General features: G+C 40.5%; 2 protein-coding genes across 2 annotated transcripts; both read left to right on the top strand.

Annotated features, from left to right (window-relative positions):
- The first annotated feature begins 44,720 nt into the window (after nt 1-44,720).
- On the top strand, nt 44,721-49,529 carry zranb2 (zinc finger, RAN-binding domain containing 2). The gene is made up of 10 exons (XM_026143013.1): nt 44,721-44,873; nt 45,487-45,539; nt 45,659-45,767; nt 46,525-46,607; nt 46,700-46,776; nt 46,904-47,056; nt 47,157-47,320; nt 47,692-47,751; nt 48,314-48,463; nt 48,685-49,529. Exons 1-10 carry the CDS (start codon nt 44,818-44,820, stop codon nt 48,740-48,742), a joined length of 963 nt encoding a protein of 320 aa, XP_025998798.1. The 5' UTR covers nt 44,721-44,817; the 3' UTR covers nt 48,743-49,529.
- A 2,459-nt stretch (nt 49,530-51,988) lies between these two features.
- Nucleotides 51,989-56,889, top strand: ptger3 (prostaglandin E receptor 3 (subtype EP3)). Its single transcript, XM_026142385.1, has 2 exons — nt 51,989-52,916; nt 53,535-56,889. The coding sequence occupies exons 1-2, from the start codon at nt 52,119-52,121 to the stop codon at nt 53,829-53,831; spliced, it is 1,095 nt and encodes a 364-aa protein (XP_025998170.1). The 5' UTR covers nt 51,989-52,118; the 3' UTR covers nt 53,832-56,889.
- The last annotated feature ends 15,200 nt before the right edge of the window (nt 56,890-72,089 follow it).

The raw sequence follows: 72,089 nt of genomic DNA, 5'->3' as shown, positions 1-72,089 counted from the left end.
GTACACAACCTAGATGTATGTGCTGTCTTTCAGCCACAGGTGTAATTGTCGGAAGAAGAAAAAAACAAGTGCGTTTAATTGTTTTCTCTCCTGAAAGCAATAAAAATAAATAAGCGAAAGATGTCCACTACTGAATGGATATTTGCTCTTGGCTTTTTACTTGAAATATAATGGTGCTCAAAGATATGAGAGATTGCATTGCAAAAAACAACACCGACACAGTGTGACTGGGTAGTGGCGCTTTATCCGGGCATTGCTTGGGATCTCTTCCGTGACTGGGACATAAATCACTCGTATGAATATTTAATGAATCCCAAGGGGACAAAAAGTAGAGATGTAAACTATAAGACGTCTCCTATCTCATATTTGTTTCTCTGTGAGCCGGCAGCACATCAGCATATGTTATATCTGCAAATATTTTGTCACTCAACTCTTGCGGTTTTCTGATGTTCCTTTTCCTGCTTGCCTCCTCGTGCTTCCAACAACTTGGAGACACCAAAAGAGCAACAACAGCAGACCTGATATAATCATTTTCTTTTACCAAAGAGAGCTGCAGCAAAGCTGTGAAAACACAACATAATTACTTATTATGGGAATATAAATACAATATAATGACAATATAATGACTTTTCATGTGTCTGATTTTGTCTGCTTTGCTGAAGCGTGTGATTGTTAGAGAAGGAAATAGGCAGGAAAATGACAAAATATGGTGGTGATTGTGGTGGTAAACGCACAATAAGAAACTGACATTTTAAGCTGAAGACACACAAACACAGGAAATTATTGCACACTAAATCTCTTTTAGCATTTGACCATAATGGTCATTATATTTGAGCCACGCCGAGTCTAAAATATATTTTAAAGATAAAGGATAAAGGCATCGCCGGATCAAAGGGTAACCTTCATACCTTCACGTGCTGTCAGGTGAAATGTCCTGACGAGTATCGAATCCTTACAATAAGAAACGTATGAATCCTGAATGAAAGCAATGTGGTTAAAAGAAGAAAAAAACTGCATTGTGTGGCGTGACAGGATAAAACATCATCCTCTCCCACTGGCCTGGTAATCCTCAGGCGGATAATTAAAAAGTGTGTGCCACAGTCGGGAAGGAAAAAGAAAGATTAAAATAAATAAATAAGTGAGGAGAAGGGAAGAGGCTCTGCGCAGATCCCGGGGGTATCCATTAAAGAATGTTTTCTTGAATTGAGGTTAGGTGCATTGATCTCTGTCGAAGCTGGCGCAGCTGAGAGTTAACACTCCCTGCCTGCGACTCTGACTCATTTCATACATTATTCCAATTAAATCACTGCAGCCTGTCTGGCTGCCTGCCTTTCGGTTTTCTAGGAAAGCAAGAATTGGAACCTGCCACACTCGATCCACTGTCATCTAATATGTCATGTTACATGACATTAACACAAAGGAGAGGGACGATAACGTCAACGCTGGAAGACTTAGAAGAAGAAAAGAGAAGATGATGTTTTTGTCGGCAGCAGCAGAAGAAACGACTGAATGTCCAAGGTGATATATTATACGCATTAGGTGCACGCTAATAGGTGCAACGGTCCTATACAGTAGGCCTTTGTGTCACTTCATGATATATTGAGTGGTGAAGGTGTGAGAACAGCCATTGTTTTTATTGCTTTTGCACAGCAATGGGAAGCCCATTACCTTGAGTTTCTTTGGGGACATTGGTCAGTATTTACTAGTTTTTCATTGGGACGTTCACTTACACCTTGAAACAACAACAAAGCATAAAGTTGACAAAAAAAACTTTGAGTGTTTCCAAAACCTTGCACCAATGTCACTGCTGGACAGCGCACACCAAAACAACTCGCTGGCTTGTGATAAAACAGTTTAAATCAGTACCTGTTGTGACTGGACTGAACCACACAATCACAACAGTTGTAGCCTTGGTGATGCTATTTTTCTCTCCAAGGTCACGAATGCCAATATTTAATCCAACAAACAGAAACTGCTTCAAATTGCAACTTTTTCATTAGGTTTATGAAAAACGTCTGGATCAGGCGACCCTGAATCATCTCTTAATCATGCTGCAATGGGCCCAGGTTGCTGGGTGACATTCAATGATCCAGTGAGTCATTAAATTTTTGCATTTTGTCCTTTATATGTCGCTCTTCTCAGTCTAAACTTTCCTTTTGTCCCTATGAATGTTCCCCTCTGATCCTGGCTCTGTTAGAGGTCTCTTCCTGTCATAAAAGAGTTCTTCCTCCCCACAGTCGCAAAGTATTGCTCTGAAAGGACCATGGAACCATTTCTTTTCTTTTTGTAATATTGCATGGTATTGCATGGCCTGACAATAGAATAGAATAGAATAGAATAGAATAGAATAGAATAGAATAGCCTTTTGTTCTCATTTGACTTGTGCAACGAAAAAGTGAAATTATACAGTGCTTTGAGATTTGCACATTAGTTTGTGTTTCTCTCACCATTTCTTGTATTGATGTACAGCATATTTTTGATGTGCAACGCAATCCTTGCAACAGTAGTGCTTTTGATGCAGTGGCAAAGTCCACATAGTTCAATATGTTTGTCTTGTAGTTTTTGGTAATGTCACAGGTTGTCATTTGTTTTTAATTTACTGAATTTATTTCTTAACCTAAATAATGAACCTCATGTCCCCGGCCATAACCAGCTATGAGGTGACAGAAGTCTGGACCACAGTGTCACCTCTGTCACTGTCAGCGACCTCTGTTATTTATTGATTTATTTCAAAAACTGATTGGGTTGTATTAAGGAAGTTAGATTGTTGGCGAATGGTTTAGGCACGAGGAGTGCCCTTTACAGTGTTTAGTTCTCAGAAGTGCATCACTGGGCTACACCTTAGATATGGCACTAATTTCTAAACCCTGGTTTGTATCAGCTCAGGGCAACATGTGCTGCTAACGTGTCAGCGCTGCTTGTGCCAGCACTAAACATAAAGTGTAGTTAAGTCTGATGTCCTTCTTTAAGTATTATTCATAAACTGAAGAATTGGAGAAGCTAAAATTTTGTGGCTCACTAAAGTTTATACCATTTATCTTCTATCCCATGAAGATCTGTACATTTTGTGGGAATCCATCAAATACATGCTTCAAAGTGATGGGACAACAAACTAACTGCCAACCCCGTAACAACACTTCTGTCTAAAAATATATCAATCAAACCGCAATATATCCGTCTTAGAAATCTCCCCTGAACCAAAGCTGCCTGTCAAGGGGCGTCTGTGGGCTGTTATGACCCACCAGCTGAGAAACTCTCTATTAGCACTATAATTGTACAGAACAATGCTGATTATATATGTCAGATGACAGGCACAGTGCTTTATGCATGTAAGCAGCTCGGATCAGCAATCCAATGCTGAGCTGCCTCGCACAAATTTTAGTGTCAAACTAGCAGAGAAATGGAGGCATTACAGCTGCCGCTCAATAACACAAAAACAAATTGTTTCAGTTGTTTCCCACAGGAGCAATATGCATGGAGTTAACTGAAAGTGGGATTAAATTGCTTTTTTCAGCTTGTTTCTCTCACCTTACCACACCTAGCTGCACTGTGCAAACAACGACCAAAACACACCGTAACAGTACACCGCAATCAGACACAGCTATGTGATTACAGGCAGAAAATATGTTTTTCATGTTTGCTGTCAGACTGTGGGATGATACGAGGAGCAGTGTGTGCAGAGAGTCTGATGCATGCTGGGGTCACTAAACCAGGCTCTTTTAAGCCCTGCAGACAGACTTTACATAAACGTTATTCATCAAGCAGCTTTTACAGATATGACTTCAGTGGTCCGGCGAGGATTGGCTGGACATAACGCCCACATCAAACGTCTCTGCTCGGTGAGAGGGATTAAAGGAAGTGCTTTTCTATGAAGCGCCGTGTGTTTCAAAGCAACTAGCCCTGGTAAGTGATGGTTTGATTTCAAAAACAAATATTTCGAAAAGGAATATCAGACCCACCTTCAATGAGAGAGGGCACTAAAATCAAGATTTATCCCACCATGGGTCTAAGATATCCTGGCATGTCTGCCTCTTACCCCCCTGAGCCGAAATTAACGCAACATCACACGAGAAAGTCAGAGAGGCAGACACAAAGACAAGACTGAATCAGCTGGAAAGAGCAACAGAGTGGAACATTTGACTAACAAGCAGTTTCTGAATGCACTTTGTTGTTGTCTCAGTCGAAATGCAGTGCATTCTGGTCCCATACGTGTATTGATCTGACTGATGGAGACGTCAAGAAAAGAGGGGACAGACCAAGGGGACAACTCAATAAGATGGCTACAGTTAAAATAAGAGGACAGAGGAGCGCGTACATGGACGAGAGCTGCTCCTGCATTTTTGTTAGTGCAGGAGTAAAAAATAGACAGAGGGCATATGCTAAAGCCTGACTGTAATGAGCACACACACGCACGCACACAAGGTTAACTGCAGCCTCCACTGAAGGAGAACGCAGCTCAGCTCATCATTGTCTCCTAACAGGAGCAGGTTGCATTGTCTACCAGGACTCGCTATTCTCTGAAAGACAGAGAGGAAATAAATAAACAATGGACTTGGCAGCAGGAGGGGAGTAAACATTCATTAATGTAAGGGTGGAACATGTTTAGTTGCTGCATGTAATTTGCGTCTTTCTATTTATGGCCAACTAAGCTCAGCCCCAATTAATGTGTGAACAATATTCTTTGGGTTCTTTGAATCATAAATATGCAAAATGATGCCGTCTTTTGATTCTGCTTGTTTTTACAATGCATCTCCTAAATTGGCTTTCACAGCATACATAGAGAGCGCCACCTCGCAGGTCTGTGACATGTATTTGATAACATAATTTTTCTTTCATGGATGCTTATCCTCCATTGACTCAGCTGTAATCACATTACGAGCAATGTAGTGAGTCATTTGACCTTCTCTGAATCCACGATAGGCACCAAGCTGTAATCTAATGTTATGTAATCTAATGTTTGATATAATTACATCTATTGCTCGCGCGAGGCAACACAAAGCCTAAAATGATCATATCTCTTAATAGAGGCTTATTGCAATAATGAATACATGTGAAAAACAACATAGACAAGCAAAACATTGCACTACGATATATATGTATTGTAAACAGCTTATGAAGAAGTTCTTTGTATCCCCTGACGAGGATTTTGAATTTTTATAAAGATAAAAAAAGAGGCAAAACTAATCCAAGATTTTCCTTGCGTCCCTACTTTCAGTCTGCATCTGCAAACTTCCTGCTTGTGAAAACTAATGGAAAATGCATACGGGATTTCAGCGGACGCTCCAATCCATTTTAATCCTGAAGGCAATTACAGCGTGGGGTTTTAGGGTCAGTAGTGCTGTTGATTGATGGGAAGAAAAAGTCACTTTAACAAAGTGCTGTGAACTTCAACCACCTGGCTGCAGCACAAAGGGTGTTGCTTGATGCACCGAGACAAAGCTTTAATGCTTTATTAATGCATTCATTGAAAGAATACAAAATGGAGAATTAATGATTGTGCCTCCGATAGGCCCTGTGTGTCAATATCACTGATGCCTTTTGAATTATAAGCTAATTCTTTAATTTCTATGGATCATTTGCTCTTCGTGGCCAAGATGACTCTCGCCACCGCCAGCACCGATGACACGCACTTTAAAGTGGATGGTGTCATTGATCGGTGACATATTTGCAATGCCTGAAAAGCCAGGTTTGTTTGTGGGGAGAATCAGCCGCTTCGCTGTTTTCTCCTAGCTCCCTTTAAAGAGCCGTGATCTGTATCCTAGCAACAGGACTCGCTCACCCCCATCAAGCTGTAGAGTCGGTGGCAGAGAGCTAGGGCGAGAGTATAGGACCCCTTACTGTCTCCTATCACTGTCAACAAATAGTGGACAGATGCAACTTTGGACCATGTAGACAACTTCATGTAATGTCAAGGGCCTAATTTAGGTATCCTACTGACACTCTGTTACTTTTAACTCCTACACATACAAAGATACAAAGTATATTTACCCAACTATTGTATTCAGCACTGCTTTGTATTTCCTGCTTTTTCTACTTTACTGAATTTTAGAGTTCATACCTTCTGCTGCGCTGCCTTTAATCTGACAGCTAAAGCTAACGGCTACATTGCCAGTTGCCACATTATTTTGTGTGTGTGAAACAAATTATTAAGTTCAATATTCCTAGTCACTGTTGCAGATTAAATGAGCTAAAACACACATACTCTGAACAGCTGCAACATGTAAAGATTGCTCACATATGTACAGCGTGACTGTTTTACTCAATAACATATTTGTGAAGCTGCGAGGGAAAAGCCAGCCACAGATATGGACTGAAAATCCTGCCTGTGCACAAAGACCGCCACACAATAAGGCAGTCAACAACACCGAACTCTTCAATATTTCCATTGTTTGTTATCTTAACTTCACAGTCTGCAAACATCTCTCAACAATACATCTGAAAAATGTAGTTTCTGATGCGTAAACTTCAAATAAACAGTGCACAGATTTTTCCCCAAATCCTCTTGGCTATGAGGGGAAAACCCCCACTCAGCACAGCCACACATGCCCGGGGGTGGAAAGTATCCAATCAACCAAGAAAATTTGCCCAATTTTAATGATGCTATTGACTTTTCCATCTTTAGCTTCTGGCAATGTGGATTGTGACTGATTGATGGTTTCCTGTAAACCTTGTGTAGTTTATTTAAATAGGAAGTTTAATCATTTATGAACCTGCTTCAATTGACTATTAATCTATTTGCATTGTTTCTAAACCACAACAAGAAGCACTTCAAGAGCACCAACGTCCTCCATGGTAGGTAGAAAACAGTGTTATATTTTTCTATGTTGTAATTTTGTTTTCATTGTTTTTTTTTAAATGTATTTTAAGAAACTTGTAATGCTGTAGGTAAGAAAAACAAGAGAAACACATGTGTAATATATATATATATCTATCTATCTATATATATATATATATATATATATATATATATATATATATATATATATATAAAAACACCCAGCACGCCCCTGCGGGCGGTTTATCCTTCAAGCTCGGGTCCTCTACCAGAGGCCTGGGAGCTTGAGGGTCCTGCGCAGTATCTTAGCTGTTCCCAGGACTGCGCTCTTCTGGACAGAGATCTCCGATGTTGTTCCCGGGATCTGCTGGAGCCACTCGCCTAGCTTGGGAGTCACCGCACCTAGTGCTCCGATTACCACGGGGACCACCGTTACCTTCACCCTCCACATCCTCTCGAGCTCTTCTCTGAGCCCTTGGTATTTCTCCAGCTTCTCGTGTTCCTTCTTCCTGATATTGCTATCATTCGGAACCGCTACATCGATCACTACGGCCGTCTTCTTCTGTTTGTCTACCACCACTATGTCCGGTTGGTTAGCCGCCACCGTCTGTATCTGGAAGTCCCACAGGATCTTAGCTCGGTCATTCTCCACCACCCTTGGGGGCATCTCCCATTTTGACCTCAGGACTTCCAGGTTATACTCGGCACAGATGTTCCTGTACACTATGCCGGCCACTTGGTTATGGCGTTCCATGTATGCCTTGCCCGCTAGCATCTTGCACCCTGCTGTTATGTGCTGGATTGTCTCTGGGGCATCTTTACACAGCCTGCACCTGGGGTCTTGCCTGGTGTGATAGACCCCAGCCTCTATGGATCTTGTACTCAGAGCTTGTTCTTGTGCTGCCATGATTAGTGCCTCTGTGCTGTCTTTCAGTCCAGCTTTGTCCAGCCACTGGTAGGATTTCTGGATATCAGCCACCTCCTCTATCTGCCGGTGGTACATACCGTGCAGGGGCCTGTCCTTCCATGATGGTTCCTCGTCTCCCTCCTCTTTCTTGGGTTTCTGCTGCCTGAGGTATTCACTCGGTCAGTTGGGGCCATCTTCCCAATGTATTCTTGGATGTTCATTGTCTCATCCTGGACTGTGGTGCTGACACTCACCAGTCCCCGGCCCCCTTCCTTCCGCTTAGCTTACAGCCTCAGGGTGCTGGACTTGGGGTGAAACCCTCCATGCATGGTAAGGAGCTTTCTTGTCTTTATGTCAGTGGCTTCTATCTCCTCCTTTGGCCAGCCTATTACCCCAGCAGGGTACCTGATCACGGGCAGGGCGTACGTGTTGATGGCCCGGATCTTGTTCTTACCATTTAGCTGACTCCTCAGGACTTGCCTGACCCTCTGCAGGTACTTGGTGGTTGCAGCCTTTCACTGATCACTGCTGCCGTATCGAAGAATCCATAGGTCCCGCATCCTATTCATGTAGCCCCTTCCGCCGGGGTTACTTGTGTAGTAGCATTCCAACAACGCCCTGTTTTCGGCTCTTGCCCACCGATGCAAGAACTCCAATTGGACTTCATATGATAAATAAAGCTTGCTGTGTTTTTACTGTACTCTCTAGCTAGCTACCCTCAGGAAAATCCCAAGTCACATTGATTTAGTGCTCAACTTTGCTTCCTATAGCTTCTGTCTCTATCTCCAAATAAATGGCAAGTTTCTGAGTGAAGTTTTTCAGCCATGAGTAACACCGGGTTTTCGAAACCTTTAACCTTTAAATTGTTGCACATTTCTATTTCCCAGTAGCAAGCACAAAAGTGCATTAATTTTAAAGCATAAAAATGTGGCATGAAAGTTTTAAAAAGTTGTTGTTTTTGTTGTCCTGTGGTCATCTGTGCCTTTCTCCTGACACTCTGAACCCTCATGAACTTTCCAGCTTTTCATAGTCAAGTGAAGGAAACCTGGAAAGATTTAGTGAGGGTTGATCAATGCCTGAGGAACAATGCAAAGCACTCTTTGACCCTTTCCATGCTGTTTGTAATGGCCTCAACACATAAGCGCTTTCAACAATCCATTCCTGTGCGCGTCACCTCTATATTATGAGATAAAGAAGAGCAGCAGGACTTGCTGTAGCACAAAGCCACTGTGATCTCCTGGGATAAATTACAGCACATGGCTTCTATTCAAAAAATAAAGAAATAAAATAACCACTGTGGCTTTAAAGGTTGCCTCATCTCTTTTAAATCTGCAAATTGTCAAATTTGTGGCAGAATGGGCACAAAAGAAGCAACAAAAAATAGAAAGCAGGCAGGTTCTGATTTTTTTTTTAGATAATGTTGTGGAAGTATTGAAGGGTGCAATCTTTCATGATGACCCAGTAATGAATGGTTCTTCCAGGAAGTAGCTTTCATCAGGCCATGATGTCCTCTCCCGGTGAGAGTCATCAGCCGAGGTACTGATTTGCTCTTGTTTCTTGACTCCTTCAGAGTGCAGTGACTGGGCTGCAGCAAACAGTGAGAAAGCAACTACCCTGGGAAAGAAACAGCTGATAGTAATTGCAGTTTTTGTCAAGACAATCAAATGTATTGTATTGAAAATAATTTTGATTTATGTTTATTTCCCTTCGTCAGATAATTACAAGACACATAGTGCTTGAAACAGGCGTGTGCCTGAGCAAAATCAAGATATGAGCATTCAACATCACAGCACTCCAGGATACCATACGCCACTCAGTACCATTAACTATGACCAGTTACGACCAAAAACATAGTTGTGGTGCTCTTGAATCAAAAGGGCTGAAATCTTTAAATGTGCAACAAATCAAACTTGAGACACTTAAACACATGCATTAAAAAATACTCCCATTGGTTGATTTGTTTATAAGTTTCTTTTTATTTTGAAAAACTTTTGATCTAAAAAATGTTTAAATAAAATGTTCTTGAAATCACGGGTAAATGTCCATCTGCACAGCTTGCTATATTTGCTCTGCTTCCTCCCAATTAAAAGGCTTTTCTGTCATCTGAATTTCAGATGCTTACAAACCACAAGTGCTATCACAACTTATTATTGCGTCTCATCTATCAAAGCCTATGGATTAATCGTCACTTCATCACAGTTCCACCTGCCAGCCTTTCTAATACTTCACTAAAAGCCTGGCATTATCAAGCTTTTGCACAATCATAGAAGCTTGTTTGCAAAAGCTGCACTCTCAATTAAAGGCACAATTTTATTGAACTCCACAGTGTGGACAGTGCCATTTTAAAGGAGATTTACAATAGTTAAGCCCCCGTTTAACAGCAATCATGGCATCAGCTAATTACAGATGTATACACACATATATTACTATTGCTGCAAATCTACTATAAAACAGCATTGTCCAGACTCTGGAGTTCAAGAAAACTGTTAGTAACACACTAGCAAATATATTTATGATGGCATTTGGCAAAGAATTAGATTTAATGCAGGTTTTCTATTCAAGTTAAATATATTGAATATTAAATATATTTCTGTGAGTTTTATTTTTATGTTGTCAGAAATAAAGTAATATGCAAAACTCTAGAGAATTTCTTTGAAAGATGAGATCTAGGTGCAGCGATTCACTGAAGCATGGAAATACACTTGGAAACATGGTATACAAGACGAAACAGAGTTCGCACAAAGCTGCACGTCAATACTTTGTATGCCCACCTTTATTTTTTAACACAGCCTGAAGTCTCTTAGGCACATTTCTTCAGTTATCCAGGCTTCTTGACGGACATTCAGAGCTTCTTTGGATATTGGCTGTGTTTTGCTTAGTTCTGTCAAGATGATCTCAAAGTGCTTCAATAACATTGAGGTCCGGGCTCTGGGGAGGCCAATCCACTGTTCTACTCTGTCATGGTTTGGGGCTCCATTTCAGCCAGCGGTGCTGATGTATATGTAGCAAGAAAAATTAAAGCACCATGCAACGGCATTTGGAAAGCATCTGATTGGCAACAGCATGACAAAAATCTAAAGCATGCTGCCAATGCAGTAAAAACATTCCTAGATAGAAAAACACAGAGCCTCCACCGTGGTTTACAGGTGTAGGCACTCACTATTTCATCGCTCTCCTGACCTCCTCTGTACATGCTGATGATGATGTGAAGCAAAAATTCCAGATGTGGATTCATCACATGCTGCTCATTTTCAGTCCACCTCCTTGTGTAATTCGGCATAGCTCAGCCTTTTCACTCTGGCATTGCTTCCTTAAAGATGGCTTCTTGGCAACTACTCTTGCACTAAGACCATTTCTGACAAGGCTTCAACAGACAGCACATGGATCAGCTAGATGTATCTCTCAGGTTCTACATCAGAACTTCTCTGGATGCTTTCTTGATTCCTAAGGATGTGACTTTCAGATACTGCTCATGTGCTAGGCTAGCTTGCTTTTGTCCCTTCTTCCTTTGTCCCCAGCTTGTCCAGGTTTCAAAGACTTTTAGGAGAGTTTCCAGCCGATATCTCTTTGGAAATCATCACATCGGTGCAAGAATATATTTTACGCCCATTAAAAAAAATAAAACAATTAAAACAAATTATGTATTTTGTTTTATTGGGGGGCAGGGGCATGTTTGCTGGTAATAAAGTGCCTTAAAATACAATTTACATTTTTTTTTGCTAGTTATCTGTTATCTGCAGATAAAGAAACACTTTGACTTTGAAAGCCCTTTAGAAAGCCTGGAGAACTATTGCTCAAGAGCACTTTAAAAGATTACAGTCTGGTTCCCTTTCAAGCAAAATATAAAGAAATGGGGGACAACTTAAGACCTGCACAGTACTGTAACTTGAAAAAAGTGAGTAAATCCAGAGACTACAAAGAAGTAGGCTATTCTCCATAAATCATGTGAGGAGCTTATATGGTTAAATTTATGGCCTTCTGCCTTCATTAGATGGGTCATAGAACAGATGCAGTACAACACGCAGCAAGGGTCCCCAGCGGGAACTGAATTGGGGACATTTATCATGAATGCATCATAACCAAGTCCACCAAGTCCACAGTTACTCTTTAGCCAAAAAAAGTCTCTCTATTGAAGGACATTTTCATTTCATGACTAAAATCTTCAATGAAGTTAACAGCCACCTATCAAGTCTTCAGAGATTTGTACTTAAAATGTATATTTATGATGGTGTTTAATTTTAAGTACAGCGGAAAAAAGAAAAGAAAAATAATCTCAGAATTTCACTTGCTCTATGGAAAATAAATTATGGCATGTCTTATGTTAATGTTGCAATCTTCATATGATGTTATATAAAGCTTTTAAATTTGAAAGGGTGTCATTTTGGGCTTTTTCATATAAATGTCAGCTATTAGGCTGTTGTGTTCACTCTGCTGCGGCCTCAAACCTTTTTCAAATTATGCTGTTTTCATATTACCATCCATGCACGACATAAGCTGCCGATAAACTCTCCCCAGACTTATAGCTGCGTGTTGTTTATAGCTGCCACTTGCTTTGCATTCACAAGACAGTTGGCATTCAGTCTTTCTCCTTTGCTCCCCCAAAGCGCACCACAACTCACAACCGTTATTATTTTTCTAATAGGCGATAACTGTTATCAGTTCAGTGAAAGAGGACATAATCAACATAAACAGAGTAAGCAATTAGGAATAAAAACTTTCACTTCATTTGCATGCAGCGAGATTGCAGTGTAACTTCTGCAGGGAAACTGGGTGTACTGTGACCACACAGTCACAAACAAAGGTGGTGTGATTTAGTGCGCAAATCAGTCCAAATACAACAACAAAAATACTATAAAACATATGGATATTTTATTCTAGCCAATATTCATGTGCTTGTTGATACTCATGACATAATCTGTCATGTGAAAAAGAGCGTGTGGCAGGCAGGGAGGCAACCCGAAACGCAGGACATACAGAAATAAACAACAAATCATCTATTTGCAATGCAGAACAGGGAGACAAGACAGTGGGGGTGTCCAAATTCATGGGCTGCATCCTCCTGAGGACGCATTTGTAGACCGATTACATCACAGCGACGCGACGAAAGCTGTCAAAATTCGTAGACAAATGCGTCCTGCTTTTCCCTGAATTTGAAGGATGGGTCGAGTGTGTCCTTCGTGGCCCATCATATCCCAGAATTCATAGCGCGGCCCAGCCAATTCCAGTTTCCAACAATAGCGGACGCTACTAAGTTTTAATATTACTCTTATTAATCTTTCTGGGTCACAAAATAAACTTTTAACGTAGCTGTGTAAACATCCAATATCTGCTCAGTTTATCAAGACACCACATATTTGCAAAAGTGCTCCGACGTTTTCGGAGACATCTGTTAACCACCACCTCGATAGCTAGCCGGGAGGTCAAGGGTCACTAGAGCCGCCGAGAACGGCACAACTCCCGGCACATCATTTTCAGATCACCGCGGACTTTCGCTACTCAGGTTAAACGTAATATATAAGTCACTTAGACAACCTAAAATGTTATTGTTGGGCTTTTTTCAGTGTTTTATTTGTTCATGAGTAAATCGGTTTGGCTGAGATTAAAGTTATTAGATTAGATAAAATAAAACTTTACTAATCCCCCGGGTGGGTTTCTCTTTGGTTTTCACACAGCTGAATAAACATCAAACAGGAAACTGATTAAACAGAAGTGTGAGACGGTCGAGAATTTACTCCAGTGTCCTGTTATATTTTAGATAGCAAGGAACAGACGGCCGAGTTTATTAAACTCCACCGAGACAGAGATGACACAGATCAGAAGGCTAGACCGTCCAATTTCACAGCCGTTTACTTCCGGCCTACCCGACCTTCTGAGGACCCGGCCCACGTAGACCGCGAAGAACGGGCCCTCAGGAGGATGCAGCCTATGAATTTGGACACCCCCAGTAGATTTACATGTGGACACAACTGGGAAACACAGGTGGGCAACATATAACTGATGAGACAGTGGAAGCAAAACTAAACATCACACCACCGGACAGGAGACTATCCAAATAAAACAAGAAGTAAAACACACACTATTGAAACAGACATGGAGACATGACAGACAGAAAGATGAATATGGGAACAGGAATGGAAGCAAAACACAGACATCACCGGGGGACATCGGAGGTAACCAAACACAGGGACACTTTTGACAGAGCAAATTCACAGGCACTATAAAAAACACATATTCAGGAGCTGGAACATAAATAATTTTCAAAGAAAGGACCAAATTCAAAAATTATACTGAAGTCTAATACCGAAGTACACAAGGACACGAAAGAAATCCCTTAAATGAAGAAACTAAAGGAAATTACATTTATCATATAAATCAAAAGCTGTAATTTTGACTAATGCAGAAGTAAGCCCACTGTTTTATAAGGAAATGTGGGTGAGATTAGAATAAATTAAAGCAAAATTTTAAAGTGCAATCATAAAAATATTTTACACACCAAAAGATGTGGTCATCCAAGAACCCTTTTGGACGTAACACTTTTAATCACCAGCCAAAATACTTACATGCTACAAACCAACAATAATGTAATTATCAGCTTTACTGCTAACTGAAGGCTTTAAACTGCACGCCATAGACAGGATCTGTGGCCGATGCTCCTGAATTCATTTAAGCATGCATAAAACAGGTAAACAACAAACACATTGTATTCATAGTAAGTTTCATTTAGACATGTTTTTAACTCACATTTATTTAATGCATGAAAATAATCATTTTTTTCTGTCGGTACAACCTGATTAATTACTTGTAATTATGTATTGGATGAATACTTTTTGAAGACTTGAGTTCAGCCTGGTTCACCTCACACCACAGTGTTTTCTTTCAAAGTATTCACTTGTTGATTTTCTAAGTTCAACATTCATTTTACTTGGTATCTTTGTCACAGAGCGCATTGAAGATCTCTTTTTTTCTCAGATGGTCGGTCGGCCTTCTTAACTGTCTGTAAGTGACACACTTTTCCTGTCCTATTCTCTGTATTTGTCCCTTTCTCCACATCTCCATCTATTTCCAAACACTCTGCTTTTATCCAAAGAGCTTCCATCAACTCCTCAAGCTTATCAGGACCAGTTCTTCTAACCCAGTGAGTAATTTTATAAATTTTCATAACTTGTCAAGTTTGCAGACAAATTTCTTCCATTTCATCATAGTAATGAATTTCTCTTTTCTTGGGCCACATTGGACCAGTCTAACGCCATCTGTTAGGTGTTACCAATCAAAACAATTTATCGCCCTATATTTATAATGGCGACCCACATTTGATTATAATAATGTCACCAATAATTAAAAAAAAACTAGGCTGACATAGTGCACAGTATTTGTATGAGGTTCCAAAATAGTCATACGGGTTCACATCACACTGCCAACACTGTTCTGAACTATGGAGGCATGGCTGCAGAACCTCTGGGGTGTCGTGTGGTGTCTGGCACTCGGATGTTGGCTCCTTGTTCTCGTTTATCTCTCTGATGCTACGATCAGGAGTTAGAGGAGTTTGGCGGCCAGGTGATTGGCTCGAGTTCTTTGCCGTGTTTCTTGAGCAGTTCCTAATCCATTTTTGCAGTGTGGGCACACCGAGACCTTTGCCAGCGAGGAGTAGAACGTTGCATTATAGCGAAGATCTGCTTTATACGCATTCTTGTCAATACTGATTTTAATATTATGGCTGATGTGTACAACAGAATATATGGTGTGGCTCAATGATGCACTCTTATGCTCCATTTTCCTCCTTTGGTCAATTAAATACCTCTCTGTACAGCCCTTGATCCAGGCTAAGTGTCCCTTGAGTGCCCCTTTGGATGGTTCAGATGTCCTTGTAATCTCTCCAGTTTTGTCTCTATCTACTGTCATGTGACCCTATGGCAAAAATGAGCCCCAAACCCCAACCCTATGGATAAAATGTCCTTTCTCACTATGTCTCAGTTTGTCTATGCACAGCACTGCTCCCATTAGATCAAATTAAATCAGGTCAGTCTGGCTCCTCCTAATGAGGCATCTGGGCTGCCAAAAAATCCACAACCAGCCACTACTGACAGTCAGCAGTATCAGATACCACTGCTGAGCTAAGAGTTATGTCTTCCAGAATCAAGTGGCTGTAAATACTCTCTTGTTGTTTAACAGGCACTGAACAGACAACTTTATTTAACTTGCATGTGCTACCTGACGAGGGTAGCGGGCACTGTGACCTTTGATGCCCAGATTTCCATGAGTCCTCCAAGCTAAATTGTAAAGCGCACAGTTTTCCCTCTAGAACAAGGCGCCTCAAACCTCTGGCCCTGGAGCCACATCTGCCTTTTATCCTAATGTGGCTCCCTGTGGCTTTGTTAAAAAATGACTGTCAACATGATTGTTCATTTTTTATTAAGCATTGCATTAAGTGAGTCCTCCTTAGACTACGATGACCTGGATGGCTGAGAACCTTCACAGTTCCTATTCACGTCTCATTGTTGTGTTTTGGGGGTTTGGTAGTAATTAAATAAAAATAGGTCAATATTTCAGGGAAATGTATTTTATAGCCGCTTTGAATGATCATCTCTATGGAGTTCTATTGTTTCATAACTACGAAAAAATGCAATTTTTGCACTACTTAGGGTGGGCTACATGTGGTAAAAGATTTTCACTGCTTAAATGTATTAGTAGTACTATTGTTAGGCTAACCTTTACTCGATGGGCTTAATTATGAGTAATAATATGTTTTGTGGCTCCATACAGATTTATTTTAACCAGACATTATCTCTTTTGATTGTGACATGATGAGCAGGAAATAATTTTTCAGTGCCTTCCATAACTACATAAATATTTGATCAAACAAAACCGTTAGTGAAACATCTGAACTTTCTTGGAAGGACTGTCTCCAGTGAAGAACAAGGCTGGCTCTCTGAGTGGGTTTCTTTGTCTGAAGACTAGATGGTTTCTAGCCTTATATACATTTAATAAAGAGACAGCTTTTAGGTTTATAGATGAAACAAGTGTCAAATAGTCTGAACAACTGAAGCTTCCATGGCCACAAATTCAAAAGTGTGGAAGGAAATCAAACAGAGAGCTTTTCGGCTGACCGTGAAACCGTTTTGGCAAACACTTAGATGACTCAGGCATCGTAGAGCTGATAGGGAGCCCAGGACCTTGACTACATTTACCTTTTAAACATAATATCAGACCAAATTCTTCTGTTCAGGAGCTTTGCTTCAAAAAACTGTAACCTTTCATGTGTCTCAGCATGAAGCTCCACGTTAGGTGAACTGGTAGCAGCACTCTTTCTTCACTATTACATTTTCTATGCATATCTAGCAGACACACCAGAGGGTTGCAAGGTAGAGTGAAAGGATCCCTGTAATCATATATAAAAAGGGGACAGATAAAGTCTAACTTGCAGAAATATATGACTACATATTTGAAAAAGGAGCTGTAACTTTAGTTATTAGCATTTGTTAACATGAACTTATGAAGGTTGGTTTGAATGCTATTCTGCTGTATGTGTCATTGTGTTTAAACTTCTAGCAAATGCAGCTGGACCTTCCTTGATGAGAAGGCTTTGATGGCGCAACTCAAAAGCCTCCACACAACAAAGGGCTTGTAATTGTTTGCATTTTCTGTCCAAATCCACCCATACACTAAGCTTTCTTACAGCCGCTTTGAATGATCATTTCTATGGAATTCAGGCCTATCTCGTTTGTAGTTCCAACAGCACCGTGCCATGTTGACTACAGACTAAGACTGCAAAAGGGTCCTTTGTAAAAATGTGTTTCACTCACATCTTTCAGCTTACAGTCCATGGACACGCAATGCAAAAAAAAATAAGCACAACAGACATACTGAAAATGTAACAAATGGTTTTCTTTAAAAAATGAATGACATTTTTGCCTTACCTGGCTGTACTGCATCTTTCCATTTGTATGTGTGAGGTGTAAACGCAGAAGATATAAATGACTGAAAGAAATGTTTTTGAGTTACTGAAGTTTTAGGTTTTTGGCCTGAGGGGGAGCATCTTGTAGAAATAGTAGAGAAATTGTGATATACTCAAAGGAAGGTTTCTGCCAGCCTACTAACTGCCTCCAGGAGACGGCTGCCAGGGAGGAATTGGCAGCGGTCTGTGATTTTGGTTTTTAGACAGAGAGGTGAGTGAATCAAAAGACCAACTTGCTTCAAAAAGGACTAGATGACATTTGATCAGTGCTTACTTACAGTTTTAAATTTGCATTTGTATATTACAAAAGGCAAGAAATAATTTTTCAGCGTTTGCTTAAGGTGCATAATGCAGAAAATCTATTAAAACTATCTGAGTTGGTAATGAAACAACCGATGCAGTGATGCAACCATATGTTTTGAATTCCAGCCAGCCTGTTAAAATGTCAGTATAGTCTATGCAGTGCTTGTTGGGTGGTAAGACATCGTCTGAAACACCCACTCACAGCTCCTTCTTACAGCATTAGAACTGAGGGAGCTGTGTCTGACCATTTCTGTAACTTTCTGTAATTGTCAATCTGACATTTAGACCAACGGTTTCCCAGCTGTGGAGGTGAGACAATAAGAAAGGTTTAAACTTCTCTCTCTGACTCTCTTTTTAATTCTTTACATACCTACTTTTGTCATGTTTCATATCTAGTGTACAAACAACTACCAGGCTAAAACCTGAAAATTATACCAACTAAACAATAAATACTATTGTTGTCGCCACTTAGTCAGCTATACATTATATTATATCACCATAATGAAGTGCCATGCAAAAGGCAAGCAAAGACAAAGACCACCTCCGTAATCTCCATTCGCTGTGTAAGAAGACAAACTGAAGAAGGTTAAAATATACCTTATTTTTTTGCTACCTGTCTTCTTTTGTGCATGCTGACAGCCTGCTGCATCTCCCTGTACATCTTCACCTATCTGCAGTTCTTTCTGGCTGAAGAGTTGTGAACTATTATTATTTTATCATTAACCTCTAAATAATTAACATTAGCTAACAATGACAAGTGCTGGAGGAATTTATTTTAGAACCATTCCTTTAGTTAAAGTAACAACACCAGACTATCTAAGTTCCAGCTCCAACCTATGTCAAGAGCATGTGGACGGGCTTATTAAATTGAAAGGCAGCTCACGGTCAAGCAGAGAAAAACCTGTTTCCAGAGACGATAGCCAACTTTGGCCACAAAATGGCAGTAATTTAAAGGATGGACGCAAACAGGTGAGAAGCTTCATATCGTTGTTTGCACGATCTGATATCGTCATGTTGGTGTTGTTCCCAGATCAACATAGTAAATGTTGTTCCAGGATCAACATTGCAAGTGACCAATCAGAATGTTGTGACGTCATACTTTTACGACTTCGGGAAAAACCGCTGTAAAACAAAAAACTGTACTTAAGCTGCGAGAAACCGCCTCTGTCTGCCGACCCTGACCCTAACCCTAACCCTTTAATAAACGCTAAGCAGAATTGATATTGTCCTTGCAACATTGGAACTTCATAAATGCACGAATGGCTTGGCGTGCCAAAGAATAACGTCAGAACAATGTGATTGGTCACTTGCAATGTTGTTCCTGGAACAACATTTACTATGTTGTTCCAGGAACACTGCTGTCGGATTGTACCTCATTAGTAATTGCAGTGCATTAAGTTTCCATTACTGTCCTCAGTGGTGTAAAGTGTAGCCTAAATATGTGGCGTTAGTACAAACGCAGATCAAGGAAGTCATGTAAGACTTCAGGATATAACGTTGTTTCTTCTGCCGTAAATAAATCTGGAATGCCAAACGAAAGCACTCTTTACAGCACCAAATGTATCACAAAGTATGTGAAATGTATGAATGCATTAGCCTTGGGCAGGCGCAACATGAGAAGCACTTACTGCCAGCAGTTGTTGGGAAGAACCTGTTTGAAGCACGACACTCTTTTGCTGTTTAAAATGTTTTTAAGTCAGCACAGTGAACATGCCCAGTGCTCAGAGCTGTCAGAAGTGCATTCCATTTCTCTCCCTAGTAAACACTGAGAGAAAGAATCCAGCTCTGTAACAAGAGGTCCCAACAGGCTTGCAGCCTTACAGCTGAGTGAGTTAGCCAGCAGTTGAGCTGACTCAATCTGTTTGACTTTCACTGTATGGCACATGGAGCCCTGGGCAGGCAACAAGGTCTTTGGGTTGGCCCACGTTCATCTGAAAAATTCAGTGCTGGACTGCTGGCCAGCTCTTAAATATTTGGTTTTAATTACTGCCACAACCTTTACTCTGGCAGGTTACTGTTGAAACATAATCCCCAAGGGGCTGCACTGCAAGGGCATCACACCATTATTCAGCCATAGAAGGGATGGCAGCCATTCTCTTAGCCAGGCGGGTTTTTTATCTGAGATATGGGACATAGCCACAACAGACTATATAGGCTGCCTCTGACAAAGAGCAATAGAAAATTGTGAGATGAGAGACACTCCATAACCCTTAATTATACAGCAGCTGAGACTGAGGAGCACAGCTTATCTCTCTGGTGGGGTTGGTGGATTTTTGAACTTCTCTCATTTGATTACTTGCCCTGTTCACCTGTCTGCCTCGACAGCCCACAGCAGCACTAATGAAGGTGCACACTGTTCCTCTCACAAAGATGATTTTATAATTTTTCTTCCTATTGTCCATAAGATAGGTAAGGCAAGAAAAATCTCTCTGTAGATGAGTCGCCTAAGGGTAACATCTGCCTGTGCATGAGTATTCTCCTCTGCGGGGCTCTGACAGTGACTTTATAGGACATTTTCGCCTGCTCATTCTTGCATTAATTAACCATTAGCATTGCAAAGGTAAAAATAAAGAAAAAAACAGGATGCCTTTTCCATTTGGGATTTATTTAGAGTACCCAGCTCAAGAGATTCTTTGTTATTTTTCCCGAGGCTGCCACTTCCCATGATACAAAAGAAATGTTTTATAGTGAGGCCAAGGAAAGTTGCTGTCAGCACACATTTTCAAAAACTGCCAATGGGTTGTAACAAACTTTTTGGCACAGGTAGATACAGTATGTTAGGTAGGAAAATATTTCTCATCATCCCTCCTACACTCATTTGTACTTGCATGAACAATGTTGGCGCTTGATCAAGTATAAAATCTACGAACTCCATTAAATGTACCAATATGTTTGTGTATTACTTTCACAGCATCAGCCATTAACAACCTCTCTCTTTTGCTGTGAAGAAATCATTATCCCCCTTGGTGTGAGACTAAGAAAGCATGAAAGGGGGGAGAGTGCGAAGTGTGTTTTACATACTAGCTTTTAATCCTGACACTCCAATAATTGGACTTTGTCACATGTAGCCTTTGATGTATTTCTGTCTGAGTAACCACAAAGCTGTGTCTACCCCATGGACCGTGCAGAGACAAAAAGCTTTCAGATGGAAACACAGCTTCTGTTTTTGTTACCTCTCTCCAAAACCGGTGTGTACCACTCCCATAACAATGATCCTCACAAATCATTCTCCTAGGTAAGCCTTGAGTAAGGGAGTGTGTTTGCTAAAGGGGTAAATATCGTCTATACCTGTGATCCTATCGCTCTATGATTAAAAATGTCAGTGAGGCCCTAGAGGTGACAGATTGCAGGGTTGCTGACATCCCTCGGTATTTTTGGTACAGGGACAGGTGCAGTGTGCCTGGGAGTCCTGGAGGGAGGAGCGTACAGGAGAGAGGGAGGGAAGGAGGGAAAAAAGGAGACCAGAGAAGGAAGGAAGCAGGAGCAAAGGCTCCTGTTCATTGATGGCCTGTGGCTTCCCGACATCATCCACTACCTAGGCCAGTCTCCAGAGCTCATCTACGTCAGGCAGAGAGTCTGGTACCCAAAGGCACCACAAACAGTTCGTGAGAGGCAGAAGACAAAACCAATAATTCAGATGGAGCCAGTACAGGCCAGACATTTAATACTGTAGGGAATCTGGTGGACTCGACATCTGCACCCTTTTGAGCCACATGGAACCGATGACGCACACTGAACAAACTCCGCATGACTGCCAGGACAACATAACACTGTGAGGGACAGCAACACTGTCGGAGTTCATCAGGGCCCCCTCTAAACCCGATCCATCTGTTCCCACCGGTCACTTGACTCTGACTTGTCATTCAAGGGGCAGCAGCACCAGTCAGCCCGTCTGTTTATACTTATCATGCCACTTGGAAAGGTTGGGACTTCCAAAGAGAACACTTTGAAGAGACAATTTTCATTTTAGATAGATACAGATCTGTTTTGGCATTCACAGGTGTATATTAGGATATGAAAGTCCATCTGCCTGTTTCACCCATCAGTCTAATTGAAGAACACTGGTCTTTTTAAGGGTGACCAATTGAAAACATTGTGAACACTTGCAGGATTATTAAAAGCCCTCAAATCTGTGTGAACTGCAACATATTAAAAGTGATTTTCGCACTGCTCAGAGTGGTACTGCAGCATTTTTCATGTAAATCATAGCCTGTGTGAGGTGCAGGATCCCTTAAGCAATGGCAGCCTCACACTTAACATCCCATTATTCCACTCTGCTTAATCAAAATTGTGCATTGTGTGTATTCCTCACTTACTTCTCCATTTTAATACCCTATTATTGCCCCACTATAATTCTCTACTCTCTGCTATTCTCTCTGTATTGTTATGCACACATGTCGTATTGTACAGTTATTAAGTCTGATTTCTAGTTTGGGATTTTGGAGACAGCAATTGCTATCATGAATCCTGCATGACTTTTGATAAGTATGATACCTTTGTCTTTGACTAAAAAAAATGCAAAGAGATTTTTTTGAGTGTTTTCAGACATACAGTGCATGCAATTAAAGTGTTAAACACTCCCTGAGCCCTGCCTAGCAACAGAGGTACTGACTCTGCCGTGGTCCAGTGTCTGAAGGAGGCTGCCAGAAGATGAATTTGTGTTTAGGCATTGTGATTAAGATACCCACTACCCACTGTGTGTGCCTTTTTGGCAGACAACTCTCTGAGGTCTCAAACATGGGCATAATGACATGCCATTGTGACTGGCACAGTGCCACTGCCCCATGCCTTTGGTCATGAAAGACAGAAAAATCATCAGGGACCACACTGGCAAAAACCAGTCCTCCGAGAGCTCCCTCTCACATATGGACAAAAATGGCATCACAGATGACAGGAGCTGCAGTCTGTGCAGTCTGAGGCCATGTGCTTGTTAATGTCTTGGGGGAAATCCATTTCAGAGATGTGTGGGGGGGATAAGCATAGACAGGCTAATCCTAGATTATTTCCATGGGGATTGCTTGCTATACACTGTAAATACAATAAGTTGACTCTGACTGCCTCTGAAAAATTATCTAAAATGTAAGCTGGTGAGTTAGAACAAGCCCTTCATTGTGAGTGCAGAAATATTTAGACAATTAATATAGCGCAAGGTCACATGAAAATAATAAACTGTGTCATGGTGAGGAAGCACTACTTAATTTTAAATTAATTTTATTTAATATATCTTGTTTTATATGACTTCAAAATAAATAAAGTCAGAATATGTGAATATAAAAAAGCCTTTTTAATCTTGACAGGAGTCTCAGTCGTGGTGACCTGTTTGCCGGTTAAACTAAAACATTATTCTTAGCTACAAAAGGCCTGGATACCACATTACATTGCCACAACAACTGAAATCTATGCATAGCATGAGCTGGCATTTCAATCTACTGGGCACTGGGCAAGATGGTCTAGATGACATGTGCCCACCTTTCATCCCTGCGTTGCTGCCAATGGTTTGTCTGTTTGTGTGTGAACATGAGATGATAAACACATTGTTGTGTGTTTTGTAGTTAAGGTTAAATCCATCCATCCCTCCGTCTTCTGCTTATTCAAGGTCAGGTGATGGTGGCAGCAGGTTAAACAAAATATTCCAGATGTTCTTCTCCTCTGCAACACTTTCCAGTTTCTCCTGGGGGTTCAGAGGCGTTCCCAATCCAGATGAGATATATAATCTCTCTTTGGCATGCATGAAAAATCTCCAAGGGGACATGCCCAAAAGGCATCCTAACCAGATGCCCAAACCACCTCAAAAGGCTCCTTTCAACACAAAAACGCAGCAGCTCTACTCCAAGATCTCTCTGGGTGTCTAAGCTTCTCATCCTATCTCTAAGGCTGAGCCCAGACACCCTATGTGGGAAACTCATTTCACACGCTTGTATTCGTGGACTTACTTTTCAGTCATTACCCAGTTCTCATAGCCATAGCTGAGGGCTGGAATGTAAATGGTCTGGTAAACTATTCCTTTCAGCTCAGCTCTCCCTTCACCACAACAGTTCAATACAATGCCCACATTACTGCTGATGCCAACACACCAATCTGCTAGTCCAACTTATGCTCCGCCTTCACATCACTCATTAGAGCCCCTCATACTTTGAGTCATTTGCAGAAGCCTCTTTCGCTCAGCCCAGAGGGACTTTTCCACCATTTTACCATCAGAGAGGTTAAAATGTTCTTTATAAGTTTAGACCATTTAAATTTGATGTTAAACATTAACGACCCCAGAAGTCGTTAAGCTCCGCAGCAGAACTGTACATACAAAAAGTTCATTACAAGAAACAGTACAGAAAACTTACTGTAAGCAAGTAAAGTTAAAAGGCCAGTAATTCAGTACAATGCACAGCTTAATATACAGGACATTGTTTACATAATATACTGCAATAAAGTGGCCAACTTGAAATGTTTTAAAATGCCCACACCACCTTCATAACCAGATACTCTCAACATATTTCAGACAAGCAAAGAAAATAAAACAATCTATAGTCATTGAGTATTCAGCCCATACAAACAGGGGGAGCAGAGCTTGTCCCTGAAATCTAAAAACTGAAATTAATTTAAACATATCAGAGTGAAAGCAATCCCTTCTTTCATCTCAGACTAGCGTATGTGCCTGTTTGCATCCTTCCTGTAAACTGCTGCCATCGTGTGGCCACAGAGTACTTTTGTCTCGGAAAGCTAGCTTCTGTTGTCACTGTGGACATGGCTGACGTTGTCTTGCTGGGCAAGGTTGGTGATGGATAAACCTTTGTTTATTGGTGAGAGAGTAGTGGAGACCAGTGTGCCAGCTAACTGCGTATTTGCTATCCCCGTGCTGTTACACACATGCACAAATGTCTGTTAGCAGGATCACTAAAGCCTGAATTACACTAATCTGCAGTGACTCTACATACAGCCTCTGATCTAACCGGTGTACGAGGCTAACACTGTTGCAAGCAATTATACCTGTGCTTGAACAGCTATGCGTAGATACATTTGCAGGTGCAGGTCACGACATATGAAACTGCCTAGGGATTCAAAAGAGTTTGCAGTTACAACATACCTTTTTCCAGTTTGGAACACTGTACTGAATTATTTGCAGGGGGGGACACTTTGTAACCTACCCAGATCACCTAAATTATGTCTGCTAGGAGACAAAGGAGAAGTGCCGCAATTAAATAAACACCAGTTTAGAGTGTTAAGTACTGCATTGGTAACATGTGCCCGTGTCATTTTGGAACACTGGAAGGACTCCCATACTCCAACGCTTAAAATGTGGAAAGAAAGAATGATTGGGAATGTTGCGTGCGAAAACATGTTGGGAAAGTTACATCATGTGACGGAAGCTGCGGTGGAACAGTGGGACAATTTTTGCACCTACATGTCTACCTGACTTGGACATTTGCGCTTAATACAACAGATGTTAAAACCTCACTGTTTTTGTTTTGTTTTGTTGTTTTTTTTGTTTGTTTGCTTCTTGCTTTTGGTTGCTGCATCTTTGTATTTGCTGTTATAAAATGCAAAATCTAATAAATACTTGAATTATAAAAAAACAAACATACCTTTTATCCTGCCATCCTGGGAGACGATAACACATAAAGGTACACGTGTGCACCATTTTTGCACATATAAGAAATCATACTGACTGACAGGATATGCTTAGTTTTATCCAGATGTAATATCCTTATTATAAATAATGTTTCTAATAAGGATTTATTTTTCTGTATAATATATTTAAAAAATAACGGCAACAAGAAGGAGTGTTGAGTGCAGAAAGGTGAAGACATCCAGGCAGAGTGTACAAAGATGCAGGAGAGACTGTCAGGCAGAGAAAAGCAGGCAGCAGAAAATGATGAAATGGTATGGCAACGTATCCCGTTGCTGTGTTAAACAGCTGAATTACTCATTACGAAGATTTAGGGTCATTGACGTTGCCTGCTTTTCTGTAAAAAGCCACCGAATGCCACTCCTACAGTGAGTCAGGAAAGGGGTTGATAAATTACAATATATGGATACAAGTGTGGAGGACAGTATTTCAAGACCAATATCAAGCATGTTTCTTAATGCACTGAAGTGTGGACAACTCCAAAGAGAAACAGACTGACTTAAACAGCTTACCGGTAATCAAATATCTGCAACTGCAGGCCGCTTTATGGAGCACAACCACTCAGTCCTGTGTTTTTCTAAGTGCACTGTGTCATAGGGCTGTTCGATATAACGATATATATCGGATGACGATATAAAAACGTCTATCGTTTCATTTTATGCTATCGTTTGTTTCGTGGTGTCGCAAAATAAACTGTTTGCAGCAATATTTTTTCATTATTTTGATGATCACTGTAGTGGCTATATTCATTTCCTCTTTCTCTTATATTTTATATAACCACACTGCTGACGGACAAGCGCCTGTTTTATGCGTTGTGGTTAGCAGCACCGACGGTAACACCTTCGCGTGTCCGCTTGTTTATGTTTCACATAAACCTTTCACAATAAAGCTCAAGATCCTGTTGAGACTTTTCAAAATAAACTGAATCACTTGAAAGAGCAGATTATTTACAGATGAGAAGTAAAAAAGAGCCGCCAGGTGCTAAAAAATAAACCTTAGACTCAAACGTTAGAACAGGCTTTTCCCCGCAGCACGCCGTGTAATAAATACTCACAAAGAAAATGGCGGCCGTTAAAACTTATGTCTAAAAATGTATCGTTTCATGCATCGGTTAAAACACTCGACTCCAGCTACACGACGCGCAGCTGGAAACACTTCCCGCAAGTCGAGCTGCCCGAGATTCACAGAATTTACAGAAAATGTTACATTTTTGTGATTTATATCGTTATCGGGACGATAGAATTCTTATATCGGGATATGAGATTTTGTTCATATCGCACAGCCCTACTGTGTCATCTGATTATACCGATAAGTTTGGTTTGTTTGTAGCTGTCGATGAAAAGCAACCACTGACCAAATGGGACTGTAAAAGCTTTTATTACACTTGCAGTTGTTTCTTTTCTGTTTCGCTCTGTATGGAGGTAGATGCATGCAGTGAAAAAGACTGACATTGTTTATTATAATGGATGCAATTTTAGCAACTGGACATTCACCATTTTCTTGCATTTTGTTTTTCAGTTTTGCTGAGCTTTATGTAGACAAAGGATTTCAGACTTTCTTCCTCACTGTGTGATGAATAGAGGTTGTTTATGTAACACTAGTTGGATCAGTACTCATATGAGCCATTACCCAAAGCCCTAAAGCCAAGATATCTGTATCTGGACTGAAGAAGTTGGATTCATGCAGACCCTAATAGCAAGAGCAGGTGGCACAGATGAAGGGACTCATAGATTCAGATAATATCACAAATACCCTAAAACCAGATGCACACAAAGCACAAAAAAGACGATGAATCAACTGACTAGTGGAAATCATTTCAAATAAATCATTGATCGCTTTCATGCTGATTAGCTCAAAACAAAGAGAGCATTTCGCATAGTATTTCTATTGTGCAGAACTGTCAAATCCTGACAAGGCTACTCCACAACTAAGGCATCACCACAGAGGGCTCACAGGCTTTTGTTGCTGTCAGCAAGCCCTGAGAAAAGCAGACACTCGCCTTTCAAACTCATTAGCCAACCCTGATGTGATGAACTCATCAAAGGCATTGTAATGAGACTCTAACGTTCATCGTTTCCTGCTCTTCCCCCGTATAACCAACATGATTTGGAGTTACTCCATAATGGAATCAGAATTAATTGTTAGCATGTATTTCAAAACAAAAGTGTGTCAGGATTGCCACAGAGGATTGGCCCAACAGCTGTGAATATTTGGATGTGGCTTCCTGGGCACCAGCCAAGCTGACAGCTATGTCAGTTGCTAATGCACACATGCGCACACACAGACACACAAGCTCTTAAAATTGTGCACACAAAAGGAAGAGGCAGAGAGAAGCACACACACACACACTGCATTCGCATTCAATTATTCTGCAAAATCAGGCAAATAAACGGGACAATACAATACAATTTAACACAATATTTGGGATTTAAGCAATATTATATGTGGAGAACTTACTGAGCAGCAGAAAATTCTGAAAACTGCCAGCATTGTCCACTGCTGATATGATTGTGGTGGGGATGTTAATTATCAGCTGCAGGAGTCGCAGACTGCTAAACCTGCCAAAACTCACACAGCCAAAGAATTACAAACTTTATTCAATAAACTGTCCCAAATTAAGTCATGTCAATTCAATTTTATTTGTCTAGCTCAATATCACAATTAGCTTCAATAGGATTTACATTTATCTTCTAGGCTGCAGCTTTCAACACCCTCTATCATTAGCCCCTGACTTACAAGGGAAAACTGCCCAAACTCAACCTAAATAAAGTAGAAGCCCAGTTCCCAATAGAGCTCACATAAAATTGCTATGTGAAACAGCCAGTTAGCCTCCCCAACTATTTTTTATACCTTTTCTAATTAGGAAGTGAAATTCCAGGAGCTTCGTAATCTCTTTTCAGTGTCCTCGACAGCTCTAACCTAGCATATTTATTGTGATAGGAGACACCAAAGGTCTCAAAACCCTCACCGGCAGGACATTCAGATTCCTGTTACTGTCAAGCGCTAACTCTTAAGCCACTGTACAGCCAAACAGGAAGTGAAAAGCTGCACCTTAAAAAAAAAAAAAGCCCAGCTTTACAGCATAATTTACTCTTTTTCTAGTTTCGCTAGCCAATGTCAAATTTCATGTAGGTTATAAAGGTTGGGTTTTTTTTAATAATTTAATTTTTTTTATACTTTATCAAGTTCTATGCATTATCAGAAACTCTGACACCCAAAGGTGTTGGTTTTGGAGAAGATGTTGGAGAAGAGGAAGGAATCTCTCGGAGTTATAAGCTAATGTTAGCGCTGACTAGCTGGCTTGGTTAGCATGATATGATTTTTGGAACTAGCAAAAGACAGGCTTAAAGCAAAATGTACACACCACAGCCCACTGAACAGCCCACTTATTAAAGTGGGTTTTATCACAACTGATGCTATGCAAGATGAAATGTCAACTACCTTTTACTGAAAGTAACCACATCATCTTAAAAGCATTGGGAACCCATTCGCTGACCCAGTTCACAATGCATCAAAATTGCATTAAGAAAGAAAGGTTTAGGTTAACTAATGAAAAGGATGATCCACAGAGGAGTTGAGGAGGCTCAGAAACATAACACATACCAACACTGTAGAGCAAGTACCGATTCTTGTGAATTTTCAAGGGTCTGTAACATAAGCTCACCGGTCCTGCAGCCAGTTATGCTAAAAATGAAGAGGCAACAGCCACAATGTTACACTCCATACTTCAAAACAGCTCTCCACAAACCAGTGATTAATACCCAGAATGCTGCATCCATATTTTATGCAGTGTGTTGACAGTAAAAGTTTTTAAATTTCCAGTTTCATTCTGCTTATTTTTTTAACCCTGACAGTTGTTGTTGTTGTTTTTTTAAGTTTAACTGTGATAATTACATCACTTTATTGTTGACTAAAGTTGTAAATATTTCAAGAAAAATAAATACATTTATTCCTTCTCAGTTTATTCCTTCAGGAACTGAAAAGCATGATCTGGTTGGCTTGAAGAAGTGTCCAGTTTGTTTAAGGAGCCCCCAGATGTGGAGTTTAGGAACCACTGACACAAGGAATCTTGAACTAGTGGACAGGGACGCACCACTTAGACTATTTGTCAGAGGTGGGACCAAGTCATTGTTTTGCAAGTCTCAAGTAAGTCTCAAGTCTTTATCCTCAAGTCTCAAGTCAAGTCTCAAGTAATGTCAGGCAAGTCAGAGTCGAGTCTCAAGTCACTGGTGTAAAAGTCCGAGTCAAGTCACAAGTCTGAAACTTTGAATTTCAAGTCCTTTCGAGTCTTTAAAAAAAACAAACGAAAAAATAATGTTGCAGTTATGCTAAATGTAAATATTAGACCATGTAATTTTAAAATCTGTGTTTTTCTCAACACATACAAAATAGTGAACTTAGAAAATATACACAAATTGTGAAATTGCACCTCTTTAAAATGCAGCTCAATTAAACCTAGCTCCAAGAATAATTTTCACCGACATTTCTGAGATACGCTGCATGTTATTCTTGGATGCGGTTGTAGGACCAGCTTTAAAATCGCATGACAAAAATATCATACACATTAAAAAAAACTGTATCACCAACGTAGCCTGGACAACATTTGCTAGTTAGATGAAGTCAGCTATCTCATCCTAGCATATTTATATGCATATTTATAATTATACGGTTCTTGGAGTGAGTGCATACACTCATGAAGTTTAGTAACTTCCGGTCACTGCAACAAGCCCAGGTACAGTTTACCGACGGATGGGTGCAGGACCTTGAAATGCACCGTGTAGAACGAAAGACCATTGTACGTATCATAAGTTTACCAGTCTCACAAATCGTCGTCATAAATACACATTCGTTAACCGTTTATTAATAGGACCTTTGAGCTCAACGGTAATTAATTAGTAGTAGAAATAATTTCTGGTAGCATCACAGAAATGTAGCAGTGACAATAATACTGTATGCTGTAATCGTACTGGGCAATTAGTGATACAAAAAACCTGTTTTATCCTGTGAATAAAAGTATGTGTTTTTGTCAATGTACCATAATAACAGAAGCGAAACGCAATATTGTGTCAGGACAATTCACTATTTATGCACAATAAACAAAGGAGCATAGCGCGACAATTTCTGTTCAGCGCCAGACTTGCTTGTAACCTATATCACCAATTATGTTAAGAAAAATGACGCATTAACTACAACAGCAGACTGACCTTTGTGTAAATGCTTGGAGCAGACTAACCTGTGAGCTGGAGTGTTCTAGGACGTTATATTTGATCTTTGAATGGCTGCAATCCAGTCGCCTCTTCGTTACTTCGGAAACATGGCTCGAACAATTTCTCTTCAACGACGTAATCCGATAACAACCGATCTCTTTACCCGTCGGCTTCCCGTGGCTGTCATGCGACCGGCTATTGCAGTTAATAATACAACAGCTTCTTGACATTTTTGTGTTTCTTTTTATCGCTGTGTGACTGATTTTAATTGAAAGCCTGCGTGCGCTAGTACCGCTTGCCACGAGTTCCCAGAATCCTTTGCGGTTCTACCCGTGAATGACGTCACATTTTCAATCTCCATATAATATGCGTGTTAAATTTTATATTTGGGGTAAAATATCAAGTCTTTTCAAGTAAACCGGTTCAAGTCCAATTCAAGTCCCAAGTCATTGGTGTAAAAGTCCAAGTCAAGTCACAAGTCTTAGAACATTTTTTCAAGTCAAGTCTAAAGTCATAAAATTAATGACTCGAGTCTGACTCGAGTCCAAGTCATGTGACTCGAGTCCACACCTCTGCTATTTGTGCCTAATCCCAGTGAACTTTCAGAGAATCTTTACTATCAGTACATTACATGTACATGTACATTACTATCAGACTCCAAGGAATGTCTAAATAAAAGCAGGAGTTATATTCTTTCAACAAAACACCACAAGGTCTTCATTCTGGCTGTAACCAGCTCAGATGGCATTGTGCTAATTGTGTATTTCTTCTTGCACATAGACTAATAAAGGAAAGGAAACAAGTAAATGAATGTGTATAACACAAGCACCAGCAGCTTGAGCTTAAAAATATCACTGTCATGAATCGGCCTTCCAAAAGCTTTTAAAAATCAACACCCATCCAGATATACCACGATTTGTGCTCCACCGCCCTGACAGCTGTGCATACACAAACACTTCAGCAAACACTCAGCTGTGTTTCCATCACTTCAGGGGACATTACAGTGGTTTACACTTTTTTTGATAATCACCATAACCTTTACCCGAACCTTAAACAAACTTTTCACCTTAAAATCGAATTTATTTGTTTTTTATTATTATTATTATAAGAGGGTCTTTTTTTTTATTTCCCTCAACAGAAATGTCCCCACAACATAAGTAATGCCAGTACACACACACACACACACACACACATATACACTGACGCATTCAGCATGCAATCATAGGAGCCTGCTCTGTGATGGAGAGAGGAGAAGCCTTGAACCCAGGTGGAAAGTGGATAGGAGGCATATGGAGCAACATACAGAGGTCAGAAAGCAAGAGTGTAACACACCCCTATTTTAGCTGGGCGGCTGCAGCAGCAGATATCAGCTGAATCCTGATATTTAATTTCAGGATTGGCATTAAAGCTTGGTGAAATTACAGTGTTTCTAATGGATTAGTGGTAAGCAAATTGGTATTATAATACAGCTATGAGGACATCCACTGCACTCAGAATCTTTTGCTTGGTCAGGACTTCTTGGCTTCACATTTTTAACTCGAACGGGTCAGTGACATTTCTAAATCGCAGACTGATCGGTGTATGCTGCCTGAGGGATGCATGTGAATCACAAACAGTAAAGGCACGGACCTCTGGAATACGAACTGTGAAAAAGAGTTTTCTTTTATTGTACATCACTGCTGAAACAGCGTGCACTTATGTATAGCGAGCAAGCAAAATGTTTTATCTGATTCATAAACAGTTCAAGGACCCGGCGGTTTCGAACCCTCTCACAAAGCTGTTTGTGTCTGAGCATGAACAAGAAATAAAGAAGAAAAGAGCTGATAAACTGATACTTCACCTGCCCACAGAATTTCCAATAAACCCATGAGTGCATGTACATAAAGAGTGGGTTAAATGGGTCTGCTGGGAGGAAACGCGGCATTTGAGCATCCAAACTGATAAACTATCGCAGTCATGTGCACTAAAGCTCGTTTTATATTAGTATGATAGGATATTTATGGAAATATATGCTCATTGCTTGTATAATGGCATGTAAAATACACCATACTGACATCTGTTTGACTGCAATACTGAGAGACAGCGCGTGCGTATATTACACAACACTTTCAGAGCGAGAAAGCAGTCTGGGTTTTCTTTTAGGTGCCTTCATTTATAATTACACCCCCTCATGGGCATGCTTGCTGCATGTATGAGTATGAATGTGGCTGGATATTTATGGGAGCGAGAGAATAATGCACCGATAGTTTGTGCTCAGTGATTAGACATCCATATTTATAATTTACCACACCCATGGACTTCAGCGAAACCTGTATCTGTATCAACGTGACAGGAAGTCATTTGGGAATCAGTAGAGGATATCTATTGTGTCAGGCTGTTACAGTCTGAAAAGAATGGGGCTTGGCTCAATGAATAGGTTTTCATATTCATAATTGGCAATGCCCTGTGTCTCTCAGTAGTTTTCTTTGCATGCTTATCACAATGACGCAGAATGATAATCGTTTGTTATCTCAATCCCCAAAACTCTCATTTCAACAGAGGTTATTAGAGAGTGAAATAGCTAGCCATATAGCCCCCTCGCTATATTCCACGCACAGATCCGCTCTCAGACACTGTATGAAATAAGAGGCCTCTCAACTATTTAATAACCCAATTTAGCAATGATGATGAAAACATTTTCCCACTTACCTTTTCATCTAAAACGTGTTATGTTAAATTCAAGTAGTTTGAAATTCTAAAAAAAAAGGTGGGGACATCAATATTAATAAACAAGACCACAGGCTGGTACATCAACAGTGTCCTCTTGTGGCGGTGTTTGTTTAGAAGCTGTCCTGTCTGTCTCTCGACCCCAACTGTCCCAGATTTATGTTGCTTTGCCAGGATGCCTTGACATCTGCCAGAGACAATTGCGCCCAGCTGTCTCAAAAGGTGGCAGCAATGTGGCATGATTTACAAGGAATGTTGGGGTTGGAGCTGCAGTGGTGGAGGAAACTCAGGTTTCCAGCAGCTGGACGCTACACCATTAGATCATATTCATTCTTATGTCCATCAAGAAAACAAGCATGCCACCATCATTTTTGCACAACCGGTACCGGTTTTATAATAAAGTACTGCATTTCTTAGACGGTGCTTTGTATTCGTCCCGCTGGCATCAACAACCGAGCTTGTGCTTTTTCATCTCACATTTTATTTCGCGGTGATAGCCAGTTCTTAAGCAGTCAGATCATCATGTTTTCCTGAACTTTGAGCATTTTCACCCAGTCACAATGCTTCACATTTCATTTGACTCTGCCTGCTCCCTGCAACTACCTTGAATATAGATACAGCTCTTGAAATATCAAGCGCCGTATCTATCGCTCTCCTTCTCACTACCTCCTCGACTCACATCTCTGCCTGAATTCTTCAGTCTTACTCTCTCCTTCTTACTCTAACCATTTCTCTAGATCTTCTTTAGTGATTTCAGAGAACTTTCTCTCTCCTGTGTGCGAGTGTGTGTGTGTGGGGGCTGGTAGCTGGTACTCAGCGCATCCTAAATGACCTTGTATCCTCATTATTCTTTGCAGCCAGGCACTTCAAAGGAAGCTGTGGGACGGCAGTGCAGAAATGACGAAGTGGTGTCTGATCTCACACAGATTCCTGCTCACACTGGACCGTACATATACGTGCTGCTTGTTCGCGGCGATACAGTGAACATTATTACCTTGGTACTACAAGAAAGCCTTAAAAGTCACCCTCAAAAGAGGATGCTGTTTTTAGCTATGTAAACAAGTCATAACTTCTTAGAACTCGTTTGATTTTTTTATGACTCGGTAGTAATTCAGCGGACTTGCCTGTGTTTCTTTCCCACCATAACTCCAGCGGGCTCTTAAAGTGAAGGACAAGTGTGATTCTACTTGAATTGCTTAGTGGCCTGTTGGATTCATAAATGGGAAATGAGGAATGAGGGCTGGTTCTGGTAAAAGGGTTAATGGCTTCGAGAGTGCTTCTGCTCCTCATTTGTGTAAAAGATGTGAGCATTTAGCAGGAGTCATTTGTGGTTTTTTAATACCACCTCTGTGGCATTTCCCCTGGCATCCAGCAGACAATTTTGTGAGGTGAGGTTTTCTTCTTTTTTCTTTTTTTTACTCAGCAGTGACACTACAGATAAAACTTGTAGCTGCACCCTTTCCCCACCCCCTTTTCTTTCACACATATTTCCTTTCCTCACTCTATCTGCCTCCCCGTTACCTCCTCTCTCATTCTGACAGGCATGACATGGAAGTGGTAAGCCCTACTTCTGTGCACTAGCGGTTTGTGGGCTGTGCTGCTAAGTGCCTGGCACATCACAGCACCTCTGCCTCAGGAGATAAAGCCATTTGAATTGTATTCCTCAGCCCACAGAGAGTTGGGCTGGATATTATCATCAAATGGGCAGCAGCACGAAGAGTCTGACACACCGGTTAAGTTTGACATCGGATGTAAATTGGGGAGTCAACATTTCTGTAGCGTGCACGCGTGATGACTGTCTTGTTTGTGCCTTGAGAAAGGGCATGTGAGTGGGAAGTGGGGGAACAGTTGCTGGGGAGCTGTTGAGTTCGTCCATGTTGCCGTGCAGTGCAAGGATGGTGTGCTCACAAAGATGTGCAAAACGGGTCAGACAGCTTCCCCAAGTTTCCTGCAGTTCTTATCGGGTTTTTATCGATTCAGTCATGAAATACCAACACGTTCATCTTGTAATTATGACTCCTTCTTTCTGCCTTTATTGTCCCTGCATAATCAGCTCCATCAAGTCTGGAATAATTGATTCCCCATTTATGCTAATGGTATGGATCTGGAGCGTAGAGGAGCAAATACTCAACCATGTTGTCTTTCGGGCCTGACATTTAAAATGAAATGAGGAAAGTGTTAGATTCCAGTCAGATATCAGGATGTTTTTGGCTCTGGCTTCAGTGACAGTCTTGAGTGGAGCCACTAGGTTGTACTTGCTCTAACCAGACTAGAAACTGGATGGGAATAAGACCTTCAGATGTATTTCATCACTGCCTGTTTAGGGACCTTTACTATTGTGTATCAACTGATGGAAGTAAATTAGATCGCACTCATGCATGCAGAGCCTTACCAATTAATCCCCCCACCAACCAGGCTGCGTACGGCTCTAAACAGAGACACACATAGACAAAACAGATCCAGACAGGCTTGCCGGCTCACCCACAGAGACACATATGGGCAGAATTGAAGAACACATTTGCATACACACCTACAGTCCAAACAACCACATGCAAGAACATGCACATGTAGAGTCACACAGAATCATGCTGTGCACTTCTCTCTTTCATAACTAAATAACTGACTATAACTTACTCAAGTCAGGTTTATCATTTTAAACTTTTTTAAATACTCCACTATTCTAGTCATGGTCACAACAGGTCAATCAAAGGGCCCAAAATCTTTTAAGAAGCTCCTCTTGGAGAGCAATTTATTTTGTAAATATTTGTAAATAGCCTGTCCTCAGTCAGTTCCTCTGAGAAAACCTCTTGTCAAAATGCCAAATTACATTCCACAGCCTTTTTTCATCCAACAGCAATGTCACAAAAATATCCGTCAAAAGCTTCATAAAAACACATCAGATCATTGCCCACAACTACCTCTGAATCCCTCAGTTCTTTAATGTCAATCACCTGTCAAGTGACGGCTGATAGGTTGCCAGCGGTCCAGCAGGCTGCCTGTGGCGGGATGAAAGGTAGCACTCGCACATGGGAATTAAAGTTTCCCGGTTAGTATTCATGACACGAGTAAATCACTTATATGCCAGATGCCCTCACCAATGTGATAAATGTAGTGTTATACACTCCTGTATCAAATGATAAAGAATTTGTGTGTGTGTGTGTGTGTGTGTGTGTGTGTGTGTGTGTGTGTGTGTGTGTGTGTGTGTGTGTGTGTGTGTGTGTGTGTGTGTGTGTGTGTGTGTGTGTGTGATAGAGCATAAACACCAGAGTCCATTTTTGTGGTGCACTCAGTTTCATGAAATCTGCTTTAACTGCCAGCTACCAAATCTCAACGTGCCAAATGGGCACTTACAAACGGCCAGTTAACAAAACCTGTAAACCAAGGAGCTTCTGCCTCATTGTTGTGTCCACAGTGCTAACCCCTGGAGGAAACCCCTCAAACAAAGGCAACATGGTACAGAGGGAGGCCATGACGGCTCTATCTCATTCTTCCCTGCCACTCACGCAGCATACACATCAATCACAATCCGTCGGCCTCAGATCCGAGCAGCTCCTTGGATGCAATTTGTCACAGGTCCTTAGGCGCTGACATGCTTCTAAAACGCTCAACTAATCTGCCTGTGATAACGGTCTTAAATTTCCTTGGTGGGTGTTAATCAAAACGATCTGCTCTGTGTCTGAGAAATGACCACTGGTCACTGGGCAGAATTAAGCCTGTTGTTAAGCTAATGTGGACACGCGGCACAGGGGCTGGAACTATTTTTGACACTGATAAAAATGTTCCTTTAAAAAAAAGAAAAGAATTTAAGCCGGATTTATGTAAAAGGAAATTTTAATGAGAGCTTTTTGTCCTGTATCAAAGCAGCTATAAAAAAGGTACCAAATTTAAATCAGAGTTTTGATTCAGCTGTAACATTTTAGCTTAAATATTCTCTCTCATTCTTGAACTCACCTTTAGCAAGAGCTTTTCAGTCTGGTAACAGATTACTCATGAATAAGAGCCTACATTATTCAGTGGCTGGTGCTTTTATACACCAGCCAAATGCCTCTGCCTGCAAAGATACTCCAGCAAGGAGGATACATGTCCCCCGTTCAAGAGCAATTGCCATTTTTAGTGAGTCCTCCATGGTAGCAAGCTGCCGAGAGGTGGCTGTGATGGGCCCAATTTAATGCTCCATTATGCAAATTGATCATCTCAATTGACCATCACTTTGGTAATAAGACGGGCTGAACAGTGCTGAGGACGGTGGGGGAGGTGTGTCTTTTAAAATCTTTGGAAAAAACATTGCACCAAAGCACCCAGGTGCTAAAAATAAGCTGGGTGAGTGAAAACGTGAAGAAATGCATCGCAACTTTCAGCGATGAGGCATGACGGAGATGAGTGACAGGAAGCTAATGGCTGCCTTGGTGACCTCTCTAATGACCAGTCACATTTAAAAGTCACCTGTCTCATCTTCCTTCCGAGAGATATTGAAATGCAAGAGTGAAATGCAACATTTGCATGATGAGTTTCAACTTTCTGACACTTTCACACTTTGTTTTTTGTTGCTTTTAGTTATTCACACGTGCTGGTTCCTCTACCTTTCCACACTCGGCTCTCACGTCCGCAATTCTATGATTCCAAGCAGATTAGAGGAGAAAAGCAGAGATATTTGCTTTCATTTCAATCTTACTCGGAGTTGATATTCCACAAATTCTTTTTTTTTTTTTTTTTTTTTTTTGCAGCTTGCACAAATGGAGTTCGATATTCTTTATTTAATGGGAGAGATTTCCAGCGCGTTTATCCTCTGTGAAGAATCGCACGACACACTTGAATTTCCCTGAGAATGGACAGGGCACGGGAAAGTCAGAGTACGGGCGAATTAATTTTGTCAGTGCCTAATTGCATTTATTGGCCATGCCTGGCACCTCCTAATCCTGGATTATGATGATGCATTAACAGCTGTGACTGGCTGTTTACAAGGCATTTATTAGCCGGTGTCAACATAATGAGACAAATTCCACCTATCACATTAATCACCCCGCTGCCAGGACTATGTCGCTTGCCACGAGCAGAGCCCAGATGACGCAAAGGCCAAGGCTGCGCCGAAGCTGATTCCCATTTTCTTGCATTAGCCATTGTTACCTCCTTAGTAACTGTCAGCCCAGCAGTGAGGTGATGATGTGCTAGTTGAACTGAATAAAGAGGAATGGGTTGAAGGAGGGGGCGAGTTATAGATAAGTGGAGAAGGACCGCGGGATCAAAGACACGGTTCAGCGCGTCAAAGCGCAAAAACAATTTTCCCCACATAATGCTTCTAATTGCCGTCAGGTCACTTAATTATAGAATGAGTATTGTTTACTGTGAACTCATCTCTCCTTCCTTTGATTCTGTCCATCTGTCTTTTTTGACTCACTCTAGCCTTCTCATTTACGGGGGTAAAAGCACAATGCGGTTAGCGAATTACTATCAAACATATCAGCTGTACAGAACTGTGAATGAGTTATACTTCATAACTGATCAAAACTAACCCAGGGGGAAGCACTTTTGTTATTCTGTTATAATTATAAAAACGACTATAAGCAGCACTAGCAGAGAAAAACCTTTTAATTGTACTTAATACGGCTTCGCTCAGAGTTGTGCATGGGGCTGCAGCAGGAGGGACATTGATTTCTTTCCTCACCCAGCTGTCCCCAAAAAGTGATGCACAGCAATTAAACAGGAGCCTGCGTGACACACCTGACAAAAGCAGCTGAGAAATGACACCGGTGAACGTCCCGCTGGCCTCGCCTTAATGGAAGCAGGTTTTCAGATATTGCGCTCTGTTCCGTCACGCGGGAATCATCAAGCGAGATCGCCCCTCGCCCTGTAAACACTTTATGTGTGGATTTCTCCGATTCCATTTAAAGAGCAGTCGCTGGTCTCAAACTTTGCACCAACATCACTCCTCCAATTGTCTGGCCTGTCGAGATCTGCCAGACTTGACACATTGATATTGTCAGCCAGGAATGAAGATCACCTGTAAAGTATTATGGTTGCCTCCACCCAAGACCGCTCTTGTTTTACAAGAACACAGCATTGGAGTAGTTGTTTTCTTATCGATCTCTTTGTGCATTTTCTTTACAATGAGTATACAATGAATAACAACACAGCTGAAAAAATATAAGCTGAAAAAAATATCAATATGAATACCTTAAAACTTTCTCCATGAGTAGATGAATGCTAGGCATAAAGTGCTTTTAATGCACTTGCACAGTCAAAACTGATGATCCAATGGAAGTTGTCCCATCTTGCGTTTTATTACTGCTAAACACTAGATGTATTACTTTCAGATTTTACACGTCATATCATGCTTTACAGGTTTGCTTTTACAGGAAGTGGAGGGACTGGATTGTAAAATACATGCTCTCTGCCTCCAAAAATGAAAGTGCTTTAGTGATAAGGAGTGGATGAGAGGACAGGAGATACGGCACAATGCAGTGGCACATCTCCCAGCGCGAGCTGTTTCGCTGTGCAGCAGTCTGCGTTATACAATTCTCATGTGGTTCTCTGGCATCTTACAGTTCACCTAACACCTAGTCTGAACATAGGGCCACAGGTCTTTTGTTGCTCTGCACTATCCTCCAGCACAGGTGAAGAAACAAAGAGACACACAATTGTGACAATGATACCATGTCAACAGACTTTCTTTGGCATGTGGTAAATGCGCGTCCCCCTCTGATTAATGCTGAATCATGATACTGAGATAAGAATGGTAGATGGAGTGTGCCAATGTCCACCAGCTTCCAACTCTTCAACCTCACCCTTCTGCTTTTTTCTGTGGAGCAGCTCGCTGCCATCTGTCAGGACTGGAAAGCCCTGGTGGCTTGCAGCAGGTTTTTCCAAACCTCCATACATGGCTGCCTCACCCTGTCAGACTCTGCTGTGCATGAACCCTCAGCCGTAACCAGTCACTGGGCTAGAAAACAGTGGAAGTCAAGCCCAAGCCTCATTGACACCCTTGAAAAATCTCTCTTAGTAGCGTTATTGACCCAGGACATAATCAGATGGCAGGCTGTACATTGGCCAGAAAAGGACATAGTAAAGTTAAGAAAGCATTACCGCCAGTGAAGCCAATTTAATGTAATTGAAAGCTGTTTACCTAAGTGCTATTTAATTGCCCGACTCCTCTTTGAATCTTTCATGCAACTCTGTGCTGCAGATAAACATAGCACAGTATTAGCAACGTTTCCTTATTAGTTATTCATGGCTTCATTTTCTTCATATCTCCCCTTATTCTTTGTGAGCAACACTCAGCCGAAACCTGTGAGTGATGATGGCTCCTGCACAGTATTGAGAAGAAGAAAAGAAGCTTTCTACATGAAAAATGATTTTGATGAAGTAAACAGACCTCAAACAGCACAGAGACCAAGCCTTGTGTGTACAGGATGTCTTTTTCCATGCAATATCAAACTTCTAGCCCCTGTGTATTATATCACAAGTTATACTGATGAAGCGCCAAGAATCATTTCCTTTAACAGCATGAGGCTAAATAAAAAACATGTCCCTCGCCTCTGGTCCTTATCTTTGCTGGCCCCAAGTCCTAATAAAGCTTGTGTGGGGCTCATAAATCAAGTGCATGTCTGCCTAACAGATACATCCATCCGTTTTCTTCCGCTGGTCTCCAACCCAGGCAGGTCCTGGGTCCAGATACATGATGATTAAAACAATGTGTAATTAAAAAAGAATCTTGCTCGGTTCATCTCCAGTGCAGTCAATTAAATAAACCCATCTTGGCCAAGACATTAGGGGCATGTCTGAGTCATTTCAGCCCTGTCAACAAAAAAGAAAAGGCGAGAAAGAAAAGAAACTGCAAGACTTCAGCTGAAATACTAAAATGGCTTCTGGCATGGCTTCAGGGTCACGCAACAGCTGTGACAGCGACCTCCGAGGGAGTTTCATTTTGACCGCGAGGGTGGTCAAAGGCTATTCTAGCACAGCTGAAGCTTAACTATAAATCTCCTCAACATGAAAAACCACTGCAGCTTGGCCTTTCTTTACCCAAATCACTGGCATTTATCTGCTAGCAGCATATGACCAGCTTATTTCTGCATGTTAACCACCCTGATATTTACCTGATTGGATATATAATTATCACTCGTGTTAAGTCAGTGTCACTAGACTGGCTTTAACACTGACTGATAGCTCTGATTCTAAAAATAATATACAGCAGAAATGTAAGGAGCTGTAGGAGTCGAGATAATTACAGCTTAACACTGATAACATATATTACAGTTTGATCCTCCTCCAGACACCTGCTGTCTATGAATTTATTCTTATACCTGTATAATTTCATCAGGGACCAGCTGAGAGTCACAGAAGGCAGCCCACCATGTTATCTATTGTGTTTTAAGCTAATATGCGAGGGATCAATTCATGATTCTGGCAGGCACTACCAATGCAATAGTTCCAAACCAGCCTTTTGAATTGGGTATAACAGGGTGGTTTTGCCACATTTCCATTGTCACTTTTGTGCATCACCCTGCCACAGCAATTTACATAGAAAGTGTCACATATAAGTGAAATTAAGGTAAGGCTGAACTACTTAAAAAACAAAAAAGTGCAAACAGCAAGTCCAGTGTGTTTGATTATACCTACACAGTACTAAAATAATTGTGACAGGGACACTAAACAGAAAGAATAACAGTTACATACCGCTGTTTAAATCATAATTATATCTGCTACTGTAGAAAAGACTATGTAGGTTTTACATTTAAAAAAAAAAAAAAGTGGCTTTTTCTTACACAGCCCTGATATAAATAAACATGCAAAGTCATTGAGAATATTTGAACAGGATGTAGGTGAAGGTTAAACGTTGGTGTTAACCGCCATCTAGTGGTCAGCTTTTGCATTGCAAAAAGACAGAAATTGTAAGATAATGATTTTAAAACTGCTAAATTTGGAATTTTTAAAGAAGCATGTATTGATTCAGCAATGCCCATCACTCAGAACAGCTTTTTAATCAATCGTGAGCTTAAGTACTAATGCACAAACAATCATCTTAGGCATCAGTTTAAACGTAGCTGTAGGCTTCGGTGCAAAACGCACCGCAAAATATGACGTGATGTCAAGTGTGCCTGTTGCACAGCAGCATACTTGTCTTCCTGTTCATTTGTATGTTTTGTGTAATATTTATCTGACATTTAACACTTTACACTTCAATCGTCATTTGCTGACTAAAAAAATGGTGAAAGTCCCTGTGAGCTTAATCACCATTACATTTACAGAGAAGTGCTATACTACTGTGTTTATGTAATTTCAAGCACCTTATAAATACCTTATATAGCACCTTTCAAGACAGAATCACAATTGTTTTTTAAAAACAGATACTGAGTCCGCAGGTCTTAATGTTTGGGGGAGAGAGTTCCACAGTCTCGGGGCCACAGTGGCAAAAGCTCTGTCACCCTTAGTTCTCCTCTTAGTATTTTTTATAGCAAGTAAGCCCTGATCAGATGATCTCAGGGACCTGCTGGGGACATCGGGCTGTAGCAAATCAAAGATGTAGGCTGGTGCCAGTCCGTGCACAGCTCTGTAAGTCAAGACCAAGATCTTAAAATGGACTCTACTGCATTAACTTGCATAACAATAGGTTAATGCAGTATTTTTTTTCATGGAAAAGTAAAATTTCAGTCGGGTAACTCTTTTGTAAAAAGAAAAGTGGAACAAATGAAACTGTTCCCTTTTTCTGTCACAGAAAACAAAGCATGCCTGTAGTGAGATCCTCGTTTGAAGGTTTTATTTACAGAACAATGATAATAATAACTTTATTTTTTAAAAGCAACTTTCAAAATAAAGTTACCCAGTACTTCACAGGATGAGACAGAAAACAAAATAAAACATTTACGAAGAGATAACAGGTGAAACAATAGATCAATACTGCCGGCACACAAAGATAAAAGGAATATGTTTAAAAAATCAATACACATAAAATTTGGGTAAAATTAAAAGTAACTATGAGAAAAATTCAATTAAAAATGATCGCTAGGAGAAGAAGAGAAAACTGCCACGAAGACATAACTGAAAGAGGAGGCACAGAAAAGGCCTGCTTATAAAAATATATTTTAAGAGAGATTTAAAAGATGATGATAATGAGCTCCCCACTCCGATGGCCTCAGGGAGACTGTTCAAAAGAGTGAGTGTTCTCGCAGAAAAAGCCCAATCATCCTCAGTTGTCAGTCACGGCTTTGAGATGGCCAGCAGAGCCTTGACTGAGGACCTAGGGTTGTGACCAGGGGCAGACGGTGACGCCCAAAGGCAAATAAAATGTTGAGATCAATTCTAATAATAATAGGCAACCTATGAAGGGAAGCATGAGTTCTGCTGCTGAATTTTGGACCAGCTGCAGTTTGTGTAAACTTTGGCTATACAATATAACAATAGTCTAATAGGCTAACCCAGAGGAGATAAAAGTATGTAGTTAGAATCACCTCTATATCTCTTTTATTTAAAAGTGATCTGAGCTAACGGAGACTCCTAAGCTGCATAAATAAAACACGACTGGACACCTGAACTGACTGCTGGCTGCTTATTTAAGTTCATGTGTGGCACTAGGAGGTCAGGTCATGTTAGGTAAGGTGGTTGTATTGAGTGTAAAAGGAGCATCCGATCCGATAATGGCCAACAGGCTCTATGTGTTTGTGAACTGCTGCTCAGAGTATCAAAACACAAATGACACTCGACTTTATAATGCAAAGTGTTTTTTCATTATATAAATTTCCACTTTCAGAGCACACTCTCCAACAAGGAAACACTCTCTGAACTAAGAACTGGAAAACATTCCTGACTGGAAACAACTACCTCTGCATTGCAATTGCACACACCTGCTGCTATATATTTTTAGTATTTCTTTTAGCACTATTTATATTATTATATTACTATTACTGCTGCTATAGTCTTATGCTGCATTAAAACAAAATACCCCTACCAACCACAACCTGGGACTACCTCAAGTAGACTAGTATACTATTTTCCAGGGAACACTGTTGGAGCACTTTATTTTATTTATTTTTTGTCTATCCTGTTACCTATTTAATATTACCTTATTGTTAGGGCTGTTTTTGTTGTGCATCTGCACTTTATTGTTGTCAATGTCTACGCATGGGACAGTGTGAAACGTAATTTCAATTCCTTTGTATGGCAAGTACATTTGAAGAAATTGACAAATAAAGTTTTCTATTCTATTCTTGGAGGAAGTGGCTTTAAATAAGTACCGGCAGGCGCCTGAAGGTGGCAGTGTAGGGAGGGTGGAGATAGCTTGTGCTGCATGGACACAGTGGTGAACGCAGCGTAGTCTGCCAGCGAGGGTAGGTAGAGCTTAAAGGCGCTAAAATGTCAGGAAAGAGTTTTCGAGTCAGCGACGGGGACTGGATATGTCCGGATAAAAAGTACGTACTCCAACACAGTGAATAAATCACAGTTTTTGGGGCTCTGTGTAGCAATAGACTGGTGCTTAGTGTGCAGCTGTTAACAGCAAGGTTAGCAAGTGTAGGCCTTTTAGCATGTGACTCATGCTAACGTTCAGCAGCTCAATAAAATGGAGCACTTTCACTCACAGTTTCGGCCTAGAACAGAACAGAATGAACACGGTTTCAAGCTTACATGCTGGAGAATATCAATGCAAGGGGGATATTGCGTGCTAGTCTCTCCTGGGCGCAGAAATGCTATTTAGCACGCTAGCCGTGGTTAGCTAACGTGGGTTGGGTTGAGTGTTTGCACTCGCTGCTGTTATGGGTGGTGTTTATGATGTTGTAGAGGCCAAGTGGTCATGAGTGAAGAGTTTTTATCCGGAGTCAGCAGTATCGTGTTTCCAGTGAACTCCGTTAAATGCGTACGGACACAGTTGCTGCATTTGTCGCGGCTCAGGCTTGTGTCTGAGGAAGGAGCACAGGCTAATGGAAAGATGAATAAACTGCACCAGCCTGCAGCATACTCACACATGTCAAAGCGAGTGAGGAACGAGCTCAAGCCTTACCTGCATGTAACATTTTGCTTTTGCAGATGTGGAAATGTGAACTTTGCCAGAAGGACAAGTTGCAACAGATGTGGTAGAGGTGAGTCCCCCTTCTGTCTCTTATTGCTGTTATGTAAAGCTTAAGAATGCAAATAATCTTTATCCTTTGCATAATCATTTAAAATAGGTTGGTTTAATTTACTTTATTTTTTAATGCAGAAAAAACTACAGAAGCGAAGATGATGAAGGCGGGAGGGACGGAGATTGGAAAAACGCTCGCTGAAAAGAGTCGAGGCCTCTTCAGTGCGAATGACTGGCAATGCAAAACGTATGATATCATCACAAAAAACGTCTTGGCACCATATCAGATAGGTGTCTTTGGTATTCGTGTTTTTCACTTGTACATTATAAAGTGCAAGAAATAAAGATTTCATAATTCGTGAGTGAGGCAGGGTCCAAATTACCAATCACTATTATTGCTGAAAATGTGCAAAAAGTTCTGATAAATACCAGGAAAATATTTTTTCTCATTTATATTCGTAACTTGTACCTCCAGCATCGGATAAAAGTTTGGTACTTTTTTAAAAAAATGTTAGAAAAGACTCCGTCTTCTTTGGCACTTTTGCATATATGCAAAAATCCCATGTACACTTTCCATAAATCTAAATTATTTAAGAAGAACTTACAATGAGTCCCATGTGGGATATAATAAAAGAGGAGTTTTTGTACAGGAGTCTGTGGTGTAACACATTTGCAAGAAATTTGACACTTGCAATTCGAATATGCAAAGTACCACTCAACATTTTATGGTTTGCATTGTTGCAGACAAATGAGAGCAACCACAGTTTGTAACACTGCAAGCTCCAGTTTACTTGATTGACAAGCTACGGGCAATATGACACAAATATGAGATTTTCCACATGTCACACACGAGTTAGAAGTTAACTTGCCTACCTTTGCTGTAAACTAGATGCTGTTTGTGGACACCTTCATCTGGGATATTGTTGTAACAAATAGTGTTGCTGATTTTGGGATATAATAGTACTCTAACCAGCATTTCCCTCCACCTTCTTGTGTGTGTAAAGATGTGGAAATGTGAATTGGGCGAGACGGTCGGAGTGCAACATGTGCAACACCCCCAAATATGCCAAGCTTGAAGAAAGAACAGGTAACTCAATATATTCTGTAAATATTTTTTTTGTTTGTTACTTTGATCATCAGTTATTGATGGGTTTTTTTTTTCTTATGTAATGCTTTCAGGTTACGGTGGAGGGTTCAATGAAAGAGAAAATGTGGAATATATCGAACGGGAGGAATCTGACGGTGAATATGATGAGGTAAGTGTCATCTGGTACCCGAAGATTGCTGCTCTGATGTTTGACAAGTGAAAGATTTTGGCTTCAGAGGAAGTCGACATTGGCAGTGTTCAGATTTATAGAGATGTGCTGTTTCTTATTCCACCAGTTTGGTAGGAAAAAGAAAAAATACCGTGGCAAGACCAACAGCACGTCTTCCTCAAAAGAAAGTGAAAAGAAGGAAGTCCCAAAAGAAGAAGAGGAGGAGGAAGATGATGAAGAGGAGGAGGAAGATGGTGACCTGTCCAAATACAAATTGGATGTAAGATTGATGATTGTAAATTAAAAAAAATGCTGGATATTATAAAATGATTTTATTAAAAACAAAAAAGCACAACAACAAAAAAGCACTTCCTTTGCAGGATGATGAGGAGGAAGATGATGATGAAGATGGTGACCTGTCAAAGTACGACCTGATTGCCAGTGACGACGATGATGATAAGCCAGCTAAGAAAAAGGGCAGCCGCTCCGGTTCATCCCGCTCCTCCTCGCGCTCCTCCAGCTCCAGTTCACGGTCTAGGTCCAGGTAAAGGGTACAGGTCAAGGGTAACTCCGGGCAAAATGTCAGTATCGGCTCAATCTTCTTCTGCTTTACTGATCAACATCAATTAAATGTCCTGTTGTGCTCATTTGTTGTCCTCCCTCTTCTAAACCCTTACCTTGTATTCATTCATATGGGATCCGTGTGTCTAGGATATTGTTGTTTTTCCTGTTTTCATTACTTTAATTCCAGCCACCCTGTAGGTATATTGAATACTCGCCGATGCTTTAAGGCAGTTTTAGGTATTTCCTAAGAGTAGCTTGCTGTTAATTGTGCCTGTTTCCACATAACCACCGTGCATAGCTCTGTCCTTCTGTAGAAAATATTGGAAAGGTTTTGTGTTTTTTGTCTTTCAGATCCCGCTCTAGAAGCTCATCCAGTTCCAGATCTGGATCTCGCTCGAGGTCCCGCTCCAGGTGAATGAGGTGACATGCACTCTCTCCCGTTAGGGAGTGTATGTGTGGGGCAGAAAGGTCCACAGCAGTCCTTTTACTTAGCTCTTACTTGGCAGAGATTTTTTTTTTTTCCCAAATTATCTGCTGAGAGAGGAAAAAATTGAAAGTCAGGGTGGAAGTTTAATGTAGTAAATCGTTTTCACTCACTTTATGTGGGCTTACATTTCAATTAGGCCTGAGAGTGCAATTAGTATTGAGTTTAAAGCTTACTTTAGCTTGTACGTGTAAATAGAGATCTCGGGTCTTTATCAAGCATCTCTCGAGAGTTACTCCTGCTTTACCCACTCAGTTATTGGGACTATATTAAAAAGAAGCACATTTTTCTTTATTTACATTTAAAGTAATTCCAAGTACACTCAACCAATGAGACATAGCATCTTGAGTGAAATGTTCTCAGTACCAGTGATCCGTAGCAAAGTGCTCCTAACCCCCTCCTTATCAGAGAAGCTTGATAGAGATACCCACATTGGTGAGACCCTGTTGTACCTTACTGACCTCACTGCTTGGTTTATTCCTCATAAAGATCCAGCTCCAGGTCTGGAAAGGGCTCCTCTCCCCGGAAGAGGTCCCGCTCCCCCTCCTCCTCACCTGAGAGGAGACAGAAGCGCAGTCGCTCCAGGTCATCATCTGGAGGGAGAAAACGGAGGCGTTCTAGATCGCGTTCGTCCGAAAGGTTTGGGTTTCTGTGGAATACCACAATGGCACTGATTGTTGTTAGCCATGTGTCGCCTGGCTTATGGGAATTCAGTTTTACAGAAATACGTTCACACTTTTGCCATGTTTATAACGCTTTTTATTTATTCTGACCTTGTACTTGGTTATGCATAAACTGAGTGTTAATGGTAAAGCGTGCTAACCTGTTTGTTCTTCCCATGGTGTTTTGTTTGATTTCAGGCGGCGTGGCAACTCTTCGGGATCGTCCCATTCTGGCTCCAGTTCAAAAAAGAAATAACTTTATTACTGTCTTTAATACAAGAAAAGGAATCCTAGTGGAAGTGCATGTTGTGTTGCCAAAAAACAAAGACAGAAAAACCCAACCCTCCTTTCAGTATACTTTCATTAAAAGTCTTAAACCCCTCCCAGCGAAAGAGAGGCAGCAGCTCCCTTTTTAAAACCATATTCATCCCGATATGTGACGAGTGTTTGTATAGGTTTCCAATAAACATAAATGTTTGGTCCTATATGAAAATTAAATATAGTGTCAAGAGGCTGTATTCCATTTTAAACCCACTTAATATCTTCATGGCAGTACACTTAGTTTCTGAAGAAATCGGAGCAAAATCTGTCCTTTTTTAATTTTGGGGCCCTAAGAGACACCAATGGTTTTTCTAACAACTAAATGGTTTGTTTTTTTAAGTAAGGGTGAATTCTTCAGCACCAATTTAGACTACTTGTGATTTAGGTATGAATTTTGGCCTGTTTGTTTGATTTTGATGATAAATGTCCTGTATTTTGTGTTTTCAAGGTAAGTATTTTACTTTTTGATAATGCTTGTTTTAAGTACGTTCTTGGTTTCTCAGTTTAGGTTTAATTTTTTTTTCTTTTACGTAATTGTGGCATATTTGGACTCCATGCTACTGATTATTTCTTTAAATTTGAAACAAATTAATTCACTTTTTTTTTCCTTTTTGCTCCAGATTAGTGCAGAAAAAGTAACATTTCTGGTAACATGGCAGAACAGTCTTTACTGATTAAAATACCTGAAATGTACTTGTGTAAATAAAATCCTGTCAACATTGCTTCCTGTTAATACTGTGTTTAATATGAAGGTTTTGTTGAGAGGTTGGGGTTGTCAAGTCAAGCTGTCTTAATTCTAAACTTGAGTATTTGAGAAAATGTGTAGAAGTTCGTCAAGAGGGGAAATATACATGTTTTTGAAGTTGGGGTTGTATTTGGTCTGGTTCTGTTTAGTGTCGCCACTTTGCAAAGCTCATCTTAACAGTAAGTGATCTTAACTTTTGTGATCTTCGGCTATGGGCTGAAAGTTTTCATGTTTTCAAATATTAACACCAAATTTCATCCTAATCTACACTACTGTAAATCTAAAAAACAATCTACAATAACTTTTTCTGTACCGTTAATAAGGTCTTTTCACTGAACTGTTCTCAGTGTGGTCAACAGATGGCAGTTTTGACTAAGCTGGTAATCTGTGCGGAAGCAATGACAGTGCTGCTTCATTAAAACTCATTATAGCTCGAAGTTATACCCTTTGGATTAACAATTGCCTTGGAAGTGAAGCTGTTTGCCACTGTCATGGTCTGTGTTGATAAATTCCAGATTTATCCAAGGGTGCAGGAGCGGGAAAATAAACCCACTGGTCTAGTTAACATTTATTGGCTTGACAGATTATATTAAATGCAAAAAACAACCGGAAAGAGGAATTTGGGCCACATAGTCAACTTTCCTCGCACAATTATTAAAGTACATTTAATTTCAAATTTTGCGAGATTCATACTAAAGAACCAAACACGAACTATAACACGATAGTTCAAAGTAAATGGCTGAAGAAATGCAATATAAATAATAGAGTGCTGACTACACAGAAAGCTCAGGTTTTAAAATCTTATGTTCAAAAAGGAAGTGAGAGGGATATGGAGGGTGAGGGTAAAAGTGGTCCCAGTGGTAACTGGAGCACTCTGCAGTGACTCCCAAGCTAGGCAAGTGGCTCCAGCAGATCACAGGAACAACATCTGAGATCTCGGTCCAGAAGAGCGCAGTCCTGGGAACAGCAAAGATACTGCGCAGGATCCTCAAGCTCCCAGGCCTCTGGTAGAGGAGGTTGAAGGATAGACAGCCCACAGAGGTGAGAGAGGAAGCTGGGAGCTCAAGAGTTAAAAAATCCAAATAAAACTGTAAAATTTGAATTGTGACTATGCTGAAATTATATGCAATAGGCTGTTTATGTCACAATAAAATGGCTTTTTAAAATAAATTAACAAGTAAGATAAAATTGCTTAGTCTATTTTGAAATACAGTTTAGCAAAGTGTGAAGTCTCTTAGTATATAGGCACATGATGGTGACAGTGCAGAGTTGATATCAATTGTTTTGATGGGGGAATAGATTATTCTACTGATAGAATATCTACTATCAAATGTGTTGCCATTGTAACAGAGAACTCTTTACAATGTAACAGTTACATTGTAAAGAGTTCTTTGTGGAAGATTTTCACCTCTGGGGTGAAAAAATCCATATGTAAGTTAATAACAACATTTTGACTTACTAATTCCTCGTCACAAGAGTTTTGTATGCAACTGTCTTTATGTACATTATAATCAAACCAGTCCTTTCAGGTTACTTAAAATATCTTTATAGAACGATGTTATCTTTATTGCATTATTGATGCCCTTTTGGCCAGATCACTTGGAGAAAAAAAGACATGTTTAATGCCACAAACACTTTTTTATCCAGATAAATAAAGGGCATATAAAAGTCAACTTGCCAAAAACTGATTGCAGCTTCTTGTGACGTTATTTCTGCCTGAAAATGATTTGATATCATTCATGGGAGATAGGTTTGACAGATTGCAGTCCAACAACTCATTTACAACAGTTCAAATACCGGCAATCATTTGTTGGAAAATGCAGGAAACCACTTTTTGGCAGAGTATCACAACACTGGTATTTAAAATGCTGTAAATAACTTTCTGGCATACAATATGGCAAACATGGCTATCGGACATAGAAGCTCCAATCAGTTTTTGGCAAAGTGACTTGTATTTATCGAGGTAAAAGTTTTCATTGTCATTAAATATATTTTTCAAGAGAGTCTGGCCAACCTGGAAACAGAAAAAGGCAACAAACATAACTTGTGTCTGAAAAGATATTTTAATTGGCTAAAAAGGACCGGATGGATTATAATGTGGGTACATTGTTATAACGTCATAAAGATACTTGCAAGATAGTTAATTTCTTTATCTTTGTTATAACCCCCTGTAAATCATTTCGCCTGAAGCCTGTTTACCAATACAAGCATGTTAGACACAAAAGAAAACCGCACAGAAACATCGATCGCTTTTTGGCAGAACACCGGAGGGTCGATGTCTGGTCCCTACTTACCGGTGCCCTTATTCCAGACACATAAGGACAGTGGTTATTACAGCACAGTGAGAATATGGGCTTCCTCCGGACCCGAAGTAGTCCCGCCTCCAGCGTTTAAAGGACACCTCGCGCTTTACGCATCGCATTCAGTTGGAGCACTTTGGAGTGCAAGATGATGCCAGACCGATACGCACAGGGTAACAGCTGTATATAAGTGTACACTTTTAGAAACAATAACTGGATTCAGCTTTGATTCTCTAGAGGGCTTGCACACCACCAGTGAAGAAGATATGCTGGACGCCAACGTCTCCAAGACACTGCGCCAAATCAATTGCACAAACAATTCCAGTTGTGGATATGCATCAGTTGGATTTCCTATAACTATGATGATCACCGGAATGGTGGGAAACTCGCTAGCTCTTATCCTGGTGTGCATCTCCTACAGAAAGAAGGAAAATAAAAGGAAAAGGTCCTTCTTGCTTTGCATTGGATCTCTGGCGCTGACAGACCTGTTTGGGCAGCTTTTGACAAGTCCAATTGTGATTTCAGTTTACCAATCTGGTAGGAATTTGAGTGACATCGACCAATCTGGCAAGTTATGCGCCTTTTTTGGCGTGTGCATGACAACTTTTGGCCTGTGCGCTCTCTTCATGGCGAGTGCCATGGCGATCGAAAGGGCCTTGGCTATAACTAACCCGCACTGGTACTCGAATCACATGAAGACAAGTGTGACAAAGCAGATTTTAGCTGTTATATGGGGTCTTGTTTTGCTGTTTGCTCTGCTGCCCGTAGCAGGGGTCGGGGAATACACGCAGCAGTGGCCGGGCACCTGGTGCTTCATCAGCATGGTGGATGCCAAAGTCCCAGGAAATGGATTCTTCTCCACCACTTTTGCCATACTCGGGATCTCGGCTCTACTTATAACACTTTTCTGCAATGTGGTGACGATCCGGGGCGTAGTTACCCGGTGTAAAACAAAATCAGGCACTTCTCAGTCTTCAAAGCAGTGGGAACGGCTCACCACGGAGACCGTCATCCAGTTGTTAGGGATTATGTGCGTCCTGCTTATATGCTGGTCTCCTCTGCTGGTATGTTTTTCACGTGCGTCTGCAGGATATATATTTTCTTACAGTGTACTTGCGTAGGCATATTTTATAACAATGTGCTGTCATAGTTTCATATAGTTATGTCCCTTAAAGTAATGTTAAAAATAAACACTGATTGGTTTTAATGTGTTTGTGTCAGTACTTGTCACAAACAGCTTTGAATCTTTATCCATCTTCTCCTCACATAAATGATGTCATGCACGTTTTCTCTGAAAGGCTGCTGCCTTTTGCCATTAAGAGGTAATCCACTTAGGGGTCCTGTTTAGAGATCTGCATAGTGCGCAATGAGATCATGCATTGTCAGTCACATATTTAACAGTCCCAGTGAGATATTAATAGAAGGCACAGCTCTGTGATAGCAGAGACCAATCGTGAAAATTAGTTTTTGCTCATTCCCCGACAGGACTGTTGTTAGAGTGTGTTTCCGTTATATGATTTAGTGAACGTAACATAGGCTTCTGTACACAAAATCAGAAACTATTTTCTAACCAGTGATTGTTTTTTCAGTAAATTAAAGCTTTTGTCACTTAATGGCATGCTTTCTCCTCATTCTCTTAGTGTGAAAAAAAATAAAGTTCTGCCCAAACATCTTCCCCTCAGGTGCTGATGCTGAGGATGCTCTCCACCCAGGTCTTGTCCGATCAGTGTAATTCAAAGGAAGCATCAAACCACACCTCCAATCAGGATTTCCATCTAGATTGTAACTTCTTTCTGACGGCGATACGCTTGGCCTCCCTCAACCAGATCCTGGACCCGTGGGTCTATCTGCTCCTCAGGGAGATCCTCCTGCGCAAGTTCTGCATCATGGCTAATGCTGTCTCCAACTGCTCTTCAGAGGATCAGAAAGAGACGCAGACAGCTCTTAACAAACAGAACCAAGAAACAAAACCTTCATAATGCCCTCCTCTAAAATGAATCCAGCCTTGCACAGTAATTCCTATCTTGTGACTCTGAAGCCAGGAGAGCTTTCTATCAGGATAATGAAACAGGCAAAAGAGTGGGAATGGATTTCTGCCCATGAAAGGATATTGTGCAGCAGGAGCAAGTGTAGCCTCTGTTGCACTGATAATGAAATGAAAAATATCTTCTGAGCATTCGTTTTGCATAAAACACATTCCATTCAAAGCCACCTAACCAGCATGCGGACGCATGACCGTGTCATCTCATGCAACATCTGCTGTGCAGTTACCAGGAACTCTATTGTCACCCGTTTTCTTTTTTTTTAAAACAAACTCAATATTTCAGTATTGGGGCATTCAAACTGACTCACACGGAAGTGCTGAATCTCATGCTCACTGCTTTCTGTAACTTGAAGCCATAAGCTAACTAAAAGACAAATGTTTCTTGTGAATGTCTGTGAGTGAAGGTACTGTAACTTGCTTAAATTAGGTTGTGCATATCTTTAGCATCTCTTACATGAAATGTAACCACTTGATTTAAAACTCAAAGGAGCAACTAAAGGAAAATTCCAAACTGGAGGCAGTTGTAAATAACATTATTTATTAGTCTCTATGATATTTGCTGTTTCTGTGCTGAATGCCAATAATGCTACCTGCCTGGCATCTGTTGTATAGACTATACTTTGTAAAGTTTATTGTATAGTTAAGCTGTACATGGTGTTCCTAGGGGAACAGCTGGGACTACGAAAATGTGAAGTTTTAAAGTTTTCTTCTCCTGTATATGAAATGCACACGGAGACAGTTTGTAATTGTCGGCAACCATCCTTTTAAAATATGTTGAAGGCAAGTCATATGAAACGAATGCCCACATCTGGAGGCATTTCACTGGATTAAAGGGTTTTAATGATCTGCGAGAACACAAGGTGTAACGACGAATGTGCCTAATTTCACCAGCCAAACCTGTTTGGACAAAAAAGAAAAGATTAGTATAGATTTTAACCAGTTACATCAATGAAAGTATAGACTGGTGATCATAATCAAGAACAGTGGTGCAATGAACACAGTCAATGTCAAAATGTCCAAAGCACCACAAAGTCTAACAAGCTCATAAACAGTTTATTTGAAGCTGCTTGTACAACAGGCTGCCATCAGTCGATAATGATGTGAGTCGTCACATTAATGCACCTTTGCTGCTACTTGTGAAATTTTGCGTTAGGCACATGATTTCGACATGTTTTTAGTCTTGTGATATATGCCTTTCATTCACTGGTGGTTTTCTGGGATATTGTGGACAGCCCCATTTGTATTCCACTATTGTTTCTTAGTACCCGCTATATTTTGTCATTACAGCCTCAATCCTGCCCCTAAATAGGTATGAATTATTAATTCCTTTTAATGTGTATAGTGCAGTTTTCCCCTAAGGTCTCAGATAAAGTCAGTGTCATTTCTAACGAGGTGGTTTGCTTCTAGTGCCACCAGAATAAATGTTGATGCTGCTGTTAGAAAACCACGGGCATGGCGCTGCAATTATCTTACGCCACCATATTTATGTTATTTTCTGTACTTGTTTTTGTACATATTGTTAATGTTTGACAGCCTCGGGGGCCGACTCATTTGCTGTCATGGTAACCTTCAGGTTACGGGGCAAATTCTTGTCACAACTCTGCCTTCTCAGCATATCAGCCAACAAGATTAGGCTGATGTCCTCTCATCTCTGCCATGTCTGGTTTTGCCTTTGCCTTTCAGCTGTGAGAATGCACACGGGCTCTGTGGTAATGATCCGATCGGAAATTGTTGTCTGCAAAAAGCCATGTGAAAAATGAGCTTTTTCTCTTTGCTCGTATCTGTTCATCTGAGACAGAGTTTATCTTGTGTTGGTTGTGAAGGCTGAGTGCCTTACACTCAAAGGATTAACCTCGTTTGTTGTGTGAAAAAGGTGTTACAGGAAACAAAACCTCTTTCAGGAGAGTGTTACACGGAGAGTTGGTGGCTACATTTGGCTGAATTTCACACTAAGTGTTATTACACAGACACAAGCAGGTTTTATTTTAACGAAGACTTCACAAACTGAGGAAATATTAGTCGCAACAAGTGCCCTCATTATGCCTTAGTTGATATTCATTTGAAACACTCATCGCTGTGGTTTCATTCATGCACTCATACAGTGAATGCAGCTATTTACAAGTTGCTCTGGAATAAACTGACTCATTTAGCTACTACTTAAATCTACATCTTGTAATTGTGCCAGGCTTCTATCCAGGACGCTTCAGGCTCTACATGCAAAATAATCACACAAAGGAAAATAGCGTAGAGCTGACAGGCTGCACATGCTGTCAAGAATTTATCAGGGTATTAAATTCGCAACCCCACAACATAAAACAAAATGGAATAATAATTATTTAAACACAATTTTCTCCCGACCTAATGGGCCCAGTAAAAGTCTAAGCAATATTTACAAGGAGTGCTCTCTGGCTTTCTGGATGGTAGCTGTGTCCTATGAAGTATGAATGTTCATTAGTTTCCAGGATGGTACAAAGTAATATGAGGTCTCCAAGATCTAATATTTGATGCCAACAACAGCAAATGTTTGGATTTATAAAGAGGTGTGCACATTAAGACGAACCCACTACCAATGCTATTAAAACCAGGGATTAAGGACTATTGAATTTAGTTTTAATCATTTACTTAAACTGCATTCATCTGTGTCAGCACCTTTTTGAGCACACGGTGTAACCGCAACTAGCATCAAAGGGAAGCTATGGTTACGCGGTGACTTAAAAAAAGAAAAAGAGAAACCTGCAGAACACAGCGATGCCTGCAACTCCACTTAGCTCCACTTAGTCGATAAAGCTTGGAAGTGATTTACTGATTGCCACTCGAGCTTTATGTCTATGTCTGTGATTTCCAGATAAGAAGAGGCTGTCTCTAAAATCGTTTGCTTGATCGACATTTTGCACTTAAACTTGCTTGGAATTGCAATCATTTTCTTTCCCCTCCTTTCTGAAACAAATATAAATCTCCTCGATAATCACGTTTAGTCATCCTGTAAAAGTCAACTGGGTTTTTTATTTTTCCATGTTTGTGACTTGGATAAGACTTTCTTGATTTTCTTGTTTTTGTTTGTATGAAGAAATGGCAGATTTCATGTAAAGATGTAAAGAGCAGGTCACTGCTGACGTAAATTACTTACTGTTAAAAGGGAAGAAACAAGAGGTACGTGAGGAAAATATTCCTCGAGTCTTTTAAACCAAGCACACAGTGGTGTTGTGTGTGTGCACAGTTCAATAGAAAGAGGTCAGGCCCACCAGCCAGGTTTCTCTAAGGAATGTAAATAAATACCCGATGTCCGTTAAAGGTACACGTCCTCATATTTTCCTCCCATGCTGCTGCTTTTGAATGTTATATGAGAACTCTGTGCGCTCTCACTGAAGTTTCACTAAATTCTTACAAACTCTGGGACCCGATTCTCAGACGAGGGCTATCTGCAAACCTTCACACAGCGACGTCGGCAGTGCTCTTGTGACTTTCATCTTGGGGTCAGGTGGGGAATGCTGTGACCTCTACAGCTTTGTGCTTTTGTTGTTTTTTTCTATCAAAGATTAAAGTTATGTAACAATATGTACTTGATTTGTATCAGTTCAGCTTTTAATGCACTTTCAAATCATTCTGTTTCACTGCTTCTGGCTGAATATAATTGTGTTATTAACATTATTTTTTTGGCTGTCTAATAAGCATATTTTGATTTTAAATAATAAGTCATTCATTGTCACACCAATTAAAGCAGCCTGTGAAATGTGAAGTGGTAATAAACTGCAATTAGTCTGAGCCAAACACAACTTTTTTTTTAAACTGAGGAACTGGGCATTCTGGTACCCACTGGAAAAAAATTTTCATGTGCTGCCAATTTGAGTCTGACAGCGGATCTTTGCTGCGTTTACTTTCACCCTTTATCACACATGAACTGTGCTTTGAATTTTAGAATTTCACCCCTTGTGTATGAAATCAATCAAGAAACAATGAAACTGTTAACATTCTTTACATGAAAAAAACAAAAGACATGAACTATTTTAAATGTCACACGTGGACTCGTAACTATTTTACATTTACATATATTTTACTCGGCTTGCTGAGATTTTGTTGGAGTTATGAGAACGATGATTTGAGAGTAAGATGATTGTTGCTTGACGGTGAATGTTTTGGACATTGTAAATCTTTTCAACGCTGTTAACAACTCTAAAGCATGTGTATGCTTCTTGCGCTTCTCGAACTTGTGCAATGTGTTTCCAATGGACCAATAAAAAGAACAATGCTGCACTAAACAATGTACTGATCAATCATTGCATAAAAGGGTTTTAATTCACATGTTTGCATCGTTTGAGGTACATGAAAAGTGTTTACCCTCCTTCCTGACTTCTTAGAGTTTTGCATATTTTTCCCTTACAAATTTCAGTTCGTCAGACAAACAAAAATAACCCAAGTAAATACAAAATGCAATTTTTAAGTGATAATTTCATTTAATAAGGGGGTTTGGATGGATGGATGGATGGATGGATTATAGCTCTAGCTTCAGTAACTTAGACTGCTTGTAATGAGGTTATGAGAGGACACTGTCTAGGCTACAATTAGTAAAACACATCACAAGTCTGATCTGTAGCACTTGGGTTGTTTCAAGGTGTAAAAATAACCCAAAGGCCAAGTTGTCAAGAGGTGCACAGAAAAAGAGCCTGGAGTTTCCGTTCGATATGCCTGCCATAAATATAAGCTACGAGACCTTTTCATCACCTCACATTGACATTAGTGGCGTCTGGGACTATTTTAGAGGTTGAAATTCAATCAGTCATGAATTAAATAAATCAATCTGATATGCATGGTGTATACTTCTTTTATTGTTGAGTAAGAAGACTTACTGCATTTAATGAATTCTTGTGGTCTTAGCCGCCCATTATTCATCTCTGATTTTTATGAGGGAGACACATAAAAGATAACACTTGTGCCACACTGGTGTGTGATATGAATTTTATACACACACTGCTCAAAAAACCCAAAGGAAAACATTTTAGTCAGAGTATAGCATGAAGTCAGTCAGACTTGTGGAATATTGATCTGCTCGGTTAAGTATTAGAGGAGAGTTGTTAATCAGTGCTTTGGTGTTATAATAACAGGTGTACTAGAGAGGGCAACAATGAGACAACCACCGAAACAGGAAGGGTGTTACAGGTGGACTTTTTTCCCCACCTCATCTTTTCTGATGATTCTTTCACCAGTTTTGAACTGGTCAGTGTCATTACTGGTAGCAACTCTTCTAGGATGGTGCATCAATATGTGACATTGTCAGACGGTTTGCAGTGTCTCCCACACAGTCTCAAGATCGTGAAGGAGATTCCAGGAGACAGGTAGTTATTACAGGAGAGCTAGACAGGCTCTCAGAAGGTCCTTAAGGTGTGAAACAGCTGTGTACTGCCTTTTGTTCCTGGAGATATTTAACTGAGAGCCATGCTGGGCTCAGACTCTGCTGACCGTCTGTCCCGCGGTCATGCAGGGACTTCATCAAGCTTGGTTGTCTGTTCTTTGTGTGTTTGATTAAAGAATGTTAGCTACCGCTCACCGCTCGTCTGCAGGCTTTATTTAAATGGAAAACTTCCACAACAGGCAAAAAAAAGCTTTTTGCTAAAAAAAAGATTCAGACCAGAAGTTTTTTGCACTGCATTTTAAAATGAAAACATATTGCATTTATTTACAATTAAAGACACAGAGCAGAAAGTGTGTTACTGTTTTACATCCACAGACACACAAGAAAAGAAGCAGGCAACATGAGGTCAAGTTATGGCAATTTTATTTGTGCATTTCAGTTTTTAAAAAACAAACAAACGTCCCAAGAAGAAGGATGGGCTGAAAGAAAGGTGGAGAGAGGGGGAAGAAACTATTGATGCTGCTGGGTCAGTTCTTTCTCAGCAGTCTGCTCCAGAATCCCCTCCTGTCCTCAGCTTGCTTTTCTTTTTCTTTTGCCTTCAGTTCGTTTAAGGTCTTGTTGAGCTGCTCCTCGGCATCTTTAAATTTTTCTTTCAGCTGCTGTTTGGCCAGTTTCCCTTTGTGTTTGAGGAGCTCTTTAGCTTCCTTTTTGTGCTTTCGCATTTCTTTCAGTGCGTCTTTGCAGTCTTTCTTGGTCACCGTCATTTCTTTCTTCAATACCTTCACCTCAATTTTCTCTTCTGCAAGTTCTTCTTGCACTTTCATCAGTTCCTTCTTCATGTTTTCAGTGTGACTCTTTGTATCTTCCATTTCTTTCTTTGCTTCCTCTATTTTCATTTTCTCTTCCTCCAACACTTTTTGAGCTTCCAACAATTCTTTCTTCAAATTTTCAATCTCATTTTCTGCCTCATCTTTACGTTTTTTCTCCTCTTCAAGTTGTTGCTTTACATGCAGTAATTCCTTTCTTAGTGTTTCAGCTTCAGCTGTTACATTTGCAGCTTCTTGAGTTGCCAACTGCATTTTCCTTTTTCCCTCTCCAAAAGCTTCCTGCACCTCCTGTAATTCCTGCATCACATTTCCTGCCTCCTTCTTTGCAGTTTGATATTTATTGTTGGCTTCTTGTGCTGTGCTTTTCTCTTCCTCCAATGCTTTTTGAGCTTCCAACAGTTCTTTCTTCATCTTTTCATTCTCCTTTTCTGCCTGTTGTTTTCCCATTTTCTCTCCTTTAAGTTTGAGACCCACATGCAGTAATTCCTGCAATACTACATCAGTTTCAAACTTTGAATCTTTAGCTTCTCCTCTTGATTTTTCTGCCTCTTCTTTTAATTTGATATTTTCAGCCTGTATCATTTGAAGTTCTTCTTGCAGGTTAATCAGCTGTACTGAATTGTGAGGTGAAGCACTCGCCGATCCTCTTCTCGTTCTCCCTCGATTCATTTTGGCCTTTTAAACAAAGGAGCCAACGTTTTGTAGAGGAGTGAAGTGAAGTTTTTGATGTTTCTTCGTCAACTGTCGTTTGTCCTGCACAGAGATGCTGCTGTAGATGTGTCTCTAGCTGTGTCTGGATACAATGAAACATGCTGGAACTAAGTGCTTGTGTTGCACAGTTCTACTAAACATTCCATTTCATGCATGCTCCGCCCACATGGTCAGGAATGTCAGGTGCTGCATCACCAAATGCTGCTCCTGTTGCCTAGCAATAACAGCTGTTTACTTTTGGGGTCTGGTTCATTATTTAATAAAGAAAACATGTCCAAGTATTGGGTGCTGAGGCTCAGCGCATATTCTAGCCTGCTGTGTGGGTGGGCAGCTAGAAATCACTGGTGGGCAACATGAGTGAGGAGAAAACTGGAGCAGCCAAGCAGGGAGCTGCAGGTTGCTGGTTTGAGTCTCTGTTCAGATGCTGGTGTCTCCTCTCTCTGAGATGTCTGCAAACAGTCCCAGATAAAACAATAAGGATAATAAACAAACACGTGACTAAAATAACAATTATGACTCTGATGTGTTTCATGTGTAGCAGGATGGCCTCTATACAGCAGTCGCTGCAAGCATCCACATCGCCACACTCACTTTTCTTTAAGCAGGCGTGCTGGGCTCCTCCTAAGGAAAGTTTGAAACTTCATTTCCTTCATGCTGGTGAACTTTTTACCAAATATTTCCATCAAAGCTTCTCCATCACTGACAGGGATTGTTTGGATCTTCACACTCATCTCCACCAACCCTAAAAAATGAGTCTCACTTTGCTCATATAATGCCAGGAGTGTCTCCATATTCCACAAAAGTCTGTGCAAACATGTAACAGTATCCCATATTCATATGAATATTATTGATATTATAACAAAAGCTGTCACCAACACAATTGTCCCAAGTGCTTTTTTTATTAGTTATTGCAAATGCTTGATTGCAGTTCTTGCTAGATGACAAACCACTTATTAGGTTTAGAAGGAAATGACTTTTTCTACATGAGGTAAAGTTGGAGCTGTTTCCCCAAACTAAATGAAATCATCATTTAAAAAACTACAATCTGTATTTACTCTGAACATCTGTGTTAACATTTGAAATTGGAAACATGTAAGTGTAACAAACATGTTAAAACATAAGAAATCAGGAAGGGGCATGTATAGGAATTTCTTTTACTTATGTATTAATCACATTATTTTATTGTATGATACCTTGGTGCCACTGGATTTTAACATGTCTCACACTCATACAGTAAGACAAATGGTGGGGGTGTAGTAAGGAAGTTGGGGGAAGCAGAAAACTCCACAGGAAGAGTCTTTTGTCTCTTTGAGGACTCTGGGAGGCAGCAAGGGAGTGTGAACCTTAAGGTGTGAAACAGCTGTGTACTGCCTTTTGTTCCTGGAGAGGTATTTAACTGAGAGCCATGCTGGGCTCAGGGACTCTGCTGACCGTCTGTCCCGCGGTCATGCAGGGACTTCATCAAGCTTGGTTGTCTGTTCTTTGTGTGTTTGATTAAAGAATGTTAGCTACCGCTCACCGCTCGTCTGCAGGCTTTATTTAAATGGAAAACTTCCACAACAGGCAAAAAAAAGCTTTTTGCTAAAAAAAAAGATTCAGAGCAGAAGTTTTTTGCACTGCATTTTAAAATGAAAACATATTGCATTTATTTACAATTAAAGACACAGAGCAGAAAGTGTGTTACTGTTTTACATCCACAGACACACAAGAAAAGAAGCAGGCAACATGAGGTCAAGTTATGGCAATTTTATTTGTGTATTTCAGTTTTTAAAAAACAAACAAACGTCCCAAGAAGAAGGATGGGGTGAAAGAAAGGTGGAGAGAGGGGGAAGAAACTATTGATGCTGCTGGGTCAGTTCTTTCTCAGCAGTCTGCTCCAGAATCCCCTCCTGTCCTCGGCTTGCTTTTCTTTTTCTTTTGCCTTCAGTTCGTTTAAGGTCTTGTTGAGCTGCTCCTCGGCATCTTTAAATGTTTCTTTCAGCTGCTGTTTGGCCAGTTTCCCTTTGTGTTTGAGGAGCTCTTTAGCTTCCTTTTTGTGCTTTCGCATTTCTTTCAGTGCGTCTTTGCAGTCTTTCTTGGTCACCGTCATTTCTTTCTTCAATACCTTCACCTCAATTTTCTCTTCTGCAAGTTCTTCTTGCACTTTCATCAGTTCCTTCTTCATGTTTTCAGTGTGACTCTTTGTATCTTCCATTTCTTTCTTTGCTTCCTCTATTTTCATTTTCTCTTCCTCCAACACTTTTTGAGCTTCCAACAATTCTTTCTTCATATTTTCAATCTCATTTTCTGCCTCGTGTTTACGTTTTTTCTCCTCTTCAAGTTGTTGCTTCACATGCAGTAATTCCTTTCTTAGTGTTTCAGCTTCAGCCGTTACATTTGCAGCTTCTTGAGTTGCCAACTGCATTTTCCTTTTTCCCTCTTCAAAAGCTTCCTGCACCTCCTGTAATTCCTGCATCACATTTCCTGCCTCCTTCTTTGCAGTTTGATATTTATTGTTGGCTTCTTGTGCTGTGCTTTTCTCTTCCTCCAATGCTTTTTGAGCTTCCAACAGTTCTTTCTTCATCTTTTCATTCTCCTTTTCTGCCTGTTGTTTTCCCATCTTCTCTCCTTTAAGTTTGAGGCCCACATGCAGTAATTCCTGCAATACTACTTCAGTTTCAAACTGTGAATCTTTAGCTTCTCCTCTTGATTTTTCTGCCTCTTCTTTTAATTTGACATTTTCAGCCTGTATCATTTGAAGTTCTTCTTGCAGGTTAATCAGCTGTACTGAATTGTGAGGTGAAGCACTCGCCGATCCTCTTCTCGTTCTCCCTCGATTCATTTTGGCCTTTTAAACAAAGGAGCCAACGTTTTGTAGAGGAGTGAAGTGAAGTTTTCGATGTTTCTTCGTCAACTGTCGTTTGTCCTGCACAGAGATGCTGCTGTAGATGTGTCTCTAGCTGTGTCTGGATACAATGAAACATGCTGGAACTAAGTGCTTGTGTTGCACAGTTCTACTAAACATTCCATTTCATGCATGCTCCGCCCACATGGTCAGGAATGTCAGGTGCTGCATCGCCAAAGGCTGCTCCCGTTGCCTAGCAATAACAGCTGTTTACTTTTGGGGTCTGGTTCATTATTTAATAAAGAAAACATGTCCAAGTATTGGGTGCTGAGGCTCAGCGCATATTCTAGCCTGCTGTGTGGGTGGGCAGCTAGAAATCACTGGTGGGCAACATGAGTGAGGAGAAAACTGGAGCAGCCAAGCAGGGAGCTGCAGGTTGCTGGTTTGAGTCTCTGTTCAGATGCTGGTGTCTCCTCTCTGAGATGTCTGCAAACAGTCCCAGATAAAACAATAAGGATAATAAACAAACGTGACTAAAATAACAATTATGACTCTGATGTGTTTCATGTGTAGCAGGATGGCCTCTATACAGCAGTCGCTGCAAGCATCCACATCGCCACACTCACTTTTCTTTAAGCAGGCGTGCTGGGCTCCTCCTAAGGAAAGTTTGAAACTTCATTTCCTTCATGCTGGTGAACTTTTTACCAAATATTTCCATCAAAGCTTCTCCATCACTGACAGGGATTGTTTGGATCTTCACACTCATCTCCACCAACCCTAAAAAATGAGTCTCACTTTGCTCATATAATGCCAGGAGTGTCTCCATATTCCACAAAAGTCTGTGCAAACATGTAACAGTATCCCATATTCATATGAATATTATTGATATTATAACAAAAGCTGTCACCAACACAATTGTCCCAAGTGCTTTTTTATTAGTTATTGCAAATGCTTGATCGCAGTTCTTGCTAGATGACAAAACCACTTATTAGGTTTAGAAGGAAATGACTTTTTCTACATGAGGTAAAGTTGGAGCTGTTTCCCCAAACTAAATGAAACCATCATTTAAAAAACTACAATCTGTATTTACTCTGAACATCTGTGTTAACATTTGAAATTGGAAACATGTAAGTGTAACAAACATGTTAAAACATAAGAAATCAGGAAGGGGCATGTATAGGAATTTCTTTTACTTATGTATTAATCACATTATTTTATTGTATGATGCCTTGGTGCCACTGGATTTTAACATGTCTCACACTCATACAGTAAGACAAATGGTGGGGGTGTAGTAAGGAAGTTGGGGGGAAGCAGACAACTCCACAGGAAGAGTCTTTTGTCTCTTTGAGGACTCTGGGAGGCAGCAAGGGAGTGTGAAGCTTAAGGTGTGAAACAGCTGTGTACTGCCTTTTGTTCCTGGAGAGTATTTAACTGAGAGCCATGCTGGGCTCAGGGACTCTGCTGACCGTCTGTCCCGCGGTCATGCAGGGACTTCATCAAGCTTGGTTGTCTGTTCTTTGTGTGTTTGATTAAAGAATGTTAGCTACCGCTCACCGCTCGTCTGCAGGCTTTATTTAAATGGAAAACTTCCACAACAGGCAAAAAAAAGCTTTTTGCTAAAAAAAGATTCAGAGCAGAAGTTTTTTGCACTGCATTTTAAAATGAAAACATATTGCATTTATTTACAATTAAAGACACAGAGCAGAAAGTGTGTTACTGTTTTACATCCACAGACACACAAGAAAAGAAGCAGGCAACATGAGGTCAAGTTATGGCAATTTTATTTGTGCATTTCAGTTTTTAAAAAACAAACAAACGTCCCAAGAAGAAGGATGGGCTGAAAGAAAGGTGGAGAGAGGGGGAAGAAACTATTGATGCTGCTGGGTCAGTTCTTTCTCAGCAGTCTGCTCCAGAATCCCCTCCTGTCCTCAGCTTGCTTTTCTTTTTCTTTTGCCTTCAGTTCGTTTAAGGTCTTGTTGAGCTGCTCCTCGGCATCTTTAAATTTTTCTTTCAGCTGCTGTTTGGCCAGTTTCCCTTTGTGTTTGAGGAGCTCTTTAGCTTCCTTTTTGTGCTTTCGCATTTCTTTCAGTGCGTCTTTGCAGTCTTTCTTGGTCACCGTCATTTCTTTCTTCAATACCTTCACCTCAATTTTCTCTTCTGCAAGTTCTTCTTGCACTTTCATCAGTTCCTTCTTCATGTTTTCAGTGTGACTCTTTGTATCTTCCATTTCTTTCTTTGCTTCCTCTATTTTCATTTTCTCTTCCTCCAACACTTTTTGAGCTTCCAACAATTCTTTCTTCAAATTTTCAATCTCATTTTCTGCCTCATCTTTACGTTTTTTCTCCTCTTCAAGTTGTTGCTTTACATGCAGTAATTCCTTTCTTAGTGTTTCAGCTTCAGCTGTTACATTTGCAGCTTCTTGAGTTGCCAACTGCATTTTCCTTTTTCCCTCTCCAAAAGCTTCCTGCACCTCCTGTAATTCCTGCATCACATTTCCTGCCTCCTTCTTTGCAGTTTGATATTTATTGTTGGCTTCTTGTGCTGTGCTTTTCTCTTCCTCCAATGCTTTTTGAGCTTCCAACAGTTCTTTCTTCATCTTTTCATTCTCCTTTTCTGCCTGTTGTTTTCCCATTTTCTCTCCTTTAAGTTTGAGACCCACATGCAGTAATTCCTGCAATACTACATCAGTTTCAAACTTTGAATCTTTAGCTTCTCCTCTTGATTTTTCTGCCTCTTCTTTTAATTTGAAATTTTCAGCCTGTATCATTTGAAGTTCTTCTTGCAGGTTAATCAGCTGTACTGAATTGTGAGGTGAAGCACTCGCCGATCCTCTTCTCGTTCTCCCTCGATTCATTTTGGCCTTTTAAACAAAGGAGCCAACGTTTTGTAGAGGAGTGAAGTGAAGTTTTTGATGTTTCTTCGTCAACTGTCGTTTGTCCTGCACAGAGATGCTGCTGTAGATGTGTCTCTAGCTGTGTCTGGATACAATGAAACATGCTGGAACTAAGTGCTTGTGTTGCACAGTTCTACTAAACATTCCATTTCATGCATGCTCCGCCCACATGGTCAGGAATGTCAGGTGCTGCATCGCCAAAGGCTGCTCCCGTTGCCTAGCAATAACAGCTGTTTACTTTTGGGGTCTGGTTCATTATTTAATAAAGAAAACATGTCCAAGTATTGGGTGCTGAGGCTCAGCGCATATTCTAGCCTGCTGTGTGGGTGGGCAGCTAGAAATCACTGGTGGGCAACATGAGTGAGGAGAAAACTGGAGCAGCCAAGCAGGGAGCTGCAGGTTGCTGGTTTGAGTCTCTGTTCAGATGCTGGTGTCTCCTCTCTCTGAGATGTCTGCAAACAGTCCCAGATAAAACAATAAGGATAATAAACAAACACGTGACTAAAATAACAATTATGACTCTGATGTGTTTCATGTGTAGCAGGATGGCCTCTATACAGCAGTCGCTGCAAGCATCCACATCGCCACACTCACTTTTCTTTAAGCAGGCGTGCTGGGCTCCTCCTAAGGAAAGTTTGAAACTTCATTTCCTTCATGCTGGTGAACTTTTTACCAAATATTTCCATCAAAGCTTCTCCATCACTGACAGGGATTGTTTGGATCTTCACACTCATCTCCACCAACCCTAAAAAATGAGTCTCACTTTGCTCATATAATGCCAGGAGTGTCTCCATATTCCACAAAAGTCTGTGCAAACATGTAACAGTATCCCATATTCATATGAATATTATTGATATTATAACAAAAGCTGTCACCAACACAATTGTCACAAGTGCTTTTTTTATTAGTTATTGCAAATGCTTGATTGCAGTTCTTGCTAGATGACAAAACCACTTATTAGGTTTAGAAGGAAATGACTTTTTCTACATGAGGTAAAGTTGGAGCTGTTTCCCCAAACTAAATGAAATCATCATTTAAAAAACTACAATCTGTATTTACTCTGAACATCTGTGTTAACATTTGAAATTGGAAACATGTAAGTGTAACAAACATGTTAAAACATAAGAAATCAGGAAGGGGCATGTATAGGAATTTCTTTTACTTATGTATTAATCACATTATTTTATTGTATGATGCCTTGGTGCCACTGGATTTTAACATGTCTCACACTCATACAGTAAGACAAATGGTGGGGGTCTAGTAAGGAAGTTGAGGGAAGCAGAAAACTCCACAGGAAGAGTCTTTTGTCTCTTTGAGGACTCTGGGAGGCAGCAAGGGAGTGTGAACCTTAAGTGCAGCTGATGAAGACGTGAGAAACTTTATTCCATTAAAAGTTAATCAAATTAAACAAATAAATATAATTATGTATTTTTTAACAGCACGAACCAACATAGAGACTCACAGGCACTATTTGAATTAGAAATTAATTGCTTAAGTGATTCTTGACATCAATCTTGACTGATACCAAACTGAAACTCAGGTGAAGATAAGAGAGGGGAGCTTTTATTATTAAACACAGCTGCTCTTGATATCAGATTAAAACGTGTTTAACTCTCCTCCATTATCTTTCACCTCATTAGGACACTCCTTTCATATTTTTCTGTTTCCTTCTGTTGTAAGTCACTTGAAAAGTCTCTCCTGCAGCCTCTTGACAGCAGCAGAACCTCCACCACCATCTGAAGTAGCTCAAGGATCACTCCTCAGTCGTCCTCCCCCAGGTGTCACTGACTAATCAGCATGCTCTTTCAGCTCCCAGAAACTGCAGCACAGTTTCTCCTCCTGAGGATGATGAATATGCTGCCAGCATCCAGATGCATCCATCCACATGTGTGAGGTTCCCATGATCATATGAAAAAAAAAAGAAGGATTCTGTTGAGGACGAAGAAAAATTACTCATTACCTTACTCAAGTTTATTTAACTTTGTTTAACCAGTGTGTGAATGTGTGTGTGAATGGGTGGATGACTGGATATGTAAAGCGCTTTGGGGTCCTTAGGGACTAGTAAAGCGCTATATAAATACAGGCCATTTAACTTTTGAATGAAAAATGATAATAAAAGAGATGTTAATGAGTAATGCCAAATCAGTGTTACTCATTAACAAAAATGAAAATATGATGCACAAACAGCTGTGTATCGCACACAGGCTCTCACTGTGTCCTTATTTTCAATGCCAGCTTCATTTGATTCAAGCTGAGCTGAAAATAAACAGAATTTTATAGACCACTGTTCTTTGTGTTCAGTGAGTCAGTGAGAATTTAGTTTATGACTTCACAGAAGTTTTAATCTGACTCGGGCGTCGTAAATAGCGACCATCTTCTGACTCCTGCTGACACGGGTTTCTGAGAAGATGAGACTCTTTATGTAGAATACGTTTTAACAGTGCCTGTGCAGCCTGTGCAGTGACTGCATCAACCTGCAACGAGCTGTAGTGAGTAGGTGAGGGACGCTGGTTTATGCTACTGTAGAGACTCATTTGGATCAATCAGTGAGCATTTCTGAAAGAAAACCTGCATCCCACCCCCATCAGATAAAGAATGTTTCCACTTCCAGAGCAGACTCATATAGCATATTTATTCCTAATAATTAATTATTAATTATTATATATAAGCCAACAATAGAATCATAGAAAAGAGGGTGTGTGTAATGTTGAGACACACATGTTCAGTACCTTGAACTTACAATGCTTATTTTTTGGTACACTTATACTGTCCAGGGGTGTACTTAAATTCCTGTATTGTTTGGAGTTTGAATACCTTGTTTAAATGTATCCTTCGTGCTATTTTAACTATACATACTTTTCACATTCTTTGTTGCTTGTAAAGTTTCCCTCGAAAAAACAAACATGCAAAAAATCCCCCAAATCTATTCTGAGACAGTCTGCTGAATGCAAGCAAAGGTGCAGAAATCCATTTGCTGCGATGGATGAACGTATTCAATTACCTGCGATCCCTCTCCATCAGCTTTGACCTTTTCCAGAATTTCTCTTCTTGCAAGTAACACGGACACAGTCAGCCATCACTATCAAAACAATAACTCAGACGCCACAAGAGGCCATTGTAGGCACCACCACCATCAGTCACTATATTGATACATGCTAGTGTCAACACTACGTTACGTATTGAGTCATAAAGTCATCCACCTGCAGATGTTGTATGCAAAGCGAATATTCTTTGGATTTAAAATATAAAACACCAGCAGCTATATCACATCCCGTGTATTTCCTGAACACCTGCTCTCAACCTGCTTCAAAGCTGCATCCCAAGCTTATCATCTTGGTCTTTACTTTATTGATGTTACATGGGCTTTATTGCTGTGTATTCTGTACGATTTACATAATTTTCCCAGCTTGTCCATGGTAACGGTATCATGATATCCACTATAAAAGAGAAACACAGCAGCATCTCGTGACCTTTAATGTTAATTATAACCTATTATCTAAGGCTCTCGGTGAAAGCCTGAAGTTTCAAATGGCTTGGTGCACTTTAACAACAGATGTGAAGATAATGGAGTAACTATATATATATATATATATATATATATATATATATATATATATATATATATATATATATATATATATATATATATATATAAAAACACCCAGCACGCCCTTGCGGGCGGTTTATCCTTCAAGCTCGGGTCCTCTACCAGAGGCCTGGGAGCTTGAGGGTCCTGCGCAGTATCTTAGCTGTTCCCAGGACTGCGCTCTTCTGGACAGAGATCTCCGATGTTGTTCCCGGGATCTGCTGGAGCCACTCGCCTAGCTTGGGAGTCACCGCACCTAGTGCTCCGATTACCACGGGGACCACCGTTACCTTCACCCTCCACATCCTCTCGAGCTCTTCTCTGAGCTCTTGGTATTTCTCCAGCTTCTCGTGTTCCTTCTTCCTGATATTGCTGTCATTCGGAACCGCTACATCGATCACTACGGCCGTCTTCATGTTTTCAGCTATTTCTGGTTATAAGGTGAATTGGACCAAATCAGAGGCCCTTCCATTAACTAGTTATTGTCCTAGGTCACTTTTTCAAACTGGTATGTTTTCCTGGCCTCAGAAGGGCATTAAGTATTTAGGCATCACCTTCCCGCCTCATTTGTCAGACCTGATGAAGATACATTTTGAACCTTTACTCAGCGATATGAAAATTAATATTGATCGTTGGTCTCAGATGTATCTCTCAATGTGGGGAAAGGTAAACGTAATCAAAATGGTATGTACACCTAAGTTCAATTATTTGTTGCAGGCTCTACCAATCCATGTTCCTTTGAAATACACCAAACAGTTTGACCAGCTCTGTAAGTCATTTATATGGAATAATAAAAAGCCTAGATTGAATCTGATGAAACTGCAGAAACCAGTGGACAGAGGTGGGTTAGGGATACCTAATCTACTTTTATATCATTATGCTTTTTCTCTTCGGCATTTGGCACATTGGTTCTTACCCCCTGAGAAAGCGCCTCCTTGGCTTTCCATTGAAAGTATTGCTTGCTCGCCATTCATACCATTATATAGCTTATCAACTAATTTGTCTCCCCACGTCCAATCACATCCAGTACTTTCTCATTTGAAAGAAGTATGGAAAAGGTTGTCCAAATTATGCAAATTTGATCCACATCTTAACCAATCTGCTGGTATTTGGCATAATCCCAAACTTTCTATTGCTAAACTACCCTTCTTTTGGAAGCTCTGGTTTCAAAGAGGTATAACAGTGTTGGGGGATCTTTATGAAAATAGTATATTTAAATCATATGGAAAACTTGCAGAAGAATTTGATTTACCTAGATAGGAATTTTGGAAATATCTACAACTAAGACATTTGATGGCCAATACATGTGGTTCATTCGCAAAGTTCCCTTTAAGCTGCGACTTTCTGGAGAAAATAAAAAAAACCTTTGGGCGTGGAAAAGAGGCATCAGCTTATTACAAAATGCTTTTATTAGCTTCTGATTCTAACACACTGTCCCTCAAAAGAACGTGGGAAATGGACTTAAATCTCAACTTTACAGTGGAGGAATGGAATGGCATCCTCAGAAATCTGAAAAAAACGTCACGCGAATTACGTTCAAGATTGGTCCAATTTAAGATTTTAAATAGAGTATACTGGACACCCTCACGGTTGCATAGGGTGGGTCTAGTGACTGATGATGCATGCTGGAAATGCCAGCAAGGAAGTGGCACACTTTTACATTTGCTCTGGGGGTGCTCCAAAGTCCAAGATTATTGGATTCATATTCACACTGTAGTAGAGAAGGTTGTAGGTCAAAGGGTCCCATTTATGAACAGTCTTTATGTATTAGGAGACCCTTCAGCTTTGAGTCACTTATCCACTTCTCTTGCTCATTGGGTACAAACGGCGATTATGCTGGGGAGGAAGCTGCTGGTGAAAGAGTGGAAGGCCTCATCGACTCCTACATTCTCTCAGTGGTATATCTCTTTTGGACAAGTGGCAGCTTACGAAAGATTATCATATAGACTGCTAAATAGACTGGACGATTATAATGATAAGTGGGCAAATTACTTTTTACATACAG

Source organism: Astatotilapia calliptera, chromosome 15 (assembly GCF_900246225.1).
Source record: "Astatotilapia calliptera chromosome 15, fAstCal1.2, whole genome shotgun sequence".
NCBI lineage: Eukaryota > Metazoa > Chordata > Actinopteri > Cichliformes > Cichlidae > Astatotilapia > Astatotilapia calliptera.
This window is presented reverse-complemented; position numbering and strand designations above follow the sequence as displayed.

What these genes read in the sequence shown, in the direction of transcription:
- ptger3 (XM_026142385.1), top strand. Translation starts at nt 52,119, where the DNA reads ATGCTGGACGCCAACGTCTCCAAGACACTGCGCCAAATCAATTGCACA. An exon ending in TATGCTGGTCTCCTCTGCTG is followed by an intron (nt 52,917 to 53,534) that starts GTATGTTTTTCA and finishes TCTTCCCCTCAG; the next exon opens with GTGCTGATGCTGAGGATGCT.
- zranb2 (XM_026143013.1), top strand. Translation starts at nt 44,818, where the DNA reads ATGTCAGGAAAGAGTTTTCGAGTCAGCGACGGGGACTGGATATGTCCG. An exon ending in TTGCAACAGATGTGGTAGAG is followed by an intron (nt 45,540 to 45,658) that starts GTGAGTCCCCCT and finishes TTTTTAATGCAG; the next exon opens with AAAAAACTACAGAAGCGAAG. An exon ending in TGTCCAAATACAAATTGGAT is followed by an intron (nt 47,057 to 47,156) that starts GTAAGATTGATG and finishes CTTCCTTTGCAG; the next exon opens with GATGATGAGGAGGAAGATGA.